Source organism: Scatophagus argus, chromosome 14 (assembly GCF_020382885.2).
Source record: "Scatophagus argus isolate fScaArg1 chromosome 14, fScaArg1.pri, whole genome shotgun sequence".
NCBI lineage: Eukaryota > Metazoa > Chordata > Actinopteri > Scatophagidae > Scatophagus > Scatophagus argus.
Window position 1 is genome coordinate 13,493,679 of NC_058506.1, and position 55,878 is coordinate 13,549,556.

The following is a 55,878-nucleotide window of genomic DNA, read 5'->3' on the forward strand; positions in this document are numbered from 1 at the left end:
GCGGACAGCTCCAGATGGCAGAGCTGTGCAGTTATGTCTGACTGCAGGAAGAGAGAAGGAAACTGAAGAAAGGATGGCGGGAAGGAAGAAAGTCTGTTCAAGACGGAGGTATTCAGCACTGTGGATAGAATGAAGGACGAAATCACTGCTTGGTTCACTGCTTGATTAAGGGATGAAAAAGGCCAAAGATTTTCCTCGCTGTCATGTGTGGTTGTGTGTGGTGCCATTTATAATAGATACTGGATACAAAAATAACTTTGAGGATAACAAGCCAACAAACCAAGTTCAAATCAAACCATTTGGGCATTTATTTAATTGCAGCAGATGAGAGTAACAGTAACATCCTTGCTGACACCTTTAGTGATCACAAAGGGCACAACTGTTTGTCTTCCCCTTTTCTCTCGGTCTGTCTGTGTGTGTGTGTGTGTGTGTGTGTGTGTGTTTGCTGAGTGACTGAGAGCACACACCAAGGCAAAGAGCATCAGACCATAGTGTGTGTTTTCTGTCCTGATAAAGCAAAAGTTGTGTCTGCAATCTGCCTCGTATTTACGCGTCAGCTTTTTCAGATTTCCTCAGGCTCATGATGACATTTCTCTGAACTGCACAGGAAAGGAAAATGTTCAGCTGGCTTTTTAGTACAAAACAAATATTCAAATTATTGTTGAACATCATGTGGATGAATTGTTTGCTTGTTCTTTATTATTTAGACCCTCAGTGCTATTTATCCAGCCTATATGTGAGTCTCACAAGGCCAGCTGTATGCATGCAGTTATGCAACATAGAGAAAAGTGTGTAGATGCTTCAGACATTACACCCATATGTCTTTCACTTCATCTTTCTAAAACCACAGGCATTAATCTGCTGCTATAACAGCCTCCACCCCTCCGGGTTTGGGATTTCCACATGACTGATGGCCATGAAAGCCACAGAAGCACCAGTTAGGTTGGGAACTAATGTTGGGTTTGTACATTTTCATGGTGGAAAACGTGTGAAAGGAAATTCTGCAAACTGGTGTCCCAAAGTTGGAAACACATGTTATTTGAAATATATCAGTCCTATCATAAAGGAAAAGGAGCAGATATGAGACTCTCAGAAAGTAGTAAGACTGTAGTTCCCCAAATGACAAACTGTTCTTTTAAAGGACAATAAGAACCATTGAAAATATTGGGCTTTGTGTTTATATTTAACAGGGGCCATAGAACTGCAGCATCTTGAATTGATTGCACTTTCTGTCGTACCCAAGAGCACTAAATCTGGAATGAAACGGACGGGAAAGACTTTGTTGGGGATGTAAATATAGACAGTGGGAGACGGAGAGAATGAGAAACTGAAGAAGAGAGACGACAAGGCAGGAAGAGATAGAGAATGATGGAGAATGGCCTTACAGCTGGCACTCCTGATAAGCTCAAACGGCCATATTAATGTCAGGTAGTTTTGCCTATTAAGGCATATGGGATAGTATTTCTTTCCCCAAACAAACAAGGACATCAGTCCTCCCCTTCTCTACTCAGGACCCCTCTGCCTTCTCCACAGGTGTCCGTTCTATCTGCCGGTGCAGAGGGCTGATTTAGTGGTGGCTACTGTTCACAGACCATTGCTGGGATATTGTTATGGTGCCCTCCTTGTGGCCTTCAACTTGACACTGAACCTCGTAATTGATTTGCTCATGGCTGCCCATTCCTATCTCCTGACTACAGTGTGTGTGTGTGTGTGTGTGAAAACTTGTGGGTGAATGACCAGCTGCCACCAGCCCTGGCAGAAGAATCTTCTCCCGTCCTCACGTGTGTCGTTATTTCTGGCATTTTCCGCTCACATGCTAAATTAGCTGTTGCATGCTGTTTTTGCATGTGTACGTACACACGGTTACATTTTATGTGTATTTGTGTGTTTTTATAGGTCCACTGCAAATTGCTAATGCAATCCACTCTCATTTTTTCTCATTCGTCATTCATTAACCTTGTTTTAATAGCCAACTTGATCTGTCCTTCATCTTTCCTCCAGCAGGTACGTGACTGACTGACACATGCAGGATTCATAATTAAAAACGAGCCAGAATGACCCAAGGACACAGAAATACATATGCCGTGTAACAGTCAAAGCCTGAAGGTATCACAATGCACAAAAATTGGAACGCTATCTCCCGGCATGACTCAACACAATGTTTCAGTACATTAGAGACAGTAAACACCCTGATCACCTCTCTGGCACAGTATCACGCTGACAGAATACTTGATGAGGAAGCAATAGTCTTAAAAAATATGTACTAAAGCAGAAAGCAAAGCAATGTTTTTCCAAATAAAGTTTGAGGCGCTGTAATATTACTCTGCACTGAATTAGAAAGCGTGAAACAGCTTTATGCTTCTTGTTATCTTTTTCCAGCGTCTTCCATATTCGAAACAGAAACAAAAATAGGTCTCATTAACCATTTTTACTCTATTAAACTGTGTTCTGGTCCCCCAAGTTTGCAGTATTTCACCTTCAATGAATTTTGTCTTTCTTCTTACTTTTGATGGATCAGTAATGTTCATTTACATTTTGCATGAAAAGGACTTAAAGCTTGAGGACTAGCTATATTAAAAGTGAAAATTCTTTCCCTCTCTGCAGAGCCATAACTCTGTTAGCTATGAAAGTGACTCAAGGAGATTTTGTATGTGCAGTATCATTAGAGGCTTGAGGCACACACTCTCTTGTACTGCTGCTGTCCATTAGAAGGGTGTCAGGGGACGTGCTGTGGTACACAAGGGTGCTCATGGGTAACAGCATTTTCATCTAAAATCTCCTTAATCTTTCTTCTCGCTTAGTGTGTGCGTGTGTGTGTGCATGTGAATGTGTGTGTGTGTCTATGTTTGATAGTGGCCATCACTTAAAAAAGAAACTGGGGTGAGCAGTCGAAGGACTCTGCTGTAGCAACTGTGAATAATGTGGATTTTACACACACACACAAAGACACACAGTCCAATACTATCTATCTGACTATTGAGTGAGGAGTATGAGTTTTCTGTCCTTGTTGGCATATCAGGGTTCATCTATCTCCCTTCCAGACAACCTACTGCAAAATACCTCAGAGTTGAAAAGACCAGTAAAGGTAGTAACACATCAGCTACCCCACTCTTTCCATCTCTCTCTTTCTTTCTCTAACTCTACCTCCCGTTCCAAATTCTCTCTGTAGCTTTATATGTCTGGTCCACCTGTCTCTCAATCTTCCCATCTGTCTATCCGCAGACCTGCTCCTTAAACAGTACTCCACCACGGGATGAATAAGAGATGAGGGGATGAGTGAGGAGAGGAGAGGAGAGGAGAGGAGGACTGAGGTGAGGGAGAAGTGAAGAAGTGCAGTGGAGTCCAGTCAGAGCCCTGTGGTGATGAGGGTGTAAATGGATCTTGAGGAGTCGGTGTCACCTGTCCGGGGACCATTAATTAGTCATTTAGACTTGTAATGGAGTGAGCCGTAGCCAGACAGACGCAACTCGGCCAAACAAAGCCAAGTCACTCAGTCAGAGGGGTTCGCTGTGGCTGCTGATCACACCGTGTGGCCATTGTGGAAAACTATAAAGTGAATCACTGAGTCCTTGTCACAACACAAACACATGCAGTGAAATATATTCACTTTGTTGGATTCTGGGATTCTCAGATACACATAATGATAATTATCATATTAATATTTAGAAGACGAACAAGAAGAATTTTGCTGGTCGGATATTTCCTTTAAATATTACATTATTATGTAATTTATAATTAATATTAAAAATGTATTAATAAATATAATATTCCATTAACCATTTTTTCTTGCCCACCAAGTATCCTACATAATATGAAAAGTTAATATTCCATTTTAAGGTTACAGATGATACTTTGGACCTTTATAGTCAAAGTAATGCATAAATTCATCATTCTTCACATTACTGTCTTGGCTGGAGGGGACATACTTTAATGTGATGCATCACATTCATTCGGTGAGAATTCAGTCCTCAAACTCTTATAATCTGAAGCCTGAGTGTAATACTATCTAGAAATCAATGGTTTAGAAAAGATTAGAGAAGATCATAATTCACACCCTTTCCTCTCTAAATAGATACATTATGTAAGCAGGTAATTCAACCTGCCCAAGTTGTGCTTTCATTGATTCAAATCCAAGAGGTCATTTTCTGTGTGCCTGTTGAACAGTGCCAACATCAAATATTGTTAGTGAGGCATCTGTAAGCCTCAATACTTTAGTGTAGTGTAGTGTATAATGATCAGGAGACAATCAGTTGACAGTCTCGTAAGAGATCTTCTGACTAATAGCATTATTGTGGTCAAAAATGTTGAAAAAAAAGATCTGACTTGACTTGAATGCAAACATGATCAGGAAACAAAGGGCAAAGAGATATTCATGACTTTCTGTATATTTTAACCCCCACAAGTCCCCATTGACTCTACACGGTTAGTATTACACAATAACGACTTCTCCAGTTGCCAGCTGGATTAGTTTATGAACACTGAGTTTCCAATGATCACGACAAATGGTATGGATACTTGGCTCACAATGTCTCTATTAAGACTGTGTTACAAAACGATTGATATCTGATGTTCACACGACCGCTGCTTGTCCTTCTGGATGTCATTGACTGACGATACTCAGGCCCCCATGGCAGTTAAGACACTCATGCTGAAGGGTGAAGTGTATCAGTAACACCTTGGAAAGTGAACCAACTGCCTGAGTCCAGGCAAGACACTGGCCTGCCTCCAGTCCTGTTAGAAGAGGTTAATCAGTTCCAGTGGTGGGTGATCCAGTTTCAGCACCACTATATGGAGAAAATGTTTTGGAAAAAAATGAGAATTGCTTCCATTTGTGTATTAGATAACTGCATTTTAAATTCGGTGCTGCATGTTGAGTTTAATCATCCCATGAAATATTATATGGATGGTCCAATATAATAGATAATCATGGTTTATTACGATGAATTATTGAAACTCAACTTGCAACTGTTGCAAAAGGTCAGCAAAAAGTCTCAGTACTTTGTTTAAGAATATATTCAGAACGTGGTCAGAAGTAACATTGGTCAGGGACAGGGTGAGTTTCCACAGTCCATAGAGGTCATCAGATAAGTGACAGTGTGTTACCTAATCGTTAAATACCAATGCTGAGCTATCCAAATGTAGTAAAACATTGTAGATTTAAAGGACAAATCAAGGACTTGAACATTTTTTAGAGTCATACATGTACATTGTGGCCTAGTCCGCCTGACATTACTCCCTCAGCCTCTTCCAATAAACCTTGGTGTTGTCAGGCTGTTCTGAGGGGACAAAGTCAGAGACAATATTTATGTTTGGCAGGGCCAGACAATCAGAGTACCCTCCATCCATCAGCAACTAGACTGCTCATCACTTCTACCAACAGTTAGGGTGAACTTTCCAGGGCAAACTGCCACAATTCTTCCCTGCAGCCACGGCAGCAGGATGCTGAGGAGATGGACGAGCAGCGACCAGGGTCTGGTGCTCTCGTCCCTCTTTGATATAATAACTGGTGCATTTGTAGCTGCTGAGAGATGTGTGATGTGAGATCTCCATGACTGTGTGTGATCAAAGAAGGAAGTTAGCGAAAGTTAGAAGCCACCAGGCAGTGTTGGAAAGTACATTTCTTCAAGTGCTGCATTTAAGTACAATTTTGGGTACTGGGTGCTTTACTTGAGTATTAGAGAAATCTAGCTTTTTTCTTCTTTTTGCCCCAATCACCACATGACCTTTCTGATTGATCTTGTGACTCTATATAAATTAATTTAAACTATAGCTCCAAATTAACCAGATACCAAAGTAAAATGGTGCTTAATGATATATCAGTATTAACAAACTAATAATATAATGTATGATCAAATGAAGCACAGGGGATAGTTCTTCTTCAGAATGACTACTTCTACTTTAAGTACATTTTGTTGCTGATACAGATATGCTTTTACCTAAGTGGGATTTTGAATGAAGGAGCTTTACTTGTAACTGATACTTTTTCATTGTTGTATTGGTACTTCAGTAAAGATCTGTGTACTTCCTCCACAACTTCCACCAAATAATCAACTGGCCAAGTTCTTTACGACTCACTCACACAATCCTTTTCACAGAAAGGACAGATGCATTTGACTTTTAGGGAAAATGAACCTCAAGCAGTTTTCTGTTGTCCACAAGGGTGTTTATGGGAATAAGTGCTGCATAATGAAAAAGGCAGAAGGCGGGAGACCCCTCGTCATCAGGAGGACCAGCAAGCATTAAACTTGCTCAAGTGTCCTTGAACACAATACCAAACCCCTTCCTGCTCTGCAGCTGATCCTGCACTGTGAAGGGAAAAAGTGAAAGGGAAATTTCCCCACAGAGGGCAATAAAAATCACATTACACATTACAGTGAGGGACAACCGATGAAGGAGAAGCATGAGCGGTCGTAGAGAGAAATTTCTTTATCATCTATCTAAGTTTCGCCATGCTGCTGAAAATACTCGTGCCATTACAACTGAGAACAGAGTGGGACATTTGCAAAGAAAAGGAGGCATGGATAGATGGGCAAGAATGAGGAAGAGATTTTCTTACATTTATTATGGTGGAGCTTATTGAAAAGGGAAGGTCATTATTTTTGTCTGGAGAGCAGAGAGAGAGGAAACTATTCTTAGCTTTTACCCCTATGGCTAGACAAGATAGATTTACAGTTTTATGTGAGCCTGTTTTAAAAAAATGCAAGCCAGACTACAGCTTCATCACACACACAAAATATATCCTCCTTGTATTATCATTGATTTGTCAGATGAATACACTTTTATGGCAGTTATGAAAAAAAGAAAGAGAAGAGCTGCGGACCCTTCATTCTTCAGTCAACATATTTAGTACCCCAGGTGGCAGAGGGGAGTGCTGATGCCACAGAATATAAACTGAGTAAATAAATAAATTTCCCCAAGGGCGACTTTCTACTAAATGTTTTTTATTTGCTTTTTGAGGTTTGAAGTATGTCACCTGGGTTACTACTCCCTGGAGCTGGATGAATAATGTCAGCAATATTCAGCGTTCATATCTAGGAACATCACAAGTGCGTCCAGGGACAGGAGAAAGCATTTTTCCACAGAGTTTGTGAATGGAAACTCTAAATGAAATTAAAATTATGCAAAATAAAAATTTCACTTTAATTGACAAGAATCCGCTGATATAAGAAAGGTCCTACTTAACCTCCCAAACTTTCAAACAAAAACTAGACTAAAAGTCTGCAACCATGCTAACAGCTCTGTGAGGCTGCACAGTGCCACTGCCTTGAGCTAAATGCTAACTTCATACATGATCACCGCATGCATGATCATAACAATGACACTAACATTCTGATGCTGAGCAGGTGTGTGCCATGATTGTCAAATTTCAGCATGTCAGCATGCTAACATTTGCTAATTAGTGCTAAACACAAACTGAGGCTGATGGGAATGTTTGTTTAGTTTTGTAGGTATTTGTTGAGAAACCGAAGTATTGAACAAATATTTGGCAATAAACACTTGACCAGATCGTGTTCGTAGATTAAAGCTCAAAGGATCACAAAGCTCATGTAATTCATCTTAGGGGGCACACAAATGCATGTATGAAAATTAATAGTAAACTATCCTATAGCTGTTGTGACATTTCAGTATAAGGTCCAGTTTGTAGGGTTTAGCGGCATCTTGCACTGTGGTTGCACATTGCAATCAGCTGAATAGACTCTCCCTCCCCGTACAGTGGCCACTCAAACTGGGAAAATGCAAAAGTAGCCAGTGTTCTTGGCTTCTGTAGAAACCAGGCTCAGTGGAAGAGGATCTCCCTCTGTATATATAAAAAGATCGTTCCAAGATAAAAACAGGTGATTTTACAATAACAAAAACCTAGTTATGAATATAATGTTTGATTTCAGCTAATAAATCCTACACACTGAGCCTTTAAAAACAGAAATATCAATCTCATGATGGCACTATATAAAAGTCATTAAGACAGATTGTCTGATACGATCGAGACATTTCGCAAAATAACTGAAAACTTTGACGTGCTGGTGGCAATAGAGAAAAACTCATGGAGTCACCAGAGTATGAACAGAATCCATCCTCTGGGAACCATGAATATTTGCGTAAAGTTTAATGGCAATTCATCCACTATTTAACAAGAATATTTGAGTCAGGACCAAAGTGGCTGATGGATCCACCGTCCTCAGAGCTGCTACACCAGCACAGCTAAAAATGCAGGAGTGCCAATCAAACTGTAACCTTGCGTAGATCAAGCTGCTTAGTCATAGGTGTGTGACTGTGTTCCAGAAAGGTGAATTGTTTTCGGAGAGTGATTGCTGAAGGGCTTCCCGGCCCAGCTGACCCTCACCTTGTCCAGTAGTATACACACCTCTCACGCACATGTGCCAAATTTAGAAAGCCCCCCTCCCCCTCCTCTGCAGACAAAATTACACCAGCCCTCAGACACATAGATCGTGATTCTCATTCAACCCACAAAGCGTTTCTCTCTCTTTCTAATCATAATTTGGATGTTGAAATTATAGCCCGCAAGTGTGAGCAAAAACTAATGAATGTTTCTATTTTTGGTCCAGCAGAAACCAAGAACAATCAGAATCTTTCAATCTTACATTCAGTCTTGAATGACTATTATTTATTGTCAGCCATTTCCATAATGGTCTGTATTAACCTTGCCTGTTTGAGAGAGTGATGGGGATTTTATTTTTACATGAGCACTGGCCACATTACCGTCCTCTGCATCATATATCAGATGTCCTCTGCAGTGGATAGTGGAGCTGAAAGATGGAGCATCGAGGAGGCTGACTAAAGGAACAAATCCACTTAAAGCCAGCTGCAGACACTGGAGCGCTTGAGGGGGTCGGAGCTCTCAGTGTGCAGAGTGAGGGTCTCATGTAACTATCAGGATGGGAGGAAGATGGGATTCTTTTGAGCAGTAAGGGTGAACATGAGACCCTCCACAGGGTCTTGTCTGGGAGGATTTGAAGTGCAGGTTGATGGATAAGTGGTGAAAAGGAGGTAAATGGGATTGTTACTGTGCAAGTACCAAGCTGAAAGGAAACTATGATCACGACTAACAGCCATCCGAAACCATTAAAGCTGTAAAAATATGATGAAGAGGTTAAAGGTGAACAGTTTCAGCATGACAGCAACACTTGCCTTTTGGTTTTATTTGTCTTCTTGGTTTTTCTGAGCTGGACCTCTGTGCTCTAGTGGAGACAGAGCAGTGATTTTAAGTATTGAGCTTCTGCTTGTCTATTGGGCAGGTAAACTGACAGTGAAGCCAGAAAACTGAACTCCAAAGCCAAAAATCAAAAACCAAAAAACCCCCCAAACACCCCCCCCCCCCCCCCCCCCCCCCCCCTCAAAAAAAAAAAACAACAACAATAAAACCAAACAAAACATGTTGACCATTGTTTTTAGCAGTGCATGGCTCTATGGACTGACCATGATTCTGATCCAGACAAAAACTGCTCAAGAGCTACTGGATGGATTACCAGTCAGAATTGTGTGCAGACTTTCGTGGTTCCCATGAACCCCGCTGGCTTTGGCAATCCCCTGACCACCAGCATGTTCACATTTGTGGTTCAGAGTGAACTGTCCTAACTGTTTCAACTTTTATTTAAATTTATGGTCAGCGTTAATGCATTTTGAACAGCTGATCCCCTAACTTTTCTTTTAGTGCCTTAATCAGGAAAGAATTTCAGTTTGCCTTTGTATTTTGGCCCTCATCATCATACCCGATAGTTATAGTTAGTAGTATAGTTATTATATATATATGTGTGTGTGTGTGTGTGTATACATATATATTATTATATAGTTATTAGTTAGAAAAGTTTGCTGTTTGCTCCAAGTGGAGAAAGAGGCAGCTTGTAATGATTCTGATGATTTCAGTAGAACAACTTTAAGTGTGTGCCAGGTGGGGACTTCACAGTTATATTTCACTTTACTTTTCCAGCCACCGCTTCACCCTGAAGGTCAGAGTTCATTGTTATGGTTACAGCTGTGTGTATAATTCATGCAGGGGTGGCTGTAATGCTGATGACCAGCGGCTTACTGGAGACACGTTGAGTCAGGTCAACTCGGCTGTTAGGAACTCTGTTGGTCTGTGTTACAGATATTGACGCAGGCCTTGTTATTGAATACACAGACGACAGCTTTTTGTTTTGTGGTCTGGCCAGTTTTGATTGCATTATGTATAATGAGACATCTGATAAGCCCAAGATCACAGCCACTGGAAATGGCCTCAAATGGCACTGGACAGTCAAATAAGGAACTTGTGATCTGATAGTGGAGAAGCATGGAGATGTCTGCCATCTAATTCATGCTGGCTGTGTTTGTTTTTTTCCCCTAATGCTCCTTCCTCCTCGCTACTTCAGATTCATTTTAGTTTGCTTGTGCTTTTTCCTTTTGAACATGAGCTTACATCTTCTGCTTGAGCTCCTGACTGATATAGAGGCACACATGGCTTAGCTTACAAAAACAAGCAAACAAACAGAAATATCTCAGAGAACACGAATAAGCAGTTTGTGTGACTTTTAGGCCTTCAAACAGACAGATTTTGTGTGGGTAATGCAAAGGCAGATCCAACAACTGGAACCTGATAAATGATCAATACATTTTATGAATATGACACTACTCTTTTACAAGTATATTTGGGATATAACTGGATTTTAACATTCAAATAGTGTAGCTTTATTATATGTCGGATTATGTGTTATCAGACGCTCCGCATTAGGGGATGTTAAGCTACATTAGTGAACATCTCCCATAGTGAGCTGTATCACTTTGTGTTATCTCTGGCTCTTCATTTGCACATTTTAAGCTACACCACTGACTTTCCTGCTGTAACATTATGTTAACATTATGCTAATATATAGTATCTCATTAGAGGTCAAACTGCACAAAAGAGAGATCTGAGCAGTGAGAAGAATTATTGTATCACGTTCATCTGAATGTGAAATTTGCTAGCAGAGACGACACTGACTCAACATTTGCATAGTTCAGTCATTGTGATTTATATCTATCTACTTTATAGCAAATGTGCAAAATTAAAATAGGATAAAATATCATTAATAACAAAGAACAAAATAAAATAATCTTGGATCATAGAAAACTTGATTTTGGATATGGTGGTTTCTGTTTCAGGCACTTGTTTTTGACTTTAATTAGATTTTATGACTTTAATATTAAATATTCTGTCAATCACTTGGCCAATCCCACGTGGGAGTTGAAATAAATTGGTGACTTATTAAAGGTTGACAACACTTTCCTGTTTAATACATTTTTCAAGCAAATGTGGCAAATACTTCTGCCAGTGTCTGAGTTCAACAAAGACTTGATCCCTGCTACGCTGTCTTATTTTTCCGACTCAAAGTTGAGACCTGTATAATTCCAGTGATTCAGGAATGACTTTGTTCCTGGACCTGCAGCAGTTTTGTCACAGCAGTAATCAGCATGAGCCTGCCCCATGTAGCCTTTTGACTTCACCCTTACACGACTCCTCAGCTGATTTCACCAGCTGCCTCTCTGAGGTTTTTTTTTTTTTTACTTGACCTTGACTTCCTGTAAGTAAGTACCTGTCCACGTCTGTCGGATTGGCTACCCTCCAGATACTAGTGACGTCTAACTGGCAGATGCCTCAGGAGTTCCAGCTGGGATCAAGATTTTATTGTCTTTGCTCAACAGGAGCTGTCTTTCATCTCTAAAAACTAATGAACCTAAACAGCAGTGCCCACAGTGAAAGGACCTCTTATTTTTCATTTGTTTATGTGGAACTCATAAACTATTCCCCATCATCATCATAGAGGGTCACTTACTGATTACAAGTTGTGATGAGGGGGAAACAACAACAAAAACCCTTTAATATAATAATTTGATGTGCTCATAAAGACTTAAATTGAACATATAGAGGTCTTGGAGGACATGGGATGGGTACTGTAGGCTCAAGAGTCAGAGCTTGCTTTCCAGCCATCGAAGCATGAAATTAAATTTGTCAGTGGATAACTGCTGCCACCTAAAGGTCAGAGGGCTACCTATATGTGTGTATAGTAGCCGAGGGTATTTGCAGATCATATAGATTGATTTACTTGCTGGAGTGGAAACCATTTCTTAACCACAGTCATAAAAAATGTACACATTTACTTTAGTCTCATTTAGAGAAGTACATGTAACCTGCAAGTACCTGTCGGATAAGTTGCGTCACACTGTAAGACCACCACTGAAGCATGAAATTGAAATTATTGATGTATACATTTTGACACCAAGAGGTCAGAGAGACACAATTAACTACATGTATACCTGTGGCCATTTGGTAGCTGTGCAAACTCACGTCACTTCTAAAATAGCATACTTACATAGCGCGTATCAAAGTACCTGTATGTATACACACAGTGCTTATAAACAACACATCAGCTTTTTTATTACATGTGGAGACACTAAGAAAATTTCACAGATTTTAATCAGTTTTTTTAATCGGTTATTACACTGTAAAGTTTTCGGCTCTTGACTACCCTCGTAGACAGTCCTCCATAGCTTGCAGCTCCTGTAATTCATGACAGTGAGGGCCACAGTGAAGGCGGAGGAGGTGTTTGACCTTGGGGATGACAGAGAGGGCTGGGCCTCTGGCACCTCTGGGAGAAGGAGAGGAGAAAGACAGCAAGGCAGAGCTGTTATTTCTACTAATAATGTCAGTAAGACTCATAAAACAGTAGGACTTGGACTTATTAGTGCAGTTAGCAGTACTGTACCCTGAGAACCAAACTTTTCTCACTGTCTGTACAACTCGCTCACCCATTAAAATGTAGCTGGGCTAATTTAAAGAGCTGACGACCCAGTTCAATGCTGTCTTCTCCATACTGGGAGCCAATGGCTACAGTGCTTCGCTCCAAATGGGAGGCTGCATTGTTCCAGTCACCTACACCAACAGTGGGGGAAAAAAAAGAAGCTGTTGACTGAAAAATTTTAACTGAGCAAAACTCATGTCATGACTAAGTAGAAATAAGAGTCACCATCATTACTCTGACACTCACTGGTTTCTTGGCTTTAGCTACATATCTGAAATTAAAGTTGATATTATGAAGCTTTTTAGCTGGTTCTCACAACATGAATACTGCTGCAGTACAGTTAGGATGCTTATTTCTGACCTAAAATTAAGCCTTCCACTGCCACATTGTTACTATAGTCATCAGTGTTTTGTTATGTCTGCTGAAATACACACAAAGTCAATGCTGTTACTTGACCCTTTTCATACATGCATGTTACATTATATACCTGTTAGTGACAAACCACTGCTGTCAGTGGTACATTGACAGTTCTTCCTTAAATTAAATGTTTTTTTCTACAATTAGAAAGTATTTTGAGTTGTGATATCATATTGAAAAATTGTCTATGGCCACAAAGCTCATCTGCAAATACTCATATACTACTCTTCTCACCCATTGTGGCATATGCCCTGGCTGTTGCATCTGCCAGCTCGCCCTGCAGTGGGTGTGACTCTGCGAGGATCAGTCCAGACTGACAGGGGGTCCTTCTCAACAGTCTCAGAGCCTCATCTGAGAGAGGACAGAGCAGAAGAATAACATGACGACGAAACAAGATGACACATACATACATTATTGTGTCTGCATACTGTATCAAAATAACCTGGTCTGTCTCTCTCCATGAGGTCCACAGCCTTCTCCAGGTCGGCCCTGATCTCCTGCAGCTTGTGGTTCACTGCAGATGAAGACATGCGATGACCACAGGATGACTGCAAACACATAAATCCTTTTCCACTGTCCTCACCGCTTTTCTGAAAACTCACAAAATGGAAGAAGAGTAAGATTAATACGGAAAGAGGAATTCATAAATAAGTGTTGCAATTACCCATGTATAATTATAAAAAACAATCCACTACAACACTAATGAACACCTTGAGAGATCCTTTGCACTTTCCACACAGGAGACCAGACTCATGTAGATGGCCTCCAGCACCCAACCACTGCTGTCTGTCTTCAGTACGCTCCTCCTCCTGCTCCGGCTGCTGCACAGTACAGGCCTCACACTGACACAGGAAGTAGTACTGTTCCTGCAGGAGACGCTGGCGCTCTTGGGTCGCCATCCTGCTGCTGTGGGGACCTGAGCGAGCAAGGACAGAGTAGCACGACAGCATAAGCCTTAACTCAAACTAGAATTACCACCTGGTGGTCGAATGCATCAGCGCACAAGTTACAATTTATATCCATGTCTGTCTAGACTTATACAGTATATGTAGTGACTGATGGAGAGTTTCATCGTGTCACGCAATGACATCCACCAGAGGATCAATATCACTAAAACCACCAAGTTTGTGGTGGACTGCAGTGCTTCAAATACGAAAGTGTCGCCAGCAAAGAAGATCTGTCCAATCAGCACAGCTTCAAGGTGGACAGAAAATCTCTAGTCTTTGACATCCAGAAGTGAATCAGTTCATCTTTGAGTCCAAGTAGATATTTGTACTAAATCTGAGTAAATTTCCTCTACGTCTTCCTCAGATATCATGTTTATGAGAATGGATGAATGGATGCATGCATGGGCAACCCGAAAACATAATGGCTGTTGCACAAAGGCATAAAATGCAAAATAACATAACAATAATGATTGTCTTACCATAGCAGTGCAGGATCTCTTGTCCAGGGGTGATAACTTTGGCTGCTCTGACAGTTACTGTGACCCCGCGGGCTGCGCCTTTGTCCTCAGCTACACCCTCACTGAGGTCTACAGACAGTTCTGGACCAGTGGAATCAGCACCGGTTCCAGTGCAGAACATCAGGCTGGTGTTGGGACAGCAGGAGTGATTGAGAAGACTAAGAGTCGGAAATATTGCTGTAGCAATGCGGATTTCTCTGCTGGACTGCACTGGTGAGTTTGCTGCTCCTGTGAGATGCAAGAGAAAAAAGGGGTTACTGTGCAACTCATGAGCATTAAAAGTAATTTATGAGCAAAAATGCACAAAATTCATTGGCTAATAGAACTCCACTGCAAATGTTCCTCTGAAAATATGTTTGAGTTGTGCAGTTACGTCACACCTGGACCAACAGAAACTACTGTCATGCATGCATTTGCAGTTGTGTCATCCATCTTTTTTTCCTACTGATTCTCTGCATTGATATAACACTTTAGATTAAAAGAAGGAACAAACTGCTTTCATGTTTCTGACTTTGAGATTCAGTCGTGAGTTCTTCTGAAATCTGAATCACCTGTATCCTGCAGCGTGATGATTGCCTGCGCGTTACACCTCAGCTGCAACATGTGCTTCAGAGCTGCACTTCCCAGCAGCCATAGCTCCGAGCTCTCACATCCCTCCTTGTCTGGTGAGTAGCTGTTTGGCCCTGAGGGTCCACTGAGGTCCCAGGATGCAAGTGGAAGTCCTGTCTTGCTGATCTTAAGGTAGAGCACTGTCAGAGTAACTGCACAAAGGAAACGCAGACCAGGGCTGTGGCGATTTAGATGGTGCAGCAGGTGAAACACGCTCAGGTAAGAGTTGCCATAATATGAAGAATGACATCCTGGCTTTAGCTTTGTGTGCTTGTCTCCGCTTGGATCCCTGGCCATTTGGATGTTTTTTAACCCCGCCTTCAGTGTTACTCTCAGAGCGAGCTGTGACATCACTCCCATCACCATCAGTTCTGCTCCCAGTGGACACTCCCAGCAGTGATGTTCTTCCCAGGCATCTCTCTGACAGGAAGCTGAACAGTATCGGCTGTAACTACACCCTTTGCACGCCACAGGACGCAGTGTTTCAGTCAAACACCTGTGACAGCGCCTGTGCTCCATGCCAAATGATGCTACTCTCGCCATGTCCGGTCTTGCTCCCTTCCCTTTCACCTCCTTCATCCCTGGTATAAGCACACAGCTGTAGGGCCTGTCACTGAGGATGGCCTCCCCAGCTGCAATTTTCTCTGTAGCCACCAGGTGTCGACCTTTCTCCAGGCAGAAGGCAACAACAGCTTGAGGACAAATCCCAACCGTGAGAGGTCCTTCTCCGTCAGGGCCTTTATGATTTTTTGAGGCAGGATTGTGATAATCCTCTTTTGCCTTTTGACCTGCAGAGAGATGCTTGAGGCACTGTGTGCGACGCTCCTCTAGTTTGTGCAAAAGATGAGAAGGATAGTTGTTCTTTAGAGCTTGGTCGATGTCATCAAGGGATTCCTGAGGGAAAACAGAAACACTTGAGTGTGAGTCAAAGATGGCGAGCAAAACATAAAGGTGACTGACATTTTATTAACTTATTTACAACAGTGTTTTGTGTTTAAAATGTTGACACAAGTGTAGAACTAAGAGCAGGTCTAAAATCAGTGCTAGATATGCTGACCTGAGAAGGCTGAGAAGGGAATATTAGCTACTATTTAGTACAGTAAGTGAGGAGTGGCATCAGCAGTGGCTGGTAAATAATGTATCTCAATGCCAGTGATCTGTGCAAAAAGTTCAACTTAAGTGATAAAATGGCTTTCCCATAAATCCTGTGACATTAGTACAAATCATTTTCACATTTATGCGCTCTTACAAATCACCTATTATTTGTATGAACTTGAGTATAAACAGCATGTTAAACATGTGATGGTAATGTTTCCATGTAATTACAAAATAAGAATCAATATTCCCTACAGGATTCCTGCAGTCAAGTGCTGTTCAAACTGCTCACAGAAGGAGAAAATCTTTTGAACATTCACAGGCCCATTTTTAGTCATCGAATAAGAAGCAGAACTGGCTAATAACAGGTTCCAATGATACCACCAAGTACAGCACGACCTCATTATTAAATTGCTGAAGATGGCGCCAACTTACCTGGTAGTGCTGCAGATGGTAGAGCGCAGCAGAGCGGTTGGCATAGCACAGAGACAGCTGCTCAGAATGTAGGGGAGCAAAACAAACGCCCTGTCATGACAGGAGACAAAGAAGCTGAACGTTGATGCATATTAATTAGGAATGAGAGGAATATCTTGTCTAAAGAATACTGCTATGTACTGTTTATATAATCTCAAAATTTTAAACACTTTATATTTACAGTATTTGTAATTGTGAACAAATTAACAGAAATATTGTATGCATATTCATCTTTATCTGATGAATACTGCAACTTGTGTTTTGCATCAGGACTACTACTACATTAAAAATTCCATTCAGTACGATCTTATGACTACAAAATAAAGTAAAACACTAAAGGAAAAATAAAAGATAATATCAGTGTTATTTTATAATATGTTATATAAAAATGTAAGATAAAAATTATACATAACCAGAAGGAGACTAGCATTTTGAATGGAATGGTGCCCTTTCATATAATTTTATATTATTGTAGGTTGAAGTTTTTTCTATTGTCTGGCTCGTGAGGAGCAATAGCACATTTTCCCCTTCACCTGTGAATAGTGCAGAGCAGCTGCAGTGTAGTCTCTGGTCTTGAAGCTGGAGTTGCCCCGCTCCCTGCATTTGGCTGCTTGCTCTGTGTCCTTCTGTACAGAGTACCCTGCAGAGATCGACTGCAGAAAGTCCAGATCATCTTGCCTATAAGACATGGAGATGAGATAAGAGATGGAGACCATTACAAATTACAGATAAACTTTTCCTATCATCTACTAGATTAGTGCCTCTGTGTTCAAAACATTCTCCAGTAGCAGGAAAACTGGGATTTAATTGGTCCAATCAAAAATAAGTTCATGTCCCATACGTAAGTTGAATAGTTCACGAACCTAAGACATCTCAGATTTAAATAATAAAGAGTGGTCTCTGATTTATCAGATAGACGCAGGAAACTCACAAGCACAATCCACAGAAGTAAGCTAGCAACTCACGTTGTCAGAGTTAGACTGCATTTAAAAATGTCATCTATTTCAAGCAGGGATGTAAAATGTTCCTTTAACTCGGGGTCGAGTCCGATCCATTTCTGTGCAACATGCTCTTGCCACTGGACGCACGGAAGATCCATCATGGACCACAACACAACCACATGGGGACCGGAAGTTAAATTTGAGTTTGTTATGGGTCCGTTTCTCGCCAGATCGCAGTATGAAATCTAGAGAACTACTATCAATTTTCCGTAATAAAAAAAAACAGTTTCCGACTTTGACCTTCAAAATAAAAGGTATACGTCTCGACTCATGGCTATCCAGGAAAAATCCAGCATGAGGTTAGCTTCTCAAAACCAATCGGAATATCTCTATAATGCATTGCCATCGGGTTTAAAACAAGGCTATCGCATTAGAGCGTGAAAGGCGTTTTTTAATACTTGATTTTCACAAGACACCTACTATAAATTACACTGCCGAGTATCTGGCTATATGTAAAATGCCTGCCACGATTCTCAGTGATCCATGTCTTAAATCTTAAAATGATTTGTTCATGCACCATTTGCGCCTTTGTTTTCAACTATCTTTACTTTTCATCTGGTGTCTTTACATTTCTCACTCCAATTACAATAGCCCGACTAAATTTGGTTCTTTATTTTGAAAACATAAATGTATTGTATCCGATGTATTTCGTTCAGCTGTTGCGAAAGTATCGTTTGTCTGGCTTCTCTCGCGATAAGTTCTATATTTTTAACTTGACCACGTCTGAGAAATCTGTCTCCTGGCTTTGGAAACCACTTTGGCCAAGACATGAGTATAAAACTTACACAGGGGGCAATTGAAGTAAGCAAAGAAAGTGTATTACTAAATTACCCTTTTCTTTGACGTCAAGTCGTTTTCTTGGGGCTGGCATTTAGTAATGTAGCGCTACTAGCTGCAGGTGCTATCACAGGAAGCTAACGAGATTTAATGTCACAGCTCCATTAACAATACTATTAAAAGATCAGATTGTTTAAACTTTGTTGATGTTGTTGTTGTAAGTTTATGTGGCCAAATAAGTTCAGATTTCTGTTCTGCGTCATTGTTTGAATAATGACGCAAAACAGGGGATTGCTTATGAGGTTAGACAACAGTTTGGTCAATTTTTCTTAATTATTTGGAATCAAGAGAGTTGATAGAAAGAACAGGACAGTCTAATCTAGTCCAGAACAGTTTATCCACTGATGCTTACCGGCTAGGGTCTGCGCAGAATGATTCTCACTTCGTCAGTCACCAGATGATGGGCCTTTACTTTAACAGCATGGTAATGTGATGGAGCAGGATGGGTCAAGCTGGAGATACTTTCAACTTCATGTGTGTTGTTGTTTAGGCCCTGTCCAGAGGCTCCCTGGTGAACAATCCCGTGCTGCAGCTTATGGTAAGTTAAGGAGTTGTCTTGACCTTCTTGACTAGAAGTGTGTGATGTAGGTACAATCCTAGTTAGACCAGGCTGAACTTTAACAGATTCTCTCCAGAAATCGTTTAAGTCATGTAAAAATAATCTGATTAGAATAATTGCCAAACAGTCAAAATCCAGACTGAATATGTAAATATGTTGACAAAAGATGTCTCCTGCTTCACTGGAAAGTTTATTTTGAATCTATGTGCACTGCTACACTACAATGTATAAATTCAGGATGAATGTGAAAACAAACTAATTTGTTTGTTTGTAAAATCTTCTCCCCTCTGTTTGTCAGAACATCCGTCAGATTTCTAATATGTCTGGTCCTCCCCGATTCCGACTCATGATGAGTGACGGTCAGCACTCTTTGTCCTGTGAGTATCTTCAAGTAGCCTGAAAAATTGTGGGTTTGGTTTGCAGAAGTACACATGCACTGTTGTTGACAAACATAACATGTTGAGTCCAGCTATGGTAATGTGATGAAGAACAACTATAGCGCTAAGAAAATCTTGGTCTCAGATTTGTCTATCTACCAGTGATTTTCTATGATGTACATGACTGTATTGTGTATGTGTATGTGTGTGTGTGTATAGCCTTTCTGCTGGCCACACAGTTAAACAATTTGCCAGAAGAAAACCTCTTGGTACCTAATTGTGTCTGTCAGGTGAAGAAGACCATGAGCACCACATTGTCAGATGGCAGGTATGTGCTTTCATTTTTGTTTCCATACATTGTACCCCCACTCTTTTTTTCTTTGTTTTCTGCATGTAATCTCCTTAGGCCTTGTTTTAACTTTCTTCTTCTTGTGTCCCAGGGTCGTGTTCACTGTGTTGGACATGACAGTATTGCAGTCAGCTGAGGAAACTGGAGGAAAGATTGGAAATCCCACTCCATATAATAAAGATGGTATGTTTCTTTAGATTGCGCGTTAATGAAGCTTGAACTGGCAATAAACTGCTTCTGCAGGTCCATCATGGTGTTTGCTTAACTTACAGGTAAAACATCATCTCCACACGATTCACCCTCAACTAGTACCTCCCTCTCAGTTTCCCCTCCATCTGCTGCAGAACCTGGACCCTCCTATAAGAAGAACAGCAGTGAGTTCCTTGTCGTTTTGTTTTTAATTTCATTCTTCGTTACATGTAATTATGCTCTTAGTCATTATACATGAATGCTATGACAATTAAATGTGCTATGATAATAATAAACCTGCTTTTTCATTACTGATACATTATCTCTATCACCGTTTTTTGACCGGGACAAATCCAAGACTATTTTTGCTCACTAGTCACCTGCCATGGCAGAATTAGTTTTTCTTGTTGCTGACAATCTGACACTCCAGCTGTAGTCAGACTATAAAACGGCTAAATCTTTGCTTTCCGTGTACAAATGGGTAGCATTAGGCTGATGCAGATTAAATACAGTGCAGACAGAGTTTAGCATGGATATCACAGTCTAGTCTAGTTTTATTTTTAAACCACATGGGGTATTAACAGTAGTACTAAAGATATATATGGGTGCGATCCGAAGTCATTGCATAGAAGACAGTGATGTCTGAACTCAGTTAAATAGTGTACTCTGAGGCCCTCAAGTGCATGGATATTACATGTCAAAGAAAGTAAGGCTACTTAATTGCTGAAGAGATTACAACAATTAAATATCTCGCGCTTATAAACAAGTCCTAATTTCTTCATTTAGCCAAGTTAGATGAACTGAGAATTAGTGCTTTGCTCAGACTCAAAAGAGTTTTGTAAGTTGAAAGTAATTGTATTCTTCTGCAGTTGAGTAGGGATAATTTTCAAGTAATACCTAATTCATCATAACTTTGGGCTTTGTGAAATGTTTCTCAGTTGGATGATGAGTTGTTGAGTCTTAAGAGTTCACCATAACAACAACATGATATTTTGTTGATTGTTTACAACAGTCATCAGTGTGTTGCACTGTGGTTAGAATCAAATAGTAGTTTCAAATTAACAAGAGATTTTCAGAATTGGGGATAAATTTGATGTAGAGAAAATGTGAATCATTTGACAAACCCTCATCTCACCGACAGAGGGAGCCATGTACCCTTTGAGAGAACACTGCTGATGGAGATTTGAAAGATTTGAAGTCCTCTCAATGATTGTTTTTCTCCACCGCTGTATTTTGGGCCAACAGTCTTTTGTTTTTCATTTTTCAATCTTATTTACCACCCCACATTTTAACAAGCACTATGGACTGAAAAGTAAATTCTGGTTTTCACTCAGTTGAGTCTTCAAAGGCTGTAGTCTGAGTGTGGGTTAAGAACTAGATGAAGCGCGATCACAAGGTGTAGGGTGGTTTTTAAGCAGTCAAAGGAAGGCACAGAAAGTGCTAAATTAATGTAAGTTCCTTCAGCTTAAGTACCCCATTGACATTGTGCTCTTTTGTCATATTTACTACTCTGCTATCAGAGCAGGAAACTATGTTGTTGCCCACCGGCCACTGCAGCTTGTGGAGACCATAACTCTCACTTTGCACTGTTTTACCACCATCTAGAATTTTAAAACAGAATAAGGACTCCAAATGATGCTTGGTTTTCTGCCAAAATGGCTGCCACTAATGCATGTATCACGCCTAAAGTAGACCATGTTTTATTGGATATTCTTTTATTAGTTTAGCCTTTGTTTCATACCACCAGCTGCTCTCAGCGTTGACATTGATTTTTGTTATGTGGCAGAAACACAGCGATAGTCCTTCTCAGTGGAGGATGTAACTGTGTGGGTGGATAATGAGTGCTTGGTATATATTCTGTGTTTGTGCATGTGTAGGTGTGTGTCTGTGTGTGTGTGTTGTGACTGAGGGAGCTTGTGTGGGCCGATGGCTCCTCCAGTTCATGGCTTCATGAATATTTTGTTGTGGACTGAATTCCCTTGTAGCGATGCACAGACGCTACAGGAGAGCGAGAAAGTCAACTAATTTGACTTAGCAAAGATGAGATGCTGCATTGAGTGTTTCATCAGACGCTTTCCTCGTTCTCTCCTTTGAATCATTTTACCTCAGAGATCCCGCCAGATAGAGAAAACCTGCTGCTCTATTTAATTGTCCTGTTGATGAAATGGTCCTGTCTTTAGAGCCAAAAACAAGCTTTATGCATGAAGTCTCAGAATATTTACTCCCACTGAAGGTGGCCAAGTGTTTGATTAGTATTCAGTATTTTTGCCTTTTCAGTAAGTTGTCAAATTTGTGTGTTTCAACAAAACTGCTGAATGCCACAAATTGTTTCCAATGAGGTGTGGGCGACGTGATGAGGAAGGAGCCTGCTGTTTTATTAGAAGGTCTGAGTTCAGTTCAGTTTCAATTCAGTTTACTTATATAGCGCCAATTCACAACAAAAGTTATCACATGACACTTACCAATTAGAGCAGGTCTAGACCAAACTTTTTAATTAAATTGTAAAACTAAAATTGAGTTCAAGCCTTGAAGACATTACAGTCCTTGAGAAACACACTCAATCCATGGGTGCTTCCATTTTGCTATTATGCATCCTTGCTCCCTTGTCTCGTATCTCTTCCTCCTGTCCTGGCTCCTTCCAGCAGGGATGCAAGTGAAAGCTAAGATGTGAGGGGATGCAAGGAACGAGGAATTGTATTTACCAAACAAGAAATCCTTTCTCACTCCAAGGTTATTATAGATAACTAAAACTCTGAAACAATGCGTGAAATAATACATTTTAGTTAAGTGATATAAAAATAAAAGACAAAAATACATCAATCAGCAACAACATTAAAACCACTGACAGGTAAAGTGAAAAAAATGAGTCTCATGTTTTTAATGCCGCCAGGTGGGAGGGTGGATTCAGCTTATTCCGGTGCATCCCACAGATTCTTTATGAGGTTGGGATCTGGGAAATCTGCAGTGGTCTTGTAGTGGTCCTTGAGACATGCCTGAGCTGTTTTCGAAATGTGATGAGCTACATTGTTCAGCTAGGGCGAGGCTGCTGATGGAAAAAAAGGTTGGGGTTGTGGGGGGTATTTGGTCTGCAATGTTGGAATGTTTGGGTGGGTGGTGTGTGTCAGAGAACACCCACATGATTGCCAGAACCCAATGTTTCCCCACAGAACATTGCAATGTAAATATATGATTAATATTATTCCCTTCACCTGTCAGTGGCTTTAATGTTGTGGCTGATTGGTGTGTACTGGAAATGTCTTCAGCTTTTGTCTTTGTCATTTTGGTCAAATTTGTCAGCACGTCAAGCATGAGGAGGCTTTGATGCGTTTGTTTATTGAGACTGAGATGTCTGCATGGCTGTGAGTTGATTGCCGTCGCAAAGTGGTGTGTTTGTACTGCAATACCTATTCTGAACATCTTAAATCTTATCCCTGACAAATAGCCCCAGTCTTATAAAATAGAAAAACTAAATCTAGTGCTGAAACTAATACAAAATAAACTATAAAATAAATAAACTGAACATTGTTAAACAATAAAAACTAAACTCTATCAAGCAAACCAACTCAGAAAATACTGGTTTGAAAACAAAAATTAAAAACAAAAGAAAAAGAAAAAATAACTGAAAAACTCTAACAACTGTTACTCGCACCAGCATCATTTATATGAGACAGGTACTGCTCATGACACACAACAGCTCGACTGCCCCGTAGTGTGTTAAAATAAAAACGAGTTTTAAACAGCTCCAATAGCAATTACAGATTTATTGCTGCATCAAAGCATGACAGAAATAAGACCAATAGACAAATAAATGTGTTTATTACTGAGTGAATAAAACAGACAAGAGGGGGCATTAAAATAAAATCAATAATTTGCCAGTGAAAGGTTGCAGGTAGAGTAAGTCTATAATGTTCCAGGAGGCAGAATATAACAGGACTAATAATAATAATATCCACTACTGAGCAGCTGATGAGTACAGACATTTTTCCTGAAGAGGCCAAGATGGACGTCGAGCAGAGAAGAAAAGGCCTTGATGAAGAAAAAAAACGATTAATGATTAATGACATATGAACAAAATTCCAAATGTTTTAAGCGTTTAATATTGTTTGAGCATGCCTTGTGTGCTCTGTAAGTCTCAAGTGACACTGTACTCTCTCACTTAAAAAAAAATATCAACTTTTGAGTTAGAATATTAATATTCTGACAAAAAATCGCCCTTGAGTAGGTTTTCAGTCAAAGGTCATGATGGAGTTGTCACTGGCAGGACTCTGTTCCCATTTAAATATTCATCAGCAGCTATCCTTGAAATAGACTACCTTCAAACTGTTTTGCGGATGATATTTAAATTCCAGAAAGAGATCTGCACTTGCTGAAGTGCAGTTAAAAAAAAATATTCATTATTCATTACTAACCATTCTCTGCAGGTTTCCTTGTCCCCACAACTCTTTCCCTCCCTTCCTCTCTTTCTTTCTCATAAACACACATTTCTACACAGTTGCTTTCTCCTTCACTTTCTCCATTTATTGTTTGTTTTTCCTTGGCTATATATTTCTCTCATGCTCTCTTCCTACAGTACAAACAGAGGCTGTTGAATACGTTACCGGCTATGTATTAGTACTCAATACTGATCTTAATCAGAAAAAATGAGGATCCTTGATAAAACTCTGTGCTCCTGTCTTTTCTCTGTTTATCACTCCGTCCACCAATCCCCACCTATCATCTCCTATTTTCTTCTTTTGCTACCAGCTTCTTCCCTCCACCGCTCCATCCGGTTAGCGTGTGTATGAATATTGATGTTAATTACCCCTCGACTGAAAATAGCTGTTCAGTCTGTGATTTCCCCAAGGAATTTGCTCATCTCTCTCTCTCTCTCTCTCTCTCTCTCTCTCTCTCTCTCTCTCTCTCTCACACACACACACACCTGCAAAGGAGGGTATCATCGAGGTGAGTGTTTGTTGTGCTCCATAACAGGAGCTTAAATCAGGGGAGTGGTCTCTGTGGAATTGCATCTTTTTATCCCTAACAATTCCTCCCTCAAATGCTGTTGCTCAATATGGCCGATCATCCCTGCCAAAATGAGGCATTACATAAAATAAATTTTGACAACAGCCAACTATCTAGCCTGAATCACTGCTGATGGGGCTGATGCTACTTTACTGTGGGAGGTGAGGTAACACCTTGTGATTCTGTGGGCTTGTCAGCACTGTTCAAGTGGACTGGCATTGTTATCTGTTGAACAAAAGTTAAAAAGCTGAACAATTGTTTTAACTTTTTTAGTTTAGTGGTGGCACACACCTAAGAATTTATTAGTTTAAGCAACTGTGAAAAATTACCTATAATATAAGACTTTCACTCAAAATCAAACGAAATGGTCACGATGCATGACATGCATGCATGGATAAGATTAGTATTTACCGATTTAGGCCTGGTGCCTTGTCCACAAGATTGATGTCCTGATAGCTGATCCTAATTATTCTTTTTCTCTATGACTGAAAGGCACAAGTACAGTAATTATGAAATTAATAATTGATTGGCAACCCAAGAAGAAAACCCCAGTTTAATTCATTGGCACAAACTGATGTTAACAGGGAACTGAGTTACTCTACAGAGATTTTTTGGGAGAGTTTAACTTCTTCAGGCGTTTTATCATTTTGGCAGCTGCTCACTTTATGAGATAACAGTACTACCACTAGTGTTTAATTAGGATTTGACTGCCTAACGGCGAAAGGAGAGTGCTTCACCAGTTAGGTGTCAGTATCAGCAAATGAATTTGTCTAAGTCAGCTATTGTTATTATTTTTATTTGTACACAAATATTGTCTGAAAAGAAATGCCCAAAACAGGGGAAAATTCTCACCCAGATTTCATAGAGCCCAAATTAATATCTTCACAGTACTTATTTTGCTCAAATAGCAGTTGAATCCCCTCAAATATTTAGTCTACAATTAAATAAAATGGGGCAAAAGTAACAAATGTTTAATATTTTTAATTGATAAAGTTATACATCAGTTACCAGTATTGTTGTCGGTCTCTGTTGGCTAAGGAACTAATTAATAGATTTTTTTCAGCACTGTTAGTTTGCCATCTTGTTCATTTGGAGTGCTCTTATGGTGATCTCACTTTTTTCCCAGGAGCTCCTTCTCCTCCCCGAGGCTATGGAAGAGGGTTTGTGGGGAAGTCACCCATGAAGACTTCCCCCATGAAGACTTCCCCCATGAAGACTTCCCCCATGAAAGTTTCCCCCATGAAGGCTTCACCCATGAAGGCTTCACCCATGAAGGCTTCCCCCATGAAGGCTTCCCCCATGAAGGCTTCCCCCATGAAAGTTTCCCCCATGAAGGCTTCCCCCATGAAGGCTTCACCCATGAAGGCTTCACCCATGAAGGCTACCAGTGCTTCTCCAGGTTCTTCAGCAAACGTGATTTCTATTGCTCACCTCAACCCCTACCAAAGCAAGTAAGTTTGAGTGTGCGTGTGTCTGTGTGTGCCTGTTTTCATATACTGTAGATGTACACTATATTATCTGTAAAATCATTTTAACACTACTTAAACTTTATAGTGAATAGCTTAACAACGTCGAATCTGATTTAACATGCATTTCCTGCCAAATTGCAAACAAACTCTGTCCTGTATGATTTCACTTTGATTTTTTTTCCCCCTTCTGCTCATTCATCAGCTAAACTATTTCCTCTCATGCTGTGACTTTGCTTCCCTGTTTGCTGCCATTTCTGAACAGCTCTTTAGGGCATGTTTGGAAATGTGCGTGTTTGTGTTTGGGCATGTGCATGCATGTGTGAGTATTAATTTTTTTCTGTTTAAATGCCTGTGTGGCTATGTGGATTTGTGCGTGTGCATGATAGTGAACCCATCTACATGGAAATTAAATGAAATGACCAATCTTGCCTCAGAAACGGACACTTTAACAGCTGGTACTGCTGGGTCTTTATGGTCTGCTGCTGAGGTTTTCATTCTGTTATTTGGCCTGGTGGGGATTTGGCCAACCCTGTTTTTTTCCCCCCACTTCCTTTCCTCTCACAATTTCTTTACCTTCTCCAGGGCTTCATTTTACTGCTATTTTCCTTCTTTCCTCTTATCACTTCATTTGGCTTAAGTCTCTCTCTCAGACAAGTTGGGCACAGAAAGACAAGAGAACTGTATAGCGATATTTATTTGTCCAGATTTTAGTACAGGTCAGGTCTAGTACAGTCAATTCTTTCTCCATATTCAGGCTCTGATAACATGGCCCTTTTTCAAATTGTATGCTGTGAAGATAAGTGTGCCTCTAGGTGTTGTAATAAACTGATGACTGTTCTAACTTTACAGTTGGGGGGTTACCTGCAGTGTCTAAAACAGTGGGCTTTAACAGTTGTTCATCTATGTATGTTTGTGTGAAATGAAAGCGTGTTCCTGTGCGTCTGTGTGTGACACTAAAACGTTACATACAGTAGATTAAACTGGGATGTTGTGTATGCGCACTTGGTCTTTTTATGGCCATTTGAGTTGCTTTCTCATCCCATTCTCCCAATGTTAAGTAATAGCATCTAGAGCAGACTATAATTGGCTTTTGGCTGCCATAAACCTTGGTGTAGCAGTCTTATCCATATTGAGCAGGGAATGGGGTTCACTCTGGGCCAGCAGCTGCTCTCATGATAGGGGATTTAATTGCAGGCAAAGTTATGGTATGAATATCCTCTACTGCACAATTATCAACGCACTCAAAAAGCTCACTGCTGCATAAACTGCCGAGCTTGGCTGGCTGTTGTTAAAAACAGAACAAGAAGCACATTTTAAATGCATCCAGGAGTTGGCAGATGTACAACACCTAGTTCGGTCTTTGAAAAGAAAGTTGCAGGATGTTTTTTTTTTTCTCTTTTATGGAACTTTAAAAAGACTGAAAAAGACACTCGTCCAATTTCCTTGGGAATTGTTCTTCAGTGCGGATACATTTCACGTTGGTGACTGATGTGAGCTGGGTTGGGATGCTCATTAACAAAAAAGGAAGCTTTTTAAAGTGTCTCTGCAGCATTCTTTACAGTTTGTGGTGACCTTTAGACTGAAACTCCTTTGGCTAAGTTGCACATAAGTCTATTGGTCAAAGAAAACTTTTTGTCATGACTTCAGGGGAGAGAATGACAATGAGGTATGTAAAACATTTTCAAAGCTTAGATTTTGGTTTTCATTCAGGCATTTTGAAGTCAAAGTTTTGGGATGTTTTTCCCCCTAAGTAACTTGCATCATAGTGTGGTGTTAACTTTTGCTGACATGAGTTTTCTAAGTGTTGAGTTGTTATTACAAGTGTCTGTTATGTATATCCCAAGGTGGACTATCAGAGCCCGAGTCACCAACAAGTCCAATATCCGCAACTGGAGTAACTCTAGAGGAGAGGGCAAGCTCTTCTCCTTTGAGATCACAGATGAGAGTGTGAGTAGAGGAGTGGAGAGGCCTGAGTATCTGTTATGTGCATGCATATCAACATATGTTACGCATGGCTGTTTTTCAGTTTGAAATGAAATGTTGTTTAATGGAAATGTGCCGATCAACAGGGAGAAATAAAGATCACAGCCTTCAACAAGGAAGTGGACAAGTTTTTCTCTCTAGTGGAACAAGGCAAGGTAAGCAGATCTCACTCACCTATAAACATCCTCACTTGAAATGATAACAGTTTCTGGGAAACTTGACTTAAAAATGATAAATTGCGGCAAGGAAACGCTTGTACTCACCTTGTTTCAAAAGGAGGTTCTAAATGTGGTTGCCATTTCATTTATTGGGTAAAATTGATTGAAGAGCCTTTTTTAACAGTAATATCTAAAAGCTATAAAAATTCACAAACTTCTTCAGAGTAATCTTCAGTGTCAGGTATCTGTTTTGTTTGCACATAGCACCTCAAACCAATGCCTCAGGGAATGATAAAATAGTTACCAGTCAACCTTTTTGCAAAATCCTCTCTTGCCTGCAGGATGTCTGGCCAGTGAATGAACCAAAGGGAGGTATTATTTTGTGGATGGGATTTATTAAGTCATATTGTACTGAAGTACATTGGACATTTGGGTGTATCCTTGCTGTTGCGAACAGCATGAGAAAACATGTCAAATCTAATATGCTTCCACCGTTTTGCTGTTGTTTCTGGTTGCCTTCTCTGTGCCTGAAATGGCTGCCTGTCTTGAAGGATGTGTTGTTCATGGAGGATGTGTTTATATAAAGTTTCTGCTTTGGCAGAAGTGATCGATACAGAGTCAAAATATGAAGTACAAATTATTAAAGAATAGGTTAGGGTTTTTTCAAGTCACCCTTAACATGCCATATGTATGTTGAGAGACACTATAATCACTCCTCTCTCTGTTGGTAGTGAAGCGATACCCTTATAGTGATTTTTTTAGTTTTTATATAAAAAAGGTTTGGCCAAAGCTAATGTGAGGATTCAGCAGCTTAAAATCAGTGTTTTTTTTGCCTGTAAATGTAATTGTCAGGATGTATGAGTCATGGCTCATATATATACTATATACTAAGTATATATTGTGCTTAAATGGTTAAACTAATAAAAGTTAAAATCTCAGATGGAGCATACACATTGAGAGATAAATAAACTGAGTTAGCGCCAGATGAAAGAACAGCTGTTTGGGCTAAAATAAACGTCCATCAGTCCGAACACCCAGAATGTACCCTTAGCATGCTCCAGTATACCTTTGCAATTACAGACAGGTAGTACACATGTTACAGCTCTTGCTCAACTCAGTCTGGCCCAAACAACTTAATAACTCAATTAACCCAGGCCATAATTTTGCTAGTCACACTGACTGAGGTATCAGCCACTGGCGATGACTCCCAGCACAGCCCCAGATCCAATTTGTGCCCTCTGCCCTCCATAGATAAATAAAGGAATGAATCCTCCCTCCTTCGTGATCTGAGTATTGACAGAACAGTGAGTGGGTGTGACTGTCTATGAGCGGCCAGAATGCTTATCGCATTAGTTTCATGCTCCTATCTCTGTGTGGGGTAAATCAGAGAGAGGGAGAGAGATAGAGGGAAGAAGGAAAGTGAGCCATAGAGACAAACTCTGAGGCAGAGAGAGAGAGAGAGGATATTGGGGAATTGGAAGACTAAATGAAAAAGCGCGCCTTGCATATTGAGTTTAAATTGTGCTGTTTAGCTGACTCAAGCTCAGCTGCTTCTTATTTTCTGGTGAATTAGAGAAGTGATGGGGCTGATATGACACCACATCTTAGTTGAACCTGAAGGTTTTTCCATTCTTATCAAGAGGTTTTGGTCAAGCGGAAGCTGTATTGTAATAATAATTTAGCTTGCAGGATCAATAAAGCAGTCGCACAATTCTATCAGTCATAGTTGCTTTAGAGTCACTGGAAATAACCAGTCTGATTTGGTCTAATTTTGTAATGCCCGTGCACCTTGCTCACCCATTCTCTGTAGGTGTACTACATCTCCAAGGCTACGCTGAAGGCGGCCAACAAACAGTACAACACACTGAAGAATGACTACGAGATGACCCTCCATGCTCATTCATCCATTGTGCCATGTGATGATGGTGTGGGTGTCCCGACAGTGCACTGTGACTTTGTGCCCATTGCAGAGCTGGAGAACAGAGACAAGGATGCCATCATTGGTATGATAAGAACTTTATTTTTGCATTTGTAGCACTTAAATGGTAAAAAAGAGAGCAGCTTAATTGTGAGTGAGTACATAGAGCTTCAGAGCCAAGGACAGTTGGGGAAAGGCAGGAAATGTGGCTGCTCGGGTGTTTTTGCCACACACAGCCTACAGACTACATTATCACAGTTTTTACAATCAAGACTTGAAAAACAAGAATAATCAACTGATCCAGATATTTATGTGTCAAACCAATCAGTCAGTCTGCCGTGATGGCTCAGAGAATGACATGATTCATGTCCTGTTGAAACTATGTGAACAGCCCCTGAAATAAGGTGTCAAAGATAGAAGATGAAATGTGGTTCAGAAAGTATGTATAATGTTTTTTTGTTCTTGTTTTTTTTTGCTACAAATTCATTCAGGTATTGATTTCTGTGGATAGCTGGGAAGATTTTTATTTTTTTTTTTTTTTTAACCACATTCCTGACTGTTGCTATGTACAGTATGTCAGTTTTGAAAATCAGACAAACGGCCAGCAACAGCTGAGGGAGTGTTGCACTGGTCCAGTCAGGTGAAGAAAAGTTTAATGTTGATATCAGTGAGGAGAGAGCTGTCGATCTTTTGCATTACAGCTTACTGGGGCTGACATCTGTTGAAAGAAAAGCTCTGCCAACACACACTGGGCCTCATTCAAGAAAATCTTCTTTTTTTTTAAAAGGTTATTTTTTCTATCTTTCTGCCTTTCCTTTTATTTATAAATTCCAAAAAAACATCAGGAAAGATTAAAAGGAAGAATTTCAGCAGATGTCTGACAGCCCAAGACTTCTAGAAAATATAAAAGACTGCAGCTATCAACGACATGTCATCAGAGCAGCACTGCACTGTGACGGAAATAAAGACTGAATGTTTTGAGATGAACTTACATGCTAGGAAATGTTTCTCTAAAGCAGAGCTAGATATAAGATAAGATAATGTTATAGTCTACAGGTGATGTTACACAAGTCAGGTGCAAAACAAGAGAGCAGCAAGAAGACCCTGAGGCAGCTGTTGGAGTTGGAGAGCTACTGAACTCTGTAGGTTTATGTGCCTAAAATAAAAACATAAAATGAACTAAACTGGCAGCAACAGTGGCGATGATCGTGCTGATGTAATGGTGTATGAAATGTAACAGAATAGTGTGTGTATCTGACCTGTGATTTGGATCTGCTCCAAAATTCATTTATTCAGTGGGTTGTTCTTTCACCCATGTAGCAATCTTACACAAAGTTCCATAAAAATCGACAGGGATCCGCGATATTGGATTTTAAAACATACATGATATGCCAGTATTGTGCTTCTCGTTTTTGCTGATGCTGGTACATGTGGATATTTTTTTTCATTTTAAAAATGTGTGCATTCACTGGGCAAAATGAGAAAACTATGTATTCGCCAGTTTGTGTCACATGTCATGTTACTGACTTGCAACATCGGCAGAAATGTTGATTGCATGCCGTACTGATATTCAAATGACATGCTAATATTATCGTTCATCCCTATAAATCAGCCCAGTAGTTTTTATTTTATACTAGTGAAAAACAGAAAAACTAAACAAAAAACATAACCTCTTGGTTAAAAGTAATTAGTGTTTTTCTTTTATTTTCACTTGTGAAGAGACTCATGAAATTTGTCGGAGATAATTATTTAAATATGTCCTGTAGATACTCATCTACATTGAATAACCACAAAGTGGACAAGTAAGAACATTTCAGTTGCCAGTTTTAGAACGTTTGGGTTATCAGCCGGATCATCTCTCCAACTGCTCAGTCCATCCAGGTAATTACAGGGTGCGGATGCGTAGAACACTGATCTAATAGACAGGCATGTGCCAGTCTGTCATGTACAACGTGTTCTGGGAGAATACATTATGACGAGGTCAGAAGGAAGGTTAATTCAGGTATATTGTAAAGAGAAGAGATAAAAAGAGGATGATGCTCATTCCACTGTTTTTATGAAGGTTAGTTGCGGTGTCTGCCCTCCGTGCCTGACAGAAATGTCTTATCTCTGCGACAGGTAAATTGGGATGGTCCAAGTCTAGATTGGGGTTGAAATTTGTGATTCAGCAGTGTCCTCCTGGCAATCTGCTCAATATTGTTAGTGAGATGTTGCACTGGTGTGACAGTGAAGTTTCTGTGGTTGAGGCACTGAGGATGTAATTTTTAAACTGCTCTTGGTTCTTGAAGGGTGAGGACATAACACTGCATGTTACAACTTTTTACCCTGTCAATTGTTTGGCCATTGTTTTGCATTAATAGAACAATTAATTAATAATAATTAATTGTTCACGATGAACATGGCTGGGTGTGGCATTGCTGCATAGGTTTGGGTACCCATTGGCACAAATGTTGATTTAAATCAGGAACATCAGAAAATCACAGAATGAATAATAACAAGATTAACAGTCTGAAGATCTTACAGTTTCTAATACAAGTATGTACCAAAAAAGTATTGCCTTTTCAAAACAAAGTGTCAGCATGCTTTGACAGTGTGCTACACACAAGTTACGAATGATTACGGTACAGTGCAGATTAATGAGCTATTCCAGACTAAATGTTGTTTGGTTGAAAAATGGGTTGAAAAGTTCATATCTGTTCCATTTCCCACCACAACCGTCAGCGCAAATCTGTGTGGTCTCTTGTGCCTCTGATCAGTCACATTAATGCAGTGCTGTTCTACATAAGGTCATAGCCTACAGCAACTGCTGGATGGCACTAGCGGGATTATTGCTTCTAAATGTCAGCATAGCATATTACAGTTAATGGTCATAAAGAAGTGTAAAAAAACACACTGTAACCTACTGTGTGGTAGATTGGTATAGGTTTACGTTAATTACATGATTACATTAGTGTAAACTATGAGCAGTTGAAGCCAGCTCAGTAGGACACTACGCAGATTAGAGATGCACTGAGAGGTTTACTTGGAGGAGGGTGTTTGTGTCCGTCACAGAGGAGCAGTGCTGCATGTCCTGTGTGTCATCTGTTGTCTCTCCATTTACACACTCTCTCCCTGCTCCTTTGTTAAATAGGGGATTATAACATGGTAATGAGAACTGTCATTCTGTTCCTGTGGTGATAATGGAGTTCAGAGGTGGGTGACATCGTCTCAATCATAATGGAATTAAGGAGGGCTGAGAGAGTACAGACGGAGAGCAAGGGAGGAGTGGTGGACGAGGAGGGAGAGGAAGAGTTTAGGAAAAGGTTAGCAGAGGTAGCAGACAGGAGGCGAAGTTCACAAAAGACTGGTTTGCAAAATCTATATTTCAATTCTGTGCAGTCATTTTAATTAACGCATGGTCACTGACACCATGAGTTGACTGACGGAAAATCATTGTTAAGCCATTTAAAGGTGTCCTGTGGATTTTTTGACCACTTGTAGTGGTATGGAGCAATGTTTTAATGAGCGCATCAGTATGATACGAGCATCTGCCAGCTGTTTAACGCTGTTCCGTTGATTAACAGATAGGAGCGCTAACAAGCAGAGAAACTTAGCGGTGCGACAGCAAAGGCAAAGAAGAACGCTGCAGTTTTGAAAACATGAATGTAAACACAATTTAAAATATTCAGAACACACTTTGCAAATCTTTTATTTGTAAAGAAACAAAATCAGCAGATTTGTCAGGTCCCGGACACTTATGGACAATGTGTTTTGGTGACTGAGGCGGAATGTAAACATTTTGTTTAGAAGGAATCTCTACAGCGCTTCTAAAGTTGTATATCAAGTAAAAGGGACGAATCACCAATGTTTACACCTTTGATTGCTTTTCTGCTTATACACACACAGTGTATCTAACCCCATGTCATAGCAATGAGATGCATTAATCCTGCCTTGATTTAATCTTAATTTGTTTCCTTTCTTTTCAGTAACCTTGTGACAATCCTGTTTGTTGTACAATAAGCGCTCCATAAATTAATTTTATTTGTTCTGATTTAGTGTTTAATATTAGTCATGGTAGGCCAGGCTCTTCACCCTCTTCAGGCTCAGCAGTGACTGCTCTTCACTGCAGTAATCCTGAATGAAGTTTTCAGGCCTTGAGAGTGACAGGAAACATGAATGAGGAATGAGTGTGTTTGTTGTGATTCGGAGTGTGGTCCTGGGTGTGAGCCAGCCCGTTATGACATTTATGTCAGTCCGACTTGGCAATATCAGAGGGGTGTCAACTCTCTGCTGTATTTCGTCTTCACGGCTTATGATCTGATACTGGTTCATATTAGGCAGTATATCCAAGAGGCCTTTTTACACATTACACCATTTAAAAACATTCCAAAAGACTCTAGTCACAAAAGTATTACTGCCTCCGTGCATGTGATAGCTTTTGTGTTATGGGGTTGTTTTTCTGTCCTTACCATTCTTGTGAACACAATATCTCAGGAACCCCTTAAGGGAGGTTCTTCAAATGTGGCTCAAATGTCCACATATCCACTTAATGATTTGTTGGTTACTGAACTGCTAACACTAATCTTTAAACTGTATTGACAGCAGATCTTCCGTGCAGTCCTGATGAAGTTGTGTGTGAAGAATCCACATCTTTTAGTTTGTAGCTTCTTTGCAGCAACCTCCTTATTTAGAACATTGTAGTGCACAACAACTCATTGGTTTTGATATTTTTGAATCCAGGTGATTGTCCTTGCACCATGTGATGAAGCTCTCTATCAGTACACACACTATATGGAAAAGAGTATTGGGCCACCTGACCGTTACACCAACAGGGATTTGAATAACATCGCATTATAAATACATGGACATTAATGTGGAGTTGGTCCCTCCTTTCAGCTATAACAGCTTCCATTCTTCTGAGAAGGCTTTCCACGAGATTGTGGAGTGTTTCTGTGGTAATTTTTTTCATAGAGCATTTGTGAGGTCAGGCACTGATGTTGGACAAAAAGTCCAATTCATCCCAAAGGTGTTGGATGGGGTTGAGGTCTTTGTGCAGGCCAGTCAAGTTCTTCCACACCAAACTCATCCAACCATGTCTTTATGGACCTTGTTTTGTGCACTGGGGCTCAGTCATGCCGGAATAGAAAAGGGCCTTCCGCAAACTGTTGCCACAAAGTTGGAGGCGTAGCATTGTCCAGATTGTCTTGGTATGCTGAAGAATTAAGATTTCCCGTCACTGGAAGTAAGGGGACTCGCCCAAACCCTGAAAAACAGCCCCATACCACACTTGAATTCAATAAGAAAGAGGTCTGTCCCAATATTGTCTACATAGTACATATTATATGCTGGACATGAATGTTAACTGCAACTTCACCGGTGTAGGGAGATATACAACCACCAGGCATTCATTCTTCTTTTTTTACCTTATTGTAATCATATTACCATGCATCTATTTCTGAGTTTCCTATATGTCTATTTATGGAGTTGTAAAATGACTCTTTCTGTCTATAGATGTGATTGGAGTGTGTAAGAGTGTGGAGGATGTATCCCGTATCACCACCAAGACCAGCAGAGAAGTCTCCAAGAGGGCCCTCAAACTAATAGACAGAACTGGCAAAGAAGTGGCAGTCACATTGTGGGGAGAGGAGGTAATAACTATAATCTGTCCCTCTCGCTTTCTCTGTATCCAGTGATGGATTTGTGATTTAAAAACATAGAGCAGGCTATAATTAATTGTGTGTTTATGAAGGTGCCCATCCATGTATGTGGCTATGTGTCACTTTCAGTAATATATGTGTGTGTGTGTGTGTGTGTGTGCTCTTGCATACGCGGTCGTTTGATTGCGTTTCCTGGGCTGTAAAATTTGGATCGGTCAAATCATTCCTGTGACCTTCAGGAGTGTTTTGGACCAGAGTCCCTGATTTGAGACGAAAGGCTAAATAACTCTCGAATGTGCATGAAATGGCACCATTCTTCTCTAAGCTCATTCAATCTACAAGAGCTAATCCCTCCTCTGTGCCAAAATCCAAAAATGACTTTCAAATTAACTTGTAGGTTGACCAATTATAAAAGCAAACTATACGGCATATTGCTTTCTCGTCTCTCCAGCAAGCTGTAGACTCAACATTTAAGAGACGCTAACACGATTGCTTTTGCTGTCTGCTGTTACAGATCTTCTTCTCCTTCACTTACTGTCTTTGACCAGTTGTTTCTCTCCTCAGGCGGAGAAGTTTGACGGCTCTGGGCAGCCTGTGGTCGCCATCAAAGGTGCTCGCTTGTCTGATTTCGGGGGCCGATCCCTCTCTGCTTTGTTCAGTTCAACAGTTATGGTCAACCCAGACATACCGGAGGCCTTTAGACTGAGGGCCTGGTGAGTCACTCTGGTTTTCTTGCATACAGTGCTATATATATATATATATCTATATATGCATTTATATTTATATTCATGAACACTCACACAGAATTTTCTATACACTGTGATCATGCTGGCATGTATTGCGTGCATGGACGTTCAATCGCTTTATCACAAAAGCCACACAAGACAGGACATGTGTAAACACACAAAGGAGATTGTATCTTCTTTTTGCTGAATTGCTTAAATTAACCTAACCGTGCACACACTCAGGCAAGCCTAACGGTAAAGTCCTGATGATCACGTCAATTCGTCAATTCACCAATTCACACGGTAGCATATGCCTCCTCAGTCCCAGTGGGACTCTAGACAGGATGTAGAAAGGATCGGCTGGAGTGAACAACAGAAAAGCAGTGGAGGGATATTTCTGGATTCCAGCTCTGAACTGCTGCTTTACATGCACAGAGAGATGGAGGCAAATCAAACTGGATTCTTATTAGCAGTTCCTGAATATGGATTTGATATGATATGACTCATTCACTCATTAAGGCTGTTCCCAACTCCACGCCACTGCTGAAATATAAATGCGTTTATTTATTTGTTTTTTTTTTTATTTCTCTATGTCCGCACATATCAATGCTTCAGTGTGCATATGATTGCCTGTGTGTTACAATGAAAGCTATTTTAGGCAAAGAATTATGTTGAACAAGATGCTCAGAGCTTCAAAGTGAGAGTACAGTAAAAACAAGCGCTGTCTATTTTAGTAACCAGCTGTGTTCAGTCTTCCTGTTGTTAATGTCTCTTATATGAATTTGGATAACTGCTCACAGCAGCTTTTTGTGTGTGCGTTGCTTTAGTTATGGAAGCTACTTGTGTGCATGTGCAGGCAGGCGTGTGTGTTTGAAAGGGAGCGAGAGGAGGGGCAGGCTCCATTGCTCCAGCTTTAATCTTGGTCGTATTAGTCTCTGGTCAATACACCATCTCATCCTGACATTCAACAATTGTTAAAAACTAAAAAATGGTTCCCCTCCTCTCTTTTATTCCTCCTTCCATTCTTCTCTAATCCCTGGCTTTTCTCCCTGATCTCTGCTGCTGTTTGGTCGTCTCTCCAGTTTACACGCTGTGAACGAATGACAATGAATGATATTCAAAGAGCAGACGCACTGTTTTTCACTCCTTTTTAACATTTAGGTCTGCACTTTACAAAGACAAAGAGTGTCTGACTGACTCTAGCTCCTGTGGCGATGTGGTGCTTTTGGGATTGTTTTGACCAGATTTACTTGCATAATTGAAGGAAGCTGATGAATTTGGATGATGTCTTGATTAGATTGTTGTGCTCAGCTAGAATACAGAGCAGGAGTCACACTGTTGCGTGAAGAATTTTAAAGGGAATGTTAAAAAAGGCAGATAAATGAATAGATGGAATGGGTAGACAAAAAGAGAGATGGACAAGTTTAGATTTCCTTTTTCCCCTCAGTAAAGAAACAGCGTGGACAGAGAAATGTATGCAAATATAAAAAGCTGATTGAAGCTTGAATGCATTTGTCCATGACAGACAGCCTTGTTGCAGAATAGATTGCAGCATACAGATGCAGTGGCTATATATCAGTTAAGGGATTAAGGGAGTAATTCAGTCATGACTGAAGACGGTTTCTTTAGTCGACAGTAGATACACTGAAGTATCTCCTTCACAGGAAAAATCAAAGTCTGTAGATGATACACGCATTCATATATGTACACAAACACTTGCTTTTACACACTCTTTTGGACAAAGAGATAGGCAGACTCCTGGACATGTTCACAGATGAATAATATTGATGCTGTGTCTTGTGTGGTTTAGTCACCTCAGTATCCAGTCATGTTCTCAAACACAATCTGTGGTTTTCATGGGGCCCTCTTTTGCTTTTTTTCCCACACTTTAAATAATGCATGTCATATTTAACATGTTTGTGCTGGTTTTGCTGTGAAAACGTGTTTGCGCATACATTTATTTGTACATATGTGCTGTGTGTTTTAATGTCCACACTATATAGGTATGACCAGGAAGGCTTTGCGCAGGACAGCCAGTCCCTGACGGAGACGTGGTCAGTGGGGAGTGGGGCGAAGATGAACTGGAAAGCACTGAGCGATGTTAAGAATGAACACATGGGCCACGGAGAGAAGGTACAGTGCATACATACATACATATGAAGTAGCACATGCATTCATCTAGAAAAAATGTGAAATATTCAAAAAGACTGAACAGTAAAAGGTTTGGTTCAGCAAAATTGCAATTAATACCACAGGCTGTGATCTAAAAACCAGGGCACATGAAACCAAAATTACTTTCACCAGTAGAGGTAATTGAGATGGTGTACGTGTTTTTGTATTTTTTTGTAATTTACATTCATGGACCCTTTAAAGGAACATTTACTGAAAAACAGAGTTTGATGAGATGTAGACATGTTTTCATCGTGTCAGATGCTGTGTTCCCATGGGTAGCTGGCAGTTATATGTATTGTATTATTATACATAATACTGCTTGATGTGGTGATTATAATCTTGCTTGAGGTCATTAAATAGTTGGTTTATAAAGTGTCATAAAATGCCCAGTTAACAGTTACCCTAAGCCCAAAGTTTGACCTTCAGTTATGTCATTTTGTCAAACTCTGCAGTGAAATTACAGCTGAATCTGTTAATAAGTCAGTTTACTTTTTTTTTTTTTTTTTTTTTTTTTTAAGGAGCTGGAACTCATGCTTTATTAATACACTTTGAATGGTCTTGATCATAAAAAGGAATAACTCGAAGACAAAGTAAGTGGTTGAAAATGAAGACATAAACTTAAGTTATATGCACTCATCTTACTTAAATGTGTTACATTTACAGTATTTCTCCTTCACTGACTTTAGCTGTAGGTTGATTTAGGCACATACATGAATCAGTGCAGTTCACGTTCAAGAATGTGACAACCATTATGAATACTGCAAGCAACTGCGACGCTGATGATTTAGTTAAATGTTTTCACGTGACTGTGTAACAAAAGTTTTTATTGAGACGCTGAACAGAGGATATACAGCAGATTAGGTGGAAATGAAGCTACGAGTTGTGTAACTTCAGAAAACAAATCTTGTTATTTGTGTTTTGGTTTTAGTTAGATCTCTGAGCCGGTTCTTTTTGAGAACTTTGGCTGGAAGCAGATTGATATGTGAGTCAGAAAATCCTTTTCTCGCCCGGGCAGCTGGCTACTGTTTGAAGACAAATGAAAGGAAAACCCTCTATAGATGATGGAACCTCAGCATAACTACTGCATAGCTACAGCACAGATAGCAGAAAATCTCTCAGTGCTCAAATTCAAACACAGTGAACACTGGGTTTTGGTGTCAGTCTATGAGAATCAAAGAGTTGGAGCTTCATTGTTTTGCACCAAAGTTTCTCAGTCACGTAGGGACAAGTCCATCATGTTGAGGGACTGTAACGTTGAGAGCGTGACTACCGTGACTGCTAGTACTACCCAATCACTATAGTTCTGCTTCTTTAGCTGCACATACAGTGTTTTTTTTGCCAGCTGAATTCAGCTGAAACATTTTGAAAAACATGCAAAATCACACAAATTGACATCAGTTATGCGTAAAAACAACTCATATGAAGACAGTTAAGCATTGATTTTTTTACACTGAAGGCCTTAAAACAATCAGAGATGATTTTCTTTGAACAGACATGGATTTAGTGATAGAGTGATTTCACCACATCTCAGTCTCTATTGAATAGAAACATTTGGACAAACAGAAACCCACAGTCCTTTAAACTGTCAGTAGAGCAGCTCTAGGCTGTGCTTCGCTGTGACTTCATGGATTAGAGTCATGCGTCCCATGTTTTAGCTGTGGGAGGATGATAGTGAACCTGAACATATTAGCAGCACCGATTTGAACTGCCACGTGGCATTGGAGCAGCATGTGAGAACTCTCAAATTGATCCGCGTGCCATTTGAAGAAGTGTTATCACTCTAAATTATCATGCTTTCATCTAAAAGTAGAGAGCATGTAAGTGGTATGTGCCACTCAAACTTTCTGCCTAATTAATTAGGTTTATCTCCGACTACTCACCCTCATCCCTCATGTTTAATTGGAAACCACTTATGAGTAAGCTTCGAGATCAGTTTTATTTCTAATAAAAAATTCTAATTATGTGTTGGACATTGAGGAAGCCTTTAAGGCCTAACGTTACCAGAAGGAAATCAGCATGGACGGCGAACGTGGGAGAGTGAGACACGTGTAGAAAAGCTCAAGCAGAGTCACTTAAACTTCACGTCACTCACAAACATGAGTTGACGGATGGAGGGGAACAAGGCCACAGGAAGAAAAAAGTAAAGAAGCAGTGAAGAGTGTGGTGACTGAAAAGAGAAAAGTGACAAGGGGAACTGAGAAAAGGATACAGATAGGAACAGTTAACTGGCAGATGTGGGGAAAGGAGTTGAAAGGTGAGAATGTGTAAATAATTCAAACTCAGATATTTTCCCCTCTTTTTCAGACCCCTACCTCCCCACCACCTTTGCTTTTTTCCTCTTTGTCTTCTCCTCTTTTCTTCCTCTGCCCTGCATACCCCCAACCGCTTCTGTAATTGAACGGCTTAAAGGAGGTTGTCTATCACATACTCTGAGGCTGCAGCTTTGGTAATAATAATGGAATCCAAATCATTAGCTTATAGTTTGAAGGAACCTAATTTGATATTCTACCTGTTTGCCTCCATGTATGTGCGTGACTGTGACTCTGTCACACCGTGTGTGTGTTTGTGTGTGTGAGTTTGCAAGTGTACAAGCCATTTCTAATTAATGTAGCTGTGTGTGTTGGGATTTTGGGACAAGCATTAAAGTTGGCATGTGCAGCCACGTCAATTATGTGAAGTAGATTTTCACTTGGTTGCCCTTCCACATACAAATTTTAATTGCATTTAGGTGCCAGAAGGTGACACAGGGATTTGGTGTGATAAGAATGAAAACTATTTTCAGAACATTGGGGTGTGTGTGAGTGTGTGTTTATGTGCGTGAATGTTTAGGTAAGTCTGCGCACACATTTTTGTGTTAGTGTGTCTATGAGCATTTTTTGTGCATCTGTTTTTGTGTGCAGTGTTAGTCATGCTGCTCTTCTAGGTTCTCCTCAGTGTGCTTAAGGTTAAGACTTTGCCCCAAGGCTTCTGTGTACACACTGGAATACAGAGGAAGAGGGGAAAAAAAGCACAGAAGGGGAGAGATGATGACAAATGCAGGCGGATTTAGTTGGAGTGGTCTAGTCGTGATGGGAGTACTGTGGTCCAGATCCTGTTGACCTCTATCTTTATGTTCTCGGTAGCATCTGCCAACATCACGAGCCCTCAACAAGCTCCCAAAGATAAGCATCCTGTTCTCTCCACCGCGTGCACCCTCCTACCACCTTCCCCACCCATCGCCTTCCCACCTCTTCCATCCTTCCAGCGCTCCAATCTGCCCGAGTCTGCAAAATGTGATGAGGCAGGCATGCGGGCGGAAACATGGGAGTGGAGTGTTGAGGGGGAGAGGGCTGTTGCTAACGGGAGAAATTGTCCTAATTAAAAAAACCTCCTTAGTAAGTGTTTTGGAGGGGTTCTTGCTGGGTGGCATGGGCGCTGGGTGGATGGATGGGTGGACAGATTATGAGGCTGTGAGTCAGTGTTAGCTAGCGGGAAGAAAGTGTCAGAGAGCTCTAAGTCTGACTGACAGTATCTGCAGAGGTCTTGGGGACACAGGACAGCATCACCCAGCTCAGAAGGGATGCAGAGAACACAATGGCCTTTTCACATTCAGTGCTCTTGCTGAACACTTTACAGAAAGTGTGGGTTGTATAAAGAAGGAACAGCATTGCTCTGTCGGCGTGTGTGTGTGTGTGTGTGTGTGTGGATTTGGCCAGCGTCCTAGAGAGAGCCTTTGATAGACTCATTTAGGCCAACATTAGTAATGAGTCTGGCCCCGCTCTAGCTTGTAGTTGTTGTTTAGAATGCATTTTAAAGCATTTCATTTTAAATTCTGGCTGTAATTCCAACATCTTGTTTAAGGTTTGCTCTCCTGGTAGGAGATATACCCTCTGGTGGCTCACGTGTGGATGTATATCGTATTCATCGCTTTGTGTTTAACGCATGTATGTTTCCATGCAGGCGCGTACACGTGTGCCCCTCTTCCAAGTGAGATACAGTTCATCTGCTGTGTGCATTCTTTATACTTACATTTATGGAAATCGAATGCTGTGCTCCTCCACAGGACGAGAAAATAGCTTTTTCTCTCCAGAATTAGCATGTGCTTTCTTTTTAGATGTTGATGTTAGCAGTGTGTGTGAGTTCTAATGCTTAAGGTGCTAATATCTGTTTAAATTACCGCAACGTTGCTGCATTTTAATTTGATTCTGTTTGACTGGTGCACTTTGATTTATATTCAAAACTGAAAAAAGTTTAGCTCATTGTATCTGTATTGCAAATGTGTAACTTTGGGTCTTATATGCATATAACCTTGCATGTTTGCCACGTGTACATGTCTGTGGGCTACTGGGTGTGTATATTAGCACAGTTTGTGTATTAGAGAGAGCGATTCATCTCATCTCACATCTATTATGCATAGAATTCTCAAACTCCCTCTGCTCTCTTTTTAAACTGTTCCAAGATTGTTTGGAAGTCAAATAGAGATGTGTAAACAGCGTGCATCTACCAGCTGGACTGACTTGTTGGCAGCAGTTTTACTGATGATGCCAAGTTTGATCTGAGTTTATTTTAATTTTATTTAATCTTTCTCTTTTCACCCTAAGCAGCTTATTCGCATTCTTTAAACTGCTGAAGGATGCACTGCCTGCACTAGAAGGAGCACTTTGGCTCATCCTTTTTCACAACTTCAGTTTGATAGGCTTTTGTATCGTGATATTTGCAGTATGCTGTAAAGTAAAATACCAGTAATGATAATACAAGAAAATGCCAAAAGAATACTCATACCATTTGGATGACAACAGAGCATAAACTCAAGAGTATTCACCCAAAGGTTTGAAATGAGTGAATATTTGTTTCAAATGTTGTTCTTTTAGACTGTACCCCATGGCTGTTTAGTTGGACTGATATCACAGCATTGTCATGAACCAGTTCTGCAGAATTTCTGCACTGATTGTAGCATTATCTCAGACACGGTATCCATCACCTGAAGCTGTATGATGGTCAGGAATGAATGAACGTGACCACCAAGAACATGTCCTGTGCAGTTGTTGCCATGCACATGGATGACAACACGCTTTGTCCATTATTTTGGTTTGAACTGTGTTTACTCAAAGTTCCAAGTTGTTTCAAAGTTGTTGAAAGTTTTTTTTTTTTTTTTTACTTAGCCCACTGGAAACTTAATCTAGAAAGACCTTCAGGAGTCACGTGTTCTGAAATTGGTCATCGTACCAGACCACCATCATGTGTTTTTGAGTCTTGTGCTGCGGACTGCTGATTACTCATTGTGTTCTTACAGCGTGAGCCACCTGGCATCTTGTTCATCTACCAACGTGCAGCCTCCTACATAACAAACACTTTGATGAGAAGTCTTGTTCCGGTCTATTCAATGTACACCTTTCGAGATTGTCTTTGCAATGCTCAGACTTTTTCTCTCCTGGCACACATAAACCTGCTTTTTCAAACTCTGTGAAATCACCCTTTTATATCCTGTTAATTCTATGTCAGCGAGAAAGAGAGGATCCATTTCACTGGGCTCAAAATGACCTACTGAATTTTTAAAGATAAAAAATAGTTTTCAAAATGTGGCCAGGTTAAAGTGGTTCTGTCTTCATAAATATTATAGTTTACCAACAAGCCTTTAGTCTATTGTGAGGTGGTCCCACAAGCATCTGGCTGTATTATTGTATAAGTTACTTGGCCCTACAACTGCAGCCTGAAAGAGAAACTGTTTTAATGTTGTACATAAGCAGTATAGGATGGAACTCTTTTACTCAGATAGAATCAGATGGGTATGTGCTGAAACTTAAATGAGACAAGATAACTATAAGCCAGTCAAAGGGACAAGCATCATGCTTTTGCCAGAACTGCAAGAAAGCACCAACACTTTTAAAGGAGAAAGCTGCCAGTTTAACAGGGAGACTAGATGATCTATTGTCACTGGTGCTCACACTCTTTTTCTCCTGTTTTATGTCAGTGCACAAAATTTTTAGTGACTTGAATTATGCTTTTGAGGGACAATGTTAATTGGCTGGTCAATCATACTGCTGCATTGTCCTCTCTCAGGAGTTATTTCAGCAAGAGTTATTTCACTGTTGCAGTTCCAGTTGCCTAAGTGATAGATTTCATGCAGCGCTCTTGAAAAATGTCTGGTCAGGATTTGTTTAAGGTGGTATGACATTTGATTAGACAGCCAACTTCACATTCTCTGTGCAGGAGGAAACGTTTTGCATAATTAAATGATAGTGTTCATGGTTCATTTGGTTTGGAAGATTTTTCCGGCATGTAACTTGATTTACAGGTTAGATTTCTCCTCAGCACAATTTTGCGTAAGGGGCAACACATGCAAATCAACTGCAGCCTGTTAGACATTCAAACTGCAGCAGATTTTGATTTGGTTGTTTTTATTGATCTTGCAGCACTATCCCTGTAATTCAATTTCTTTCTCTTTTGTTTTTGTTCTCTTTTCTCAGGCGGACTATTTCAGCTGTGTGGCGACACTGTTGTACGCTCGTAAGGAGAATTGTCTGTACCAGGCCTGTCCATCCGCAGACTGCAACAAGAAGGTCATAGACCAACAGAACGGACTGTACCGCTGCGAAAAGTGCAACAGAGAGTTCCACAACTTCAAATACAGACTCCTACTTTCTGTAAGTGCATACAGTGCACATCATTAACACTTGTCACACATTCCATTGACTTTAAGGAATATTGTCACTTCTGTGTTAACACATACACACATGAATAATCTCTCGCCGCCACCCCCTCCCTTTATCATCCTGTCTGTCTGACTCTCAGGCCAACTTAGCAGACTTCGGGGATAACCAGTGGGTGACATGCTTCCAGGAGACAGCTGAGGCCCTGTTAGGTCACAGTGCAGAAACACTGGGACAGCTCAGAGAAACAGTGAGACCCACACACACACACACACACACAAACATACGTGTTGTTCTTTCTATAGTTGTGAGTACCCTGATCTACAGAAATATCCTCACAAATGAACAAACACCTGCATTATATAAACAAAAGTACTGAGACACCTCTTCATTATGAAATTCAGGTGTGGTGTGGGGCTGTTTTTCAGAGGTTGTGCTCACTTCGAGTGAAGGGAAACCTTAATGCTTCAGCGTACCAAGACATGTTGGACAATGCTATGCTTTCAACTGTGTGCCAACAGTTTGGGGAAGGTCTTTTTATATATTCCACCATGACTGTGCCCCAGTGCACAAAGCAAAGACCTCACAAATGCTCTAGTACATGAATGGGCAAAAATTCCCAAAGAGACACTGCAATTCCATTAAAGTCCCTGTTGGTGTACTGGTCTTGTGTCTTAATACTTTTGTTTATATACTACCAAAGACAATTCTTCTTAAACTACTTACCACTTAAAATACTACAAGAATATTGCAGGCAAGGACATTTTTCCAGGAGATCTAACTTTAGCAGGCTACTTCCTGTAAACCACCAGTCCTGACTGTGTATCTACTCTGTGTGTGTGTGTGTGTGTTTGTGTTCCTAAGGACGAGGCTGCATTTGATGACGTCTTCCATAAAGCCAACTTCACAACTCACATCTTTAAAAACAGAGTCAAGCTGGAGACGTACAATGTAAGTAACTATAGCTAACGGGAACACAATGGAATTTGATACAATGTGATGCAATTTAGTTTCACCAAAATGAAAAGAGCAGAGGATAATGACATACAATGGTGCTCATCATTGTCCTGCAAGCTGTGAGAATTTTTTTTTTTCAGTGATCTCTGCCTTGCAGGAATACTCAACCCTGATTGGCTAGTTCATGTCAGCTACAAAACAGCTGTCTTATCACTGTACTGAACAAATACACCAGCAGTCATTCTGTTTCCTCCCGAACTCTAATAATGGTTCCGGAGAAAAGGGGTTTTCAAAATAACTAGGGTTGGAAACAAGTGGCATTGTTGTAAAAACAGTAAATGGTCTAATTTAGGGTCAGTTTCACTATCTCAAATAGTTGGGTAAACTGGCAGTATTTATGTGTGTGTGTGTGACATATGACAATGACCTCATTTTAGATATCAAATTTTAATTAGAAATTGTAGCATTTAAGTATTCTGGTTTTGTCAGATCCAAGGAACACTTCTGCTGTCAGGGTTTCTGGTGACAAATTAAGTATGATGGTTACAACATGATGAGATGGCAAAACTTGCAGTGTTTACAGATTTAGTGTTTTGATTGACACAAAGGATTGACTGAAAAGCAGCAGCCTTTTGGGATGAGCTGGTTGCAGCAAAGGGATGCTTTCCAAAGAGTAAATAGCATAGAGGTGTTCAAAGAGTTTGCTTGATTGAAAAATTCACATTGAATACCAAAAAGCACCCCTTGTTTTCAAGCGTGATACATTGCTGCATGTTTGTAAGGCCAAATTGTTGTCAATTATTATCTTCTGCTGAACTATGGTCCCAAGTATGTCAGACCACAAAACAAGATATGTCAAAATAATCACAACACAATGCCAGTCACACAACATGAATCCAGAATCATTTCAATTAGTATCACAGTGACAAGGGAGTTGTTATGTAGCCAGTGCACTTTGGATAACAGAAAACAAATACAGCTGTGCATTCATTTCCTTTAATTAGGCACTAATTAGCATTTAGCTATTGTCTGTCTAAGCCTAATTAGCTTAATTATTTAGAGGCTAATTTGCTACTTGGGGCACATACCAAGAGTCTGAATGGAATGATTGAGATGTAGGATGAGCAGTGAACTGACTGTGTCCTGACCTCAAGAGCACTTAGAGGGAATGCAGCCATTCTCACAAGCCAGAGTGGAGTCTGGAGTCTGGAAAAGAATGCAAAACCTTTACAGTGAGGACTGACACAGTTTAAGTTTAAGCAAAGCAGTGCTGTTCAGTCTCATACACAAATGTAGATAGATTCACATGTATTCTGTAGCTACAGTATATTTCAGTACATGGTGATATTTGTTAAAGTGAAGAGGAAGCTTGGCTGTCTGTCAACAGTAAATGTCAGAATACCACTGCTACTTACCGCCACTAGCAGATCCTGGAGGCTGCAATTTCCATCACAGGCCACAATACAGAAATGTTCGTCAGAACAAACAACATGCTGATGATTTTGCTTTTATTGCTGCTTTTAAAGCTTTGATTAGAGACGCTCAAAATACAGCTTGTCCTCAGGACTGCATTACAGGAAGAGTCATGGGTTCATCTAAAACAAATGGTACAGGTTACAAATATCACCAGTTTTCCATTACTTACACCAAATCAGTTTAACATAACAACAAATGACTGGCTTAACGAGGCACAGTAAGCACTTGTCGTTTATTGTGTAGTGCATGCCTGTATTTGAGGCATAGAGAGTCCTTTCATTTAGCAATATTAAATTCTACACTTCCCCCAGCCTACAGTTACATCTGTTCAAATATATAATGTGTTCTAATTAAATTGCATTATTAAAGTGCTCTTGGTTAGCACTTAATTTGGAAAATCTCACTTTTGATCACACTTTAAAGGTGGTATAGAAGCTACATAAGGGGGAGACAGAAGTGTACAAAACAGCACAGAAGTGCCAAACTGGTGTTGATGACATTTCTATGAAATAATTCCAAGAAGACGACCGTAATGGCACAAAATCATGACTGTAACTTTCCGGTATCTTTTTATTCTTTAATCCATCCATTGTTACATTTTTGGAGTGTTGGAGGAAGGTGCAAGTGTTCATATGAAGCCCAACAGGAGCATTGGAGAACTGATCATTTCAGCATTCTTCAGTGTAGAAATGGTGAACTCTGAGCAGATACATACTCTGCACACAGCCTATCGTTGTGTTCAGAATTTATTTTCAGCGGGTGTTATTCAAATATGGCTATTTTTTAGTTTCAAGGGTTGTGAATCACAAAGACGTGCACAGAACGGAGACGGAGTCTGTGATTCTGTTTTTCAGCGTGTCTTTTCTGCCTCAGCCTCAATTCTTTCCTGTAGACTTACAAGTGCGACACAGGAGAAAATAAGACGTGTTCCACAGTGTTTTTTATTAAAATAGACCAATGTAATGAAATGTCAGAGCTTAACAAGATTAATGAAGTTACAAAATTTGTGATTTGTCATTTTTTGGTCTAAAGGCACCACAGAACCGCTTAGGATCATATTTTAAAGTTGCTGTTTGAACTTCTCTTGCATATAAACTCGAGTCTGATTTATTTTAGGACAGAGCAGAAATGATAAACTACTGATTTTTAGACTTAACAAGCACAATGCGCTCCCAAAAGTTTTCCCTATCATCAACTATAAGTATTAACTTTTAGGCCTGGGTTGTACTTCCAGACACACAGCTAGTAGTTCTGTTCATACGACTTTCTGGAGTCCACTTGGAGGACACGTCCCGCACATGCCCAGTAGATCAGCGACTACAGGAATACGGTTCTCTTTCTTACGTACTATGACTATGAAGAGATTCTTTGTGCGCTGTACCTAACGCAATCAGACTCGATTGTTATTTTGTTGTTCTTGGAACATTAAAGAAATTATTAGAGGCACCCGATCATTTCGCCATGGTGGAAAGGTGTGGAGGAAGGAGAGGGTTTGATGTTTGATCCAGCAAGCTCTTTCCTTGAAGCCCACTGGCCTCTTATCGGTACTGTAATCCGTGTGAGTGCAGAACACCAGAGGATGGAAAGTAGTTGTGTTTGATGTTAAATGCCAGTTGTTTTGAAGTAATCTTCTTCCACACAGGCAGAGATTTATTTTGTTTATTACCAGGTACTTGTTGGTGATGTTCATACAAATGACAGCTACTGATGTTTTACGTTGTATAGCATAATCTGGTTTATGTCTAAAGTAGATAAATGTACAAATAATTTAGGATGTACATACATGTCCAAACTGGCTGTGTTGTGTTCAGATAAAAGTCCATCTTAACTGTCTGTCATGTTTCAGTAAAGGTGGGTTCCCACAGAGGAGGCAGCGAGTGCTCAGTGTTAATCAGACACTTGTGCCCTTGATTTCAGCTTCGTGGAGGCTGCTTTCACTCTGTTACAGGTGGAGTTGATGGAATGATGGTGGATATCAGATTTGGCCTGTAGGATTTGATTTACTTAGCAAGATAAGTGATGGACTTAACAATAGTGCATCTGATTTCCATCCAGTAATGAAATGCAATATGCTGAGTCCAATTCTAGGTGAGACATTTCCACGCTAGAGAGTTGTTCATCTTAAATCTGTGGTACTATAATGACTGTTTGTGTGTGTGCGTGTGTGGGTCTGTGCCTGTATTTGAGTGCCAGGGCATCTGTCTGCCTGAAGTGAATTAATTGATTTTTGTCTGAGTGAATACATTAGTGTCAGATGGGACCTGTTTCTCCTGCCTTATGTTAACAGACAGGCCACTGAGAACCATCATCAACAAAGCACACTCTGCAGGCCTCATCAGCATCGTGTTCAAGTCTTTGAATTGTCTCTTTGCATGTGAAAAGGGGTTGAGAAGATTCGTATATGGATGAGGGAGAACACTAATTATTTCTCTTGCATCCTTTTTTAACTTGCACCTGAAAATGAGCACAGGGTCGCTGGTAGTCTATAGTGCTGTTAAGACAATATGGCTGCTGTATTTCACTCTTTTTGAATTGACTTTTGCTCAAAACAGTCATGGCTGTTCAGACAAACAGAGCTATAGCTGAACATGTCCAGCTTTGTATGCTTCAGCATCTTTTTAAGTCATTTTTTTCTTTTCTTCCTTCCTTGTCTATTCCTCCCTTTTTTCCTCCTTCTGTGCTATCAGTCCAGCAGTGCACATTCCTTCACAGACGCCATGTCTGTTGTCATAAAAGCGCTTTGATTACGTCTGTACCGTTCCCTTGAGGACCGATGTTGGCTTCCTCCAGCAGTGTATAAGAGCTCATGCTGGGTATGTTTACCGGGAGGATGTCTCTGCCTTAAGGGTCTACAGCTACATTACCGTCTCTGTGAGGCTGGGCTTTGATGCAATGGTGCTTTGAGCTACATGCTAACCTTGGAATGCTAACATGCTTGCAATGTCCAATCAGTTTTTTTTATACAACCCAGTATCACAAATCTGTCTCAAGGGGCTTTACAGCGTGTCCAGAAATACAACACTTCCCATCTTTAGATCCTCTGCTCAGATGGAAAATGCTTACCTTATTCAATGAAACTAAAGACAAAGTACAGCTGAAGCTCTTGATGAGAAGCGAATCTCAAAGTAATTGCAGTTCACCCTGGGTGGAACTTGAATGTACCAAATTTTACAAGTGCATAGATTGCCATGAGTGGACCCAGCTGTCAAGGAATTCAAAGAAAAACCATAAGTGGTGACGCTCGAAGATAAGCCAAGGAATACATCATGTGAAAATCAAAAATGTCTGTACAAAATTTTGTGGGAAATTTCAGTCTGGTGGTGGAGCAACAGATAGACGTTACTAACCATAGAGCCACACCACTAGCACATGAAATTGGCTTTAAAATGTTATGTTCTGCAAAAGTGGAATAATTTTCCGAAACATGAAATAACACCCTTTTGACTTTGCCTTGTAGTAGTGTGAATATATATGTTTTCTCTGAATGCATGGTTTGCTGTATTGCATGTGTATTATGTATGTATCATATTATACTTGTATGTTGTATTTTATTCCAGATAGGAGAGCTTGCTTTCAATAGCCTTTCCCTGTGTAAATAACAGTTTGAGTGAATGCGTTGAAGCTGGAGTTACATTTGTAAATTTGATGTAATTCCCATTCTCATGTAACCCATCTGTGTATTATATTATTTATAGCTTCATTATCCAAATGTCTCTGCAGGGATCCTCAGCTTTATGTAATTTCATTGTTCAGTACAGTACAGCATCTCATTAACTCTCTGTGAGGCGTGTGTTGGCTATTTGCATGCGTGTAACGGTGTGTGTATACATGTTTTGTCAGCTTGTCGGGAACCAGAAGTTGTGTTGTTTAATTCCTCAGGGAAGAACCCCACCACCTGAAGTAGAGTTAGAGAATGGGGTTACTGTTAGGCCGCTGAGTAATTGTTTTTTTTTTCCAGATGTGATTGGAATATTAGTGTATGCACATTCAATTAATAAGACTTCTATCTCATAGTACCCTGCTCCTTTGCAAGACTATTATTTTTAAATAAGTTGTCACCTTTTGTAAAGTGGTATCTCTTTGTTGACAGCCCCCTGCATTGTTTAATTTGTTTCATTTTATCCTCAGGTAGATGCAAATTAAAAAATACTTGTAGAGGTGTTGAATCACAGGAGGTAACGGCCAAATGTTAAATCCTTGATGCTCGTTATGCTGGATGCAATACTAATTGATTAATGAATTGTCTGTGGATTAAGCCTTCTCATAATAACCGCTGTTATTATGGAAATGAGTTTTTGTCTTTACGTCCTCATGAGGAACCTCTGCAGTATTTGATCATATTTAATGCGAAATATGTCTTACTGACTGTGGCTGTTACCACCATTTTGTCGAGACTGAATGGTGTTGCTGTGTATCCACCTTGGCATTCTCAAAAGGAAATGTACATTAACTTTAAAATTAAAAAAAAAATAAATCTCTATTTTTGTTGACTATAGAGAAGGGAAATACAGGGGTAAAATGCCACCTTTCACCCCCGTTCCTCCTACAAGATCACAAACATTTTTTGCCCAAACTATATTCAGCTTGATCACTTGTATTGTTGCAAGTTTCTTGTCTGTATTTGTAACACTTGTGTTGAGCTAAGTGGCCTCGGTGCCAGCTCTATTCATATAGTGTGTCATTATCTCTGCAGGAGAAAAATATTATGTAGAGCATACTTTGATGTGCAGAGAAAAAACCCTTGAACCATGGCTGGTCAGTATTTTATGTCCAGTGGTGGTCTCTCTTAATTTGTTTATTTTCATGTCAGATTGGATGTAATTAGCTTTGGGTCTGTTAGCGCACTTTTGATGTGCTTTGTTGAGAAATCCTTGAATTCATCATCTGTATATCTAGAGGCGTCCCTCAAAGTGCGAACCTTGATGATAAGTGAAGGATTTATAATTTAATGTTCCATTTTCAAACATATAAAAACAGAAGAAGTAAATGATACATATTATGATACATATTATAAACCCTGTTAAATATGCGGTTTTGCCCGAGCTAAGGACATGATGGGTCAGGCTTGTCGGTGGTCATGGTAACAAGCTTATGAATTTTCCAGGTGTGCAGTCAGAAATAGAGACCGTCACAACAAATTATGTAAAGATTTCATTTATTTTGCTGTAAAAAATAGCTCAAAGAAATGCTGAGACAGTCTGAGATGACAAAAAGATCTGAAATTAGATCGTGCGAATGAAATCTGATGGGCAACATTTTTTTGCAAGGATTTTTGCTGCTTTTGTTAGCTGCAACATTCCTGGTATTAATGAAACACGAAATAAAGACATGCCTGCTTGCGAAGATGTGCTGTAGTTTGAAAATGTGAAGGTCATGTCAGCGCGCACCAACAACCAGCCAACGGCCTCCGCCATTAGACGACAGGCTTAAAACTGATTTGTGTTTGGGTTTTGGTTACCATTTGAACCCATTCACATGTGTATGCAGTTTCAGTAAATACCTTCTCTTATATATATTTTTTTTTTGAATGATGCTGATCATAGAGGGTAAAAATGTCTCTTTATGAGATGTCACTAACTCAGGATTTTTCTTTCTTCTTCAGGATGAGAGTCGGGTGAAGGTAACTGTAATGGAAGTCCAACCAGTCGACCACAGGGAATACAGCAGGAGACTGCTCAGTAACATCCGCAGACTGGCCAGATGAACTTGGTCGTGATCGATTGCCTGGCGATTAAGCACATCTTCCACTGGTCTCTGACTGGTGCCCGACTTTGTTCACCAGTGAGATAACAGCCTATCTGACTGAGGCAACAGTGGAGCGGCCAGTGGTTCATCTGATCAAATGGCAGCCAAACAAAAGACTGATATTTAGTTGCTCACTTCCTTTAGCAGGCGACTTGTGAAACACTGGGATTGTAATGTAAATGTCATACCCTTTTAATTTAATGACATTTTAGCAAAGGGATTTGATTACGTAATTACATACAAATGTTTTAGATCTGCTTACATTTTCGGTTCGTTTATTATGTGAGTGTTTTCTCATATTTATGCAAGTGATTCGTCTCTCTGGTTTTATTTTTGTGATGCTCAGCGTTAGTTGAGTGAGACGTAGATGAGTCATATTTCTTTGTCTTTGTTTTGTTTTAAAAATGAAGGTGTGGCCAGAATGCTTAGGAGAAGCATGTGTTGGCACTTGTTTTAATTGCACTGTGTCTTCTGCTTGTCAAAATTGTTCTTATTTTAGTGAAGAAGAAATGCAAATGCTTGGTTTGCTGGGCTTCCAAAAAAAAAACAAAAGAAAAGTCACACAAAGAAAGTGATTAAAAGGATGTTGAGATAAAAACAGAAATTTGTCTTCATCACTTTTGTTCCTAAAGGGTATCTGCAGGATTTGAAAAGTCTTTTAAAAGGCACTGAATTTAATTTCCGCAAAAAGAGACCTTAGAAGGTGTAAAAAAAAAAAAAAAAAAAAAAAGTTACCCACCGTTGGGACTGTGGACTATGGACTGTTTGTCTGGCAAGTTACTTGAAAACTTACTTGAACACATTAGTCATTGCTCTCTTAATTAATCAACGGCAAAAGTAAGATGTTACTGCTAATTACTTTAAGCTCATTGCCTTGTAATGGCCAGTGTCAATTTTTAGCTAAAGCCTGAATGAACATAAATCTTTACATCATTATTATAATTGGTTCATCTATTCCTGTTACTTTTCCTGATCCAGATTGTGTAAATTGAATTAATTATGTCATTAGTAATAATCATTATATACTGCTGCAAAGTACTTGTGTGATAAAATGTGATATAATGAAAAATAATTCACTACTGGATTTTCATATCTTTAAATTTCTGTGTTATGTGGGGTGGTAAAAATGTCCGTTAACTTGGCGAATCCTGCAGAACCCTTATGTTTAAGAATTTAACAGTTCACTGTTAAATCAGAAGTTTTACTGCTGTCACACTGAACTGGGAAATCGCTTTAAAATTAGGTGTGTGTATCAACATCACAAACCACTTCGTGTTCACTGCGAGTATACATTAAGACGCTAGAGAGCAAGGACGGTGCTTCAGTTGGGTGTCTCTCGACTAAGGTGTGGCTCAAGGGCATGACACTGAATTATGCTGGCAGCCAGCTGCCTGCTCCCTTCTCTCCGAGCACCATCAGTACCATCTCCTGCCTGCCAGGCTGTGTGTGGAGGTCTGGGAGATTAAAACACACACACACACACACTGATCTTTCCATCCCTGTTTCACCTCTCCCTTAACTTTTCCATTATCTCCGTCTTCCCTTTTTTCTTTTGTTTCGCACGGTCTGAGGCCGTAGCATCTAATCATCCCTTTGAAATGATAAGTCAACTTAATGCCCTAAACATAGTGGCCTAGCAGGCTGCACCCACTACAGACAAAGTGAGAAGTATAAAATTAGTTCAGTGAATGATTACAGGTTGCTTGTGATACATGTGACACTGATGAACAAACGGAAATGGTCCCACACCATTCAAACCACTAACAATTCAGGTTTGCTCTGTTCTGTTCAGGTCCCAAATCAAATCAGGACTTCTTTTGTAATTTGCTGGCATAAGCAGGTGCAAGGAGTGTAACTCCGTGTT

The 55,878-nt window shown here is 40.1% G+C and overlaps 2 protein-coding genes across 3 annotated transcripts; one reads left to right on the forward strand and one right to left on the reverse strand.

The window, feature by feature from the left end:
• Positions 1-12,081: 12,081 nt before the first annotated feature.
• smyd4 (SET and MYND domain containing 4) lies at positions 12,082-18,017 on the reverse strand. The gene is made up of 10 exons (XM_046411519.1): positions 17,799-18,017; positions 17,367-17,511; positions 16,795-16,884; positions 15,207-16,158; positions 14,617-14,883; positions 13,901-14,106; positions 13,633-13,780; positions 13,425-13,541; positions 12,781-12,904; positions 12,082-12,620 (listed from the first exon to the last, which is right to left on the reverse strand). The coding sequence occupies exons 1-10, from the start codon at positions 17,933-17,935 to the stop codon at positions 12,497-12,499; spliced, it is 2,310 nt and encodes a 769-aa protein (XP_046267475.1). The 5' UTR covers positions 17,936-18,017; the 3' UTR covers positions 12,082-12,496.
• Positions 18,018-18,484: 467 nt separating this feature from the next.
• On the forward strand, positions 18,485-54,754 carry LOC124070654 (replication protein A 70 kDa DNA-binding subunit-like). 2 transcript variants are annotated; one of them, XM_046410754.1, is made up of 18 exons: positions 18,485-18,635; positions 19,162-19,209; positions 19,529-19,607; positions 19,827-19,935; positions 20,048-20,139; positions 20,229-20,330; positions 25,072-25,086; positions 26,273-26,597; positions 28,460-28,562; positions 28,685-28,753; positions 30,567-30,759; positions 36,165-36,301; positions 36,875-37,023; positions 39,039-39,168; positions 45,654-45,830; positions 45,979-46,086; positions 46,701-46,787; positions 53,872-54,754. In XM_046410754.1, the coding sequence occupies exons 1-18, from the start codon at positions 18,603-18,605 to the stop codon at positions 53,971-53,973; spliced, it is 2,058 nt and encodes a 685-aa protein (XP_046266710.1). In that variant the 5' UTR covers positions 18,485-18,602; the 3' UTR covers positions 53,974-54,754. The 2 variants fall into 2 exon arrangements, with proteins under 2 accessions (XP_046266710.1, XP_046266711.1); XM_046410755.1 differs by lacking the exon at positions 25,072-25,086.
• The last annotated feature ends 1,124 nt before the right edge of the window (positions 54,755-55,878 follow it).

Coding starts and splice junctions, on each gene's coding strand:
- LOC124070654 (XM_046410754.1), top strand. CDS start 18,603: ATGAGTATAAAACTTACACAGGGGGCAATTGAA. Junction 28,563..28,684: donor TTGAGATCACAGATGAGAGT/GTGAGTAGAGGA, acceptor GCCGATCAACAG/GGAGAAATAAAGATCACAGC. Junction 28,754..30,566: donor CTCTAGTGGAACAAGGCAAG/GTAAGCAGATCT, acceptor CATTCTCTGTAG/GTGTACTACATCTCCAAGGC.
- smyd4 (XM_046411519.1), bottom strand. CDS start 17,935: ATGATGGATCTTCCGTGCGTCCAGTGGCAAGAGCATGTTGCACAGAAA. Junction 13,542..13,632: donor CATGGAGAGAGACAGACCAG/GTTATTTTGATA, acceptor GTCCTCTCTCAG/ATGAGGCTCTGAGACTGTTG. Junction 12,905..13,424: donor CAGGGCATATGCCACAATGG/GTGAGAAGAGTA, acceptor CTGTTGGTGTAG/GTGACTGGAACAATGCAGCC.